We start from the raw sequence: 72089 nt of genomic DNA, 5'->3' as shown, positions 1-72089 counted from the left end.
GGATAATCAATTTCAATGCATTGAAAACAAAGGAGATTCATATTATCCAAATAAATAAAAAAAACGAGTTTTTTTTCAACTAAAAGTAAGGAGCAGCATTAAAACTTAAAACGAACAGAAATTACTCCGTATATGAAAGGGTCTTTTCCTCCTGAACGCACCGCTCTTTACGCTAAAGTTTGATTCTTTCTCTTAACTTAACTTTTTAAAACAGTGAAAAACTTTAGCGTAAAGAGTGGGGCGTTGAGAAGGAAAAGCCCCTTTCATATACGGGGTAATTTCTGTTCGTTTTAAGTTTTAATGTCGCTCCTTACTTTCAGTTAAAAAAAACTTGTTTTTTTTATTTAATTTCTGGACGTTTTTGAGTTAATGCATGTTTTGATATTGGCTCTCCGCACATAAATAATTTAAACGAAATTTGCATATAAATTTTTTTTCGGCTAATTGGCTTTCTCATAGTTTTAATCGAAAGATTTTTAGAAAAAAAGGAGCGAGGGAGGAGGCCTAGTTGCTTTCCAATTTTTTGATTACTTAAAAAGGCAACTAGAACTTTTAATTTTTTACGAACGTTTTCATTAGTAACAAATATACGTAACTTACGAATTAACTTATGTAACGAACTTCTATATTCGTATGTTTTTATTGCGTATATGAGGGGGTTCACCCCCTCGTCAATACCTTGGTTTTTACACTAAAGTTTAAATTTTGTCCCAATTCCTTAAGAATGACCCCTGAATCACAAAGGCCGTAGAATAAATAGTTGAAATTACTAGAAAATACTGCGCCTCCTTCATTGAAATTCCCTTCCCCCATGAAAAATCCCTCCACGAAAAGATCCTCCCACGCAACCCACCCTCAAGTTCCCCCCCCCCCCAAACCGAAAAAATCCCTCTGAAAACGTCCATACACTTCCCAATAACCATTACTATATGTAAACACAGGTCAAAGTTTGTAACTTCCAGTACCTCCAAAGGGACTGTGGGGGAGTAAGTCGTCCCCAAAGACATAATTTTTAGGTCTTTTGACTATGGTGAATAAAATGGCTATCTAAGAATTTTAATGTGGTGACTTTGGGAAAAAATGAGCGTGGGAGGGGGCCTAGGTGCCCTCCAATTTTTTGGTCACTTAAAAAGGACACTAGAACTTTTAATTTCCGTTAGAACGAGCCCTCTCACGACATTCTAGGACCACTGAGTCGATAACGATCACCCCTGGGAAAAAAACAATTTTTCCAAATTATTCTCCCCCCCCCCCTCCAACTCCACCAAAGAGAGCAGATCCGTTCCGGTTATGTCAGTCACGTATCTAAGACTTTTGATTATTTTTGCCACCAAGTTTCATCCCGATTCCTCCACTCTAAGCGTTTTCCAAGATTTTAGGTCCCCCCCCCCAACTCCCCCCAATGGCACCAGATCCGGTCGGAATTTAAAACAGGAGCTCTGGGACACAAAATCCTTCCAAAAATCAAATTTCATTAAGATCCAATCACTCCTTCGTAAGTTAAAAATGTCTCATTTTTTCTAATTTTTCAGAATTAACCCTCCTCCCAACTTTCCCAAAGAGACTGGATCCGATTCGGTTATGTCAATCATGTATCTAGGACTTGTGATTATTTTTCCCACCAAGTTTCATCTTGATCCCTCTGCTGTAAGTGTTTTCCAAGATTTTAAGTTCCCCCCCAACTCCCCCAATGTGACTGGATCCGGTCGGGATTTAAAATACGAGATCTGAGACATGATATCCTTCGAAACATCAAATTTCAATAAGATCTGATCACTCCTTCATAAGTTAAAAATACCTCATTTTTCTAATTTTTCAGAATTAAACCTCCCCCCCCCCCCCAACTCCCTCAAAGACAGTGGACCCGTTCCAGTTATGTCAATCCCGTATCTAGGACTTGTGCTCATTTTTCCCACCAAGTTTCATCCCGATCCCTCCACTCTAAGCGTTTTTCAAGATTTTAGGTTTCCCCACCCAACTCCCCCCAATGTCACCGGATCCGGTCGGAATTTAAAATAAGAGCTCTGAGACACGATATCCTTCCAAACATCAAATTTCATTAAGATCTGATCATCCATTCGTAAGTTAAAAATACCTCCTTTTTTCTAATTTTTCCGATTTAATCGTCCCCCCACTCCCCCCCCCCAGATGGTCGAATCGGGGAAACGACATTTTTAATTGAAATTGTTTTCGCAAAAAATGCGAAATTCCACATTTTTGTAGATAGGAGCTTAAAACTTCTAGACTATAATTAAAACTCTCTTAAAACTTAAAACTCTCCAGCCTCTAAATGAAAGGTTTAATGTAGTGTTGATGGCTGTAAGTTTTCTACAACTACATGAATTCACCTCCCTCAGACGTGCCATCTTGCATTGTGACCCTCCCTCTCCCTTTGTCAAGCCAACAAGGCAGACACAAGGGCGAGTAGCTTTGTCCTATTTTCTAAAGCAGGACCCATCAAGAACTGAATACTCATGGAACAGCTTCTTCTGGTGTTACACTTCTATTTGATTCAATCTTCTTGGGGAGTTTTCTACAACTACATGAATTCACCTCCCTCAGACGTGCCATCTTGCACTGTGACCCTCCCTCTCCCTTTGTCAAGCCAACAAGGCAGACACAAAGGCGAGTAGCTTTGTCCTATTTTCTAAAGCAGGACCCATCAAGAATTGAATACTCATGGAACAGCTTCTTCTGGTGTTACACTTCTATTTGATTCAATCTTCTTGGGGATATTATTCCTACAAATCCCTCTGTTGACTCATTCAAAAGAAGGTTCGACAGATATTTAAAACCTTAATGTTTTGGAACAAAGTAAAAGAATAGTGGCAAATCAGATACCTTTTAAGTACCTGGCACCACAAATAAAGGAATAAAAAAAATGATCAGGCTTAGAATTCATTTCCAGAAAAGGTGAGATGGGGTTATGCTTGAAAGGAGAGCACAACTTTAAAAAAGACAAAATTTGAATATCATCTGCAAAATACAAGAAATTAAACAAAACCTATACAAGCTTGAGACTTAAAGGGCTGGTGGAAGCCCAAAAGCCCAAAACGTAAATCATCTTAAAGCTGGAGGTCTTCTTCTTTTTTTGTTATCCAATTCTCTGTCCCCCTTCCCCCCAGAAAATAGAATATTATAAAAGCTTAACAGGTCAAAACATGGCTAGCTAGTCATCCTACTATCCCTTAACTGATTTCTCAGTCACTTCCTGAAATTGGGGACAACAAAGGCGGTTTTGAAGCTCTTTGGCTCTTCTCAACTTCCAAGGCTTAAAAATTCTGCAGGCAGGTTATGATTTTCCATGTTTGTTTGTTTTGTCGTTTTCAAAGCGTTTTCCGAATCCATCTGGGTAGTTTTTGGCTGCGGATTCAAATATAACCAGTATCTCTGTCTGTCAGATCTGTTTTTTTTTTAGATAGGCTAATATTTATTGTTTTAGTTTTGAATAATGTAATTTTCACACTATTAGTACTTAATTCACTCCAAAAGCCAGATAATTAAAATACAAAAAGAACAGAGTTTTATATTTGATTCAAAAAGTAATTTTACACGAATCCTTTACTGGTCAGTAAAATTACAGTCTCCTTGAAAACTCTAAGAATTGTTGGCAATCATGTGGCTTTCCCATTACCAGGGTTGCCAAGGGGAGTATCAAAGTACTATTTTATTACTTTTTTATCAAAGGAGTACTTTCTGAATACTTTCTGACAAAGTCGTCATTTTTGAAAATTTTCTGTTAAAAGCAGTACTTTTTCAGTACATTTTGTTAAAGGCAGTAACTGTTTTAAAATTTAATGCTCAAGAAATCACCTTCCTCATTAGCTATCTTTTTCCCCATGAAAAAGAAACAATTTCTGGTTAAATTTTGACAAACATTTATGTAACAGGAAGTAACACATAACATAGTAACGTCTTCATTTATCAATTCTTTTCTTGTGATGCTAAAGACATTCATTACATTACAGGACAGGTCAAGGACAGGCAGCATTTAGGCTTATATTCAGTTTCAGTTGTAAGAAGAATAATCATTCAGATACACCAAAAAATAGGTAAATATTATTTTGGTTATAAAACTATAGGTTATAAATATTACAAGAAATAATTTTAAAATAATAAGACGTTATAATATAAGCAATTCATTATTTAAATACTGGGGGCACTCTCTTCCTGAAATTCTAGAATAAGAAGACACTATAAAATCAAAGATCTTAAAACTGGTAGTTATATAGGTGTAACTGTGTGTTTTGTTGATTAATGTTTTAAAAAATGTTTTGAACATTTTTTAACCAGATAAATCTGATAACATTATTACTATCCTTTATTCAGGAAGTGTTTTTCTTGACTTTTTCCTTTTCGGATTTTTTTTTAATCCCTTCTAGCTTAACTGTTTACCCCAGCCCCTCCCTAACTTAATGCTTGAATATAATCTAAGGTCACAAGCAAACATGTGCTGGTTTTAATGGCATTATGAGCAGCTACTAGTTAGAAATGTTCAAACAACAAAAATGGTAGAAGCTGTCAAAATCAGTTAGTTTTGGATTATAGAAACGCCAGGCATTAATATTCAGGTCTCAATGGTGTAAATTGGAGAGTGGGCTGTCCCCCTTTCAATTCCTTGGCCTATAGATTTTGAAGGAAAATGTTTTGATGGATATTTTTATTTAAAAATCCTTTCTGTATATTCACTGAAAAATGGCAAATCCCCCCTCCTTGAATTTGAAATGTACATTTTAAACCAACTGCTGTCTATATATTTCTTATTTAACACCACTTCCAGACATTATTGAGGGTCAGGGCCTTGGGGCTACTTAAACCAGAGGTGACTTTAAAAACCAATAGTTAGCAATTTTTTGATAAAAGGATAGAATTAGGGATAATAAAAATGAAATGCAACACAAATACTATTCTAAGTTCATAATATGCAGAAAATTTGTAGTCAACACATTTTGAAAGTTCTTCCAATGTTTCTTACCCCCAACACTCCCTAATGTGCATATATATAGCCAAAATTATGTATTTTCCCCGCAGTTTGCCATGCAATAGAAAAACACATGAGAAATATATAATTTGGGCTATATATTTTATAATTCTCAGCTTATGCTATTTTTTGAATGTAAAGGAATTATAATCTTTTTAGAACTGTCTTTATTTCAGAAGGACACATAAAATAGAATAGTAGCCTACCCTTTAAAAAAGAAAGAAGATAAAGAGGCTTGGATATGCTTAGGGACAAACACAGGAGGAGGGGAGCTTTGGGCTTGACAGTTGTAAAACTCCAAAGTTTTGAATTATTTTTAATCAAATTTGTGGACCTTTTTTTTTACAGTTAAGTATCAACTGCAAATGAAAGTATAAGTGACTTCAAAATTATTGCTTCATTATTACTAATGGCTTTCTCAACAAAATTTGGAATGTTAGTCAATATTTTGGACCAATCAATTTATCCATCATGTTTTGTTTTCAGTAAAGCCAATTTGTCAATCAAATATTGATGGACTTTGAGAAAGTAGTTACCTCATTTCTATTTGGAAATATTTGTTTGGTTGAGGCTGGACTGAATGTTAATCTTAATCATGTTCATTTTAGGTTTATATGATAAGCTAAAGAATAACTAAGGTGTTAAAATAAGATGTGTTCTGTATGTTGCATGTAGTGCAAAACATGACAATTTTTTTGGGAGATATACTGTTTATGATGTGTGAATACTTTTTAGAGACCTTGAATAGTACCAATGTTTTCGTTGGAGTGGCAACTCTGCCCATTATCCTTGATATCAATCTTCCATAATTCGAAAATCCTAATTGAATATTGCTTCCTTACTACAGCTGTCCAGATGTACTGGAAAGCAATTTAAGTTGTTATGGAGGTAGTGGACTTTAATGCTAATGTTACAACCAATAACAGCAACATTTAAATGCATAGTTTTCACTAACTCTACATATTTTATTGCCTTCTGATTTCCACAGAACTGCAGCCTAGTACTTGAATAAATGACAGTCTGCAGCAGACTGAATTTGTTCATTTGATCAGCAAATTTGGTATTTTTGATGCACTGTTGTATTTGAAGACTGTCATAGTTGTCATAGTTGCTGGCTTTTAGATGTTTGTGATAAATTTTGGAAACTTCTGTGTTAAGTAACTGTCCCTCTTGATTTAAAGCTTTGGAAATTAATTTATAAGCTTCAATTTTAAGATACAAAGGTGGAAGTAAGATTTGTTCTCTTGGAAACATATGACTCCTTGGTTACATTATTTTCTCTGAATCATGATTTACCTTAGAGGTCAACTTCTCTTAACCCAGTGCTTGCTCTTAGCTCTGTTGTCCCAAATAAACAAAAAAAGGACATTTTGAAATGTCCTTGAACACTTGAAATTGGTGAATGAAAGATTAGAATCTGAGAAGATATGCTTTCTACCATCTTAGAAATTAGTTGATTACTCTAAGGAGAATAAAACTTTCACAATTCAATGCAAAGCCTAAATCATTACCTAGTAAGGTGTTATCAAGTGTCTATCTCAACTCCTTCTGTTAATTGTTTCCTTTTCTTGATCAACTTGCAAGCTAAAAGATGTCCCTCAATGCACTTTTTAAAACTCTTTCAGAATATAGTAATTGCTACCCTCAAATACTACAAGAATTTCTAGAAGATGTATGTGACAGGCCAACTTATGGGACTAAGAATCAACGCTGATAAAACAAAAAGCATGGCAGTAACCAATTCACCTTTACACCTGAGATGCAATAACCAGGACATTGAGCAGGTTCTAGAATTTAAATACCTTGGGAGCACAGTGTTAAATATGGGATCAACTGAAAAAGATACATCATGCCGCATTGGGCAGGCCTCTGGCACATTCAACAGACTGAAACCGATATGGAGGTTGCAGAATTTCTCCCTCCAACTCAAGCTTCGTCTATTCAACAGCAACGTCATCCCTGTCCTGTTATATGCTTCTGAAACCTGGCATCTGAATAACATGCAAGAAAGGCAAATTCTAGCTTTCGGGAATACATGTCTCTGGAGAATACTAAACATCCATTGGTCACAAAAAATCTCTAATGAGAAGGTGAGACAGATTACCGGACAACCCATAGTGACGGATGTCATTAGGACACGTCAGTGGAAATACTTGGGGCATGTATGGACAATTCCCGGATCCCAAAAGTGACGTTCCAGAGGCAACCAGAAGGAAGAAGAGGCAGGCCGCACAATACACTGCAGCACACCTATCAGACAGACCTGCAAAACATAAATGCTTCCCTTCAACCAGCATGGGAAGATGTCCTTGCTGCAGTGCACATGAGGGATGACTGGCGGCTTCTTGTTGATGCCCTGGGCGTCTCTGGAGGCACAGGAGGATCTAAGGTCTAAGGTAACCCTCAAAACTTCATTCCCAACCCTTAAATTAACTTCTAATGTGTTTTTTTTTTTTCTTTTTTCCAAGATGAACTAAGATAAAAACATGCAATGCGATTCAAAATCTGACACAATTAATATTTCATTGTCATCTACCCTACATGTATGGGTTTTTTATAATCAAGTGTGACAAACTGGATACTTTTTGAATATTTAAGATTCACCATTTTTCAACATTGTCACAGTTTATTCATGTGACTGAATCACAACATAAGACAAATTATAAATTGCTTTATTAGGCAAAAATTTGATGGAAAATGAAACAAGTTAAATGCAAAAAGGTTTATTCCCAATGTATTTATCACTGCTGTTGAAATTAGGCATAAAGCAACCCCCCTCATCCCCCTAATGGGGTCTGATATAGCAAAAAGCTATATACACAGAAGTTAGCCATTCTTATGGGTTTCCATATTGTACAAGTTGAGTGACAAAATGTCTTCCAGGCTTACTTAATGACATATACCTCCCAAATTTGTTGGGATGGGTTTTTGTTGCAACTGCCACTGATTCCTTGTACTTCTTGGTGATATTTCTAGTGAGACTTTGCAGCTTGTTATGCACCTGTATATATTTCATTATAATATATATATTTATTTTTCTTTATTTATTTCATTATATTATATTATATTATCATATATTATATTTCATTATATAATATTTAGCCTGTTTTATTCTTTATGTACAGCTTCCAGTTTTTAATTTCTTTTGTAATATAGAGGAGAGTTTTTAGTTTTCTTTTCCATTTTATAGAAGTGATTTTCAATACCTTTCAAATAATATCCTTTTCATAGCCAACAATAACTCTTACATACTTGTATTTCAATAAAAGACTTATCACATTGAATAAGTTCCTCATGAATTAGACTATAAGCAGTGTACACATGTTTTGTAGATTCCAATTTTGGGGTATACAGTCCTAAGACTAGCATTCAACCATCATACAGTAGGAGTCACCTTTAACAACCTAGAGCAAGTCCTAGATAAACACAAGTGGACCATGGAACATCTGCAATCTAGATGAATAAGGTCTGAAAGCTGTCTATAAGCATGGTAAAATTATTGAATGTGAGGTCAGAAGCAAGCAGGGAAAATCATACCAGCAGAAAGAGGCCAGTCCACCTCAATATGTGTTGGTGTTAATGCAATTTAGAACATTGTCACAACTCATTTAATTATTTTCCCTAGGAAAATAATAATTTACTATCAAAACTTAGGAAAACAACAATAACCATTCCTGAACAAGCTCCATAGCAATTTGTTAAGGACTCAAAATGGAGTTATCGCCTAGAAAGAACTATTTTCTATGAAATAGCATAAATAAAGGCATTAAATAATATAGCATATTCTCTTATCCTAGCTCAATTATGCTAAAAGCTGAAAATTTACCTAGGGGAGGAGGGGAGGGAGCGATATCAGAAAATAAACAATGATATTTGAAAATAAGATAAAGTAAGTAATCTAGCCTACCAGTAATCTTAATACTTTTGGTCAATTTTTCAATTAGGCCTAACTCACTCAAGAGACAGCTAAGTAATACATATATGTTTGGAAAAGCAGAATTTCATCCTGAATTCAAATGTAACATTCATTTACATCAGAAAAATCTTTATCCTCACCCATCCCTTAATGTGCAAATATAGTCTACCCAATCACAATTGTATAGCCTATGTGCAATAAATTCTCTATTGTTTTGACAAATTATTGATTAAATTTGAAAAAAGAGGGTAATTTTTTTGTTCATATTATTGACTTAAAAATAAAATGAACATACCACTCAATTCCTTTTCTTAAGCTCTTTACAAATACAATAATTGGTAAATATACCAGAGTTCATATAATTGATTTACCAATAAAGTGAACATACCACTTGATGCCTTTTTTTATACTCTTTATAAATATAATAACAGCTTATATTGCCAATTCAAATTTAAGTGCTTTTTTCAAATTTTCAAATAAAGTATGAGTTATCACTTGTTTTTGGACAAAATAATACTACATTTTCTCAGTCCCAAAATTATTTATAGATAGGTTAGGTCAAAAAGTGCTTAAATTTGAGTTTGTGAAAGGAGTGATTATTGTATTCACAAAGAGCATAAAAAAGGCATTGAGTGGTATATTCATTTTATTGGTAAGTCAAATGTATGAACTGTGATATATTTACCCAATAATTTATTCTATCATAAATTTTGTTTGTTTTAAATGTTAGGTTGTTTGTTTTAAGTTTGAAACCAATATTTTAAGCATTTTTTATACTTGAAAACAAGAAATATTTGGTCATTTTTATGAGCTCAAAAAGGGCTAAAATTTCAATATGCAATAGAATTATTGGTAAAATTCTAGCTTAGTGACCTCTTGCTACCTTGGAAACGGGTTAGGTTAGGAAAATGAAACTTTTGGGGATGGGTCTACAGGCTAAAGTATATCCCAGGAAGGTATTTTAAAGTACCCACCTCTACTCCTTCTCCCTCTAGAGGGCCCTGAAATTTGCCTACATGACAGGTCTATACCTATTGAAATTTTGACAAAACAACATTTTGCCTTAATTTTCAGTTACCAGTTGCTCTTTCTCTGCCTTTAGTTCCGAAAATACAATTCCTGTTATTTGAGTAGAATTCTGAGCCAGATCAATGTTGTTTTTTTCAAAATTTAGGAAATGTATTTGCATATCTTTAAAACCTTATAAATTGGGATTAAGCAAAGTTGTGAAGCTGAAAACAATTTTGTTGCACTTTATTTAAGCAGAAGATCTATTTTGTAAGGTTTCATTTGTATAACACACATATTTTTAAAGGTCAGGACCCTCTAGAGGGAGAGGAGTTAGGTACTTCAAAATACCTTCCCATGTCATACTTAAGTCTTTAGACCCATCCTTGAAAGTTTCACTTTCCTAACCTAATCCCTTTCTGAGATAGCAAGAAGTCACTAAACTAGAATTTTACCAAATTATTATATTTATAAAGAGCTTACAAAAAGTTTATTAGAATTTTACCAAATTATTAAATTCATAAAGAGCTTACAAAAAGGCACTGAGTGATATGTTCACTTTATATGTACATAGGCTTTTTGCACTTTAAAGAGGATGGGGTTGAAGCTTATTCCCAATCCAAATGATTGATTGGCTAAGAATATTATATTTGGATTTAAATGAAATTTTGATTCTAAATTAATGTTCATTTCTTAGCTATTTAATTGGCCAAGTGATTTAACTGGAAAATTTGGGCCTACCCTAGCCTACTTAGAATTTTCTAGATTTATTTGTACTAAGTCTAAATGCATATGAAGGAACAGGTGACAGTGAAATAGTATAGTAGGGCCAGATTTTAAATCAAATTTGGGCAACATTTAATTATAGCCTAAGCAGAGACTAGGCCTAGGCTTTGTAGACCACAATTTTCAGGTAGGCAACTAAACTAGCCTATTTACCCTTACCTATTTCTAAGGCTTGGGATTATTTTAGAAATCAGATCTATAGGCTACATGTTTAAATGTAAACTTAACATTAGAGCAACCATTGCCAAGAATTGGATAGGCCTAGGCTAATAGCCCAAATTGTTTGTCTCACAAACACGAGACTATAAAACCTTAAAGTATCATTTTCTTACTTCTATGTCAGTCCAGAGGGCTTTGAAATATGTTCAACTGATAATGAACAATAATCAAAATAAAGGATTCAACATAGTCTAAGTAGGGCCCAAATCCGAAAAATTAAAAAATAGGTACTAAATTTAAGATTCTATATAGATAGGTACAGCAAAGATTTTAAACAGCGCTAGCTCGTTACGAAAGCAATGTAGTCCTATCCGAGCCGTCCTATCCGAATAGTTAGCATGCAAAACTTGAGATTCCGTGAGGGTAGAGTTTCAATTCCTAGTATTGCTGGTTCTTTGGATTGGACAGGGGTCAGTGGCGTGACTCTATAAGCTCAGCCAGAGCCTATCCAGCCATAAATGGGTACTTAGAAAAATATGGGGGAGGCATGCAGGACGGTGGGTTGTTAGGCCCATAACCCCTTTCGTGTTCTCTACCTTTTAATTTTTTGCGCACTTCCAAAGTGCGGAGCTGCTCTTTCTCCTTTGGTGGCGCAGTGGGTTCGATCTCAGCCTGGTAACACGAGACCCAGAGATCGAACCCGGCTGTAAAAACACTCTGCAGGGCCGATATAAGGACCTTAGTAGTAACCAAGCGTCGTTAACTCAATACAATGAAAATAGTATAACCTTAGATTTGGAATATTTATTATCTTACGCACATGGCAGGCCTGTGGTTTTCCAGCCAATACAGTTGTGTTTTTTAAAACAGTTTTCGACCTAGAAAGTTCACCCAAGTCTATTGCCACTTTCGGATATTGCTTTTGGACACTGATTTTGGATCGAATTTTTTTTAATGATTTTATGTTTAGTAAGTTTAATTACACTAATAATTTAGCAGTTTAATAAAAATAATTAGTTTAATAATTTAAGTTTAGTGCATCGAATTTTTTTTTACCTTATTTTTTTTTGTAAAAGTAAATCCGTGGAAATACATGTTGCAAAAAAAAACTACTCGTAACTAAAGACAAATAAGGTGTAGTTCAATTGTAACTAATAAAAAGTAGCCTGTAAATTTCAATATTGAAGGGACTCAGATAAAAATTAGCTTCACTTGGTGATGAATTTAGTTAAGTTCCCCATTTCTTAACCATCATCACTAATTGCAAAGCAATTTTGACCAAATTCTGTACTTCGCAGCTAACAACGAAATGTTTGTATTTTGTACTAAATACACTAAGACTAATTTTTAAGCTTTAATCATGAAAGTGCCTCTTTAGAGTTCATACTGAAATTAATATGAACTAGTGATGATAGTGGCATGGACGGTATGGGGCTTAGTCTACATGGAAATTATAAACTGAAATGTTGTTATTGTTGACAGTTCATTACAGTACTTGGAATGCATTCAATTAAAGCAGAAATTTTTCGGTTTGGGACCCATCCATCGCAAATTTATAATAATTACTAAAACGCTGGGTTTCTATTGAATTAACAGATAATTTGTTAATTAACGCTTGTAAACCATTACAGAAGCTAAAAAGGATGTGTCTATTTAGCGTTTTAACCATAATTTCAATTTTTCCCATTTCAATTGAATTTTCAATTCCAGTAAAAAATTCTGCAAACAGGAAATCGTGAGGGAAATAGTAATATTGAGATTTTTGGTTCTTTCTGAGCCTTCACCATCTCCCCTCTTTTAAACATACTTTAATAAAAAGGACAAGCTGTAGGATAAAGTATATGCAAAATCCTAAGAATACCAAGATTTTACAAAAAGGACAAGGATTCAAAATCCCCCCCTCCCGAAAACCTGCGTGCCTTTAACATATAGATCACTTAATTGACGCTATGTGCTGCCTACTGTATAACATGAAATTATTCAGCTGCATACAGCATATTTAATAGATGGTGTTCGTAAAATCCCCAACCAAAAACCGTTTCCACGACTCTTATTTATGGCATGGTGATAGTCCTTTCTAATAAGATTTTTCCTCGAGATCTGTCTCGTTTCTTACGACTCTTAGAAACAGGTTAACCTACAAATATATTTATGATTCGAAATATTTAGTGACAATTTTCTCTTGGATTATGAAATGGCAATTTTTATTTTCTTTTAAGTCTGCAACTTGTTCAATTTACATAAGCCAATCTGAATCTATGCTTGTTATTTAATACTTATTAGTATTTTTTACTATTAATATTATTACTATGCTCATTACTATATTAAACTTCATTCAGACTTAAAGGCTTTTTATCAACCTCCTTAAGTCAGAAGTTTTTAAAAGTACAAAATATATTTGAAATATATTCAGGTTCTCCATTAGTTTTAAATATTTAATATTGGTATTTAATAATAAAGATATTTAATAGTAATACAAATATCTTTAATGCTAAAGATATCTAATAATAATGTATGTTTGAATAAATTTTAGTATTTCGACTCTCATGTATTTTTCGATGTTCTTTATGGATGCCAGAAAGTCTTATTGTTTTTTTTTTCTGCAAATCTAAACACAGAGAAATAAGCAGTTAAATTTAGATTGCTGAGAATATGGATGTTTTAGAGTGTAACTGCACAGAGACAGAATGGGTTGGAGGCAGGATCATTCCTCCCCCAGGAAATTGGTTTGAAAGGTAGAAGCCTTGGAAAATTCTGATACTCAGCTAGGACTACTCTTAGCTGAGTAAGAAAACTGTGACCAACTATAGTAATTTAAAATATTTTATAATATATAATTAAAATATAAATAGTAATATATATAGTAATATATATATAGTAATTTAAAATATTTATATTTCAAAAATAGTTTTAAAAATCAATCTTTGATTTTAGTTTCAAAATCAATCTTTGGTGCTATATGAATTTTTATCGTATAATAGAGATCAAAGAGAATGTTAAACGCACAAATAGCAGAATTTAAAGCCTGAATAAGATTTTTAAGTTTTTCCACTCTTCGGCAGCATTTATGTTGTTGAACATAGACTTTTCTGAGTTAACGTATACGTAGCCTAAAAAAAAACAACTTTTTTAACTCCCCCTTAAGGTTCAGACCGGTAGCCATGGAAGCTTCGAGAGATGTTGGCAATTTCTTCCTTAAAAAGTATGGTTTTCGTTTCATAAAATAATTCTCTAATCCTACCCTGAAGCTCATTACAAGTTGCATTGGAAAATCCTTTTGTTTTTCAGGGGAAAAAACTTAAAAGAACAATTTGTATTTTAAAGATTTTGTTTTTTTGGTACCTAAACGAATGATTAAATCAGTGATTGACTCCATGGAAACAGATAAAGAAAAAATATTTTATTTGGGCGCAATAAATTCAGATTACATCTTTGGCTGGGATAAATGCAAGCAACATTTCTGAACTGCGATGAAAATAAACAATTCTAAATAACAGGCATACATAATCGAAAACGACAATAATTAAGTATATACAACCATACACATGCAAAAGGAAAATCAAAAAGTATGTAAATCAGATATACACAGGCATATTGAAAAATTTTATATGTTTTCTTTTCTATGAATTATAAACTCCCAAAGAGGATGAAAATGACTAGTGGCAAAAAGAGAAAAACAATTAAAAATACTGGATACAAATTAAGGATAAGAGCAAATGAAGAAAATGAGAATGACTACTTCATCCTAAATACCATGAGGAGCTTCATTTTATGATTTTTAAAGCCTCTTAAAGACGTCTTCACAAGTGATGACAATTCATGAACATATTGGAGGGGGCAAAATATATCTTCAGAATCTAGAATGGGAGGGCGTATTTTTACTTTTTCCAATGAAAAACCAAAAAGAGTGTTTTTCCATAAAACTCCAAAAACACCTTTTTCGAAATCTAGGGGTACCTTGGAGGTGACAAAAGCCCCTTCCTCTTGTTGGGCCACTTTCTCCACAGATGGGGCAACACCAAGAGCTTATTTATTACGTAAACCATACCAAGCAAAAATGGCCAATCCACGTCCTTATGTGAATTCAGGCTGGCTTGTGTGATTGAAACCTGTTCTCTTGAGTATCGCCCCCCCCCAAAAAAAAGAAAAGAAGATAAATGCAAATATGAAAGATCCTAAACTGTAGCAAAACGAGTATCTGTTCACATGAAATATTTTTTTCATCGAGCGATATGAAATCAGGCTGTCGAAGAGACATACGCAGAATCAAGCTTGAGCCCCTTTTTGATTGACTTAAATAAGGAAAACTTCAAGGCCATTGGCTCTTTCTGATCTTGTGAAGTAATTTCGTCTCAGAAGAACCCATGTCTGGTATATGGACTAACAACCCATACACCTGATAATTATAAAACAAATAATGGACAAGACAAATAGGCCAAACAAATTTTCGCCAAAGCAATTTTGGCGAAAATTTCACGATTTTCCCCTATACAATTTAACAATTTTTTCCTTGCATTATCCTGTTTTGAAGGTTTCGAAGATCTGGATCCTCTCAGCCAAGTCAATTCCAGATAATAGCCAGTCTCAAAATAATGGCTCTCTATCTAGGGGAGAGATGGGCTTCATTTCTAATGAAGAGGCACATACAGAGACCTAACTTTTCAATAATGGGCCTCCAATTATTAAATTGACTTTCCACACGTGAAATCCTCTCTTAATGTTAAAATTTTGTTGTACGTAGAGTCAATAATTCGAAATCATGAATATTTTTTCTTGTTTCTTTTTAAGCATTTTTGCTCAATTAAATAATTTTTTTAATCTTTATTGATAACACTTCAGTCTTGAGCGATTGACTGAAGCCTATACTAGCGCACAGGATAATCTGTTATTGATGAGAAGACCTTTAACGTATGATATCAAACAGAAAACACAAAGACATTCAAAAGTTAAATCAATAAATTAACATAAATAGCGACACTTAAAACATTACAAGTAAACACAAATTGTTTTTCATATTTCACTGCACAATCCTGCACAAAGAGTATATTGTTTGATAATACGACACTTCACCGGAAATAAAAACGTAAAAAAACTCTTTGACTTAGATTCCGAATTTAAACTGATGAATTTACCATCTCGTTCATTAGTACCATTTTTCGGAAAAAGGCAGGAATTCAGATGAAAATCTCAGCAGCCTGAAAGATAATCAGAAAAATTATTTTTAAAGCTTGAACGAAAACCAGGAAAAAAAAGTAAAACGAAACGAAAATATAGAAAAACGGGTATAGTATTTCAAATAAGACAGTGAAAAATAACAAAAAAGTTAATAAATAAAAAGCGAAAAATAATAAAATAGCAAATAGAAATAAAAGTCCTTTTTTATTTTATTTTATACTATTGATGAAAAAGGTACTTTTTGTTATTTTCCACTGTTTTGTCTGACCATAACCATTTTTCTCTTTTCATTTCGTTTTATTTGTAAATGGAAGGACAGTTTGGTCCAAGAAATCATTTAAAAAAGTAAAGACAAATATTAAAAATATTATTTTATAAGTAACTGAATATTAGAAAATGCACATAAAAACTGTGCAGAAATTGAGAAAAAAAAGGAGTGGGAAAGGCGATTCAATTTTGATGAAAATTGCAATATTAAACTCTGAATATCCAAGAACTCCGAGATAGAATTATCAAGCCCCTAACTACGAAAATATGGATTGTTGCATTTCTTATGTCAGGGATGCGTATTGGTTAAAAGTAAGTTTCTTATTAATTTTTTTGCACTTTTTTTTTATTGATTGTGTTTATTGATATTTTGTTTTGCATTATTTTTTTTGTTGGCTGTTCATTTTCTTTTATTGACTTATCAGATTTTCCTTTATTTACCTTAAAGTTGAGTAGCTACGTATCTTATAGCACTGCCATGTTTACACTTCATAAAATCATTAATTTTTTCTTCTCTTTTTAATAAAATTAAGATAAAAGTATATCTATATGCTAGAAATTTAGATTGCCAAAAAAAACTGAGTTGGCAGACAGGAAGAAAAAATGACCCTCTTATCTTAACCGCACCTTAACAGACCATGAACCTGCTTACTTGATTAATTTTATTCTCTAATATTATACTTGACAGTTTTTTTTCAATTATTCATCATCTTTATTGCACACAATTGCGGAAAAATTTGGCAAGAAGCAAAGGCAGACCTAGATCAAAATCTTGGGAGGGGGGCAATGTGACAAGGGCGCGGATAATTGACAAGTTTATTTTGAAAAAGAGTGAACAAAATTAGGGCGCCAGAAAAATCTTGAGGGGGAGGGGTCCCCCGGCCCCTGGATCCGCCCGTGGCGAGAAGCGGACTGGAATTTTCAAATATGTATTGTAATTCCAAAAACATATAAATTTAAGATCATTCAAGAAGAAATTGTTGAGTAGAAAGTATACATTTTAGTACAAATTTGCTAGCAAGTGACCTTAACCCCCCCCCCCCCACCTCCTTAAGTCCCAAACCAGAAAAGTGAACTAAAAAGGGAAGCGCTTCATGGCAGTGAAACACAGTGAGACAGTGAGCTTCATGACAGACAATAAGGTTTTCAGTAGTCTGGATTCAGCCTCCTTCCTCCCCCTAACTAAACCTACTAGCTCTTGTTATCCCCACCTGATGCGCCCACCCTCCGAGGACAAATGGGAAATAATGAGACTTGTGTAGGCAAAAAATACAAAATTCCAAATTTAGCTTCAACTACTGACTAGTAGCGACACATTTAAATCTCCGACAAGAGATAATTAAGATCCTCAAATCAAACACGGGCATATGTTACAAATAACCAAAGCATATGTTCCCACGTCAAAGAAACGGGCAATATGAACCCCTTAGAAATGGGTAATATGATACCTATGCCCGTTTCTTATAACAGCTTTTATTCGTTCGCACACTGAATTTTGTACCACTAAGCACTAAGTTTAGAGTAATAAAACAAGTTTCTTTTGATTTTAAGAGCTTAGGTGATGTGGTTTAAAATTGACCTGTATAACATAGAAACAATGGAATTTTTTCCTCCCTCAAATTGTTTTACGATTTTTTTTTAATATTTCTTAATACATGTTAAAGCTTCACTGAAGGAACTTCGGGTCTCTATGTAAGCAGTGAGAAACTATAAGGTGAGAAAGTGGTTTTCGATACATTGGTGCAAGTTTTTGATCAATGATTTCTTAGAATTTCCCTTTTTTTCTACGAGAATACTAGCACCTCTTTAACGTGTACTATGATCCTGGACTATATGTATGTATCTACATGCGCTGGGATCACTGGGCTTAAATTATATTCAGCACTCAAAATTTTAATTCAAGTTTATGTAGTAAATGTTCATATTATACTTTAGCATTTGAAACTAGTCATGGCTTGAAATACTTTATATTTTTTCCACAAGTATCATATCATGGTACTTCATCATTGAATGTGGTCAATTTTAAAATTGTGCTTCCCATGGAGAGAATAGCATCTCACTGTGTGATGGTTGTATAGCCTAAAAAAAATTTTAGAGGTGTTTCTGGCTGTGTGAACCCCCTACAAGCGAGAGGAACTTCGTAATAAACCCTCTAAATCCAGTTCATTAGTCAGTGACTTGAGATTTGATCCCTGCCAGGGATAGGGGTGCACGAAACATGTTTTGATTTTTGGGCGTCTGGTATTTTTTTTATCACTTTAATTTATCTTCTTTATATTTATCTATTTTATTTATGTTTCACTTTTCTTTGTTGTTTTTCTTTACACTAAACCTATTTTCCTCATCTTCATTCTTATCTCCTTTCTCTTTGTTCCATATCAATGTTTTTTTCATTATCATTAAGCGTTTTCTTGGTTTGAAAACAAATGTAGCTTAAATTTAGTTTTTCTGGTTCTTTTAAGTCTTCGATTTTTATTTTTTCATTTGCATATTCTTTTTTGTTTTTATTTACTTCCAGTTTCTCTTTCCCACTACAAGCTTAGCTTCTTGGGTGGCTGATTCGGTGCAAATTTAATTGTTTCTCTGTTATAAAAGTTACAGTAATAAACAAATAAATAAAACTAATGATGCTAATAACCTAGATACGCATTAACTTTAAAAATTACAAATCGCAATTAAATTTTTGTTTACAATTTAGCCATCCGGCGGAAATGCACCTGCAGATAAAAAACTAAACTGGAACATATTCCTTGTTTTTCTACCAATTTTAACTATCTTTGCTATTTCAAGATAATCGAACAGCATAGCTATTAAATTTAATCAGCTTTTATGTTTATTTTTCAAACATAAACTATTAACATTCTAGAAATGAAATTAGAGGATCTATAAGGTGATATTATAACAAATTAAGGGCTGCGTAAAACAATGCTTGTCGAAGTTGTATACAATTTTTCACTCTGACAGTGCCCCCAGGCCTGCATTTGGCTCTAAAACCGACCCTCGTGTTTTGTATCTATACCCCCTGTGCATGTCCCATGGTAGCGCAGTAGATTGACCTCGGCTAGGTAATACATGGCTCAGGGTTTGGTCCTAGTTGTCGCAACGTTTGGCGACGGGTAAGCCATCTGTCCATGTATAAAGATCTGACAATTAAAACATCAACAATTGTCGGCACCAATTTGAACTGAAACAGTATGTGCACCATCTCAAATAAGTAAGTACATCCAGTATATTTGAAACGACTGTTTTTTCAATGGAAATGCCTGAAAGGGCATTTTTCAGTGCAAATACCTCAAAAAGATGTTTTTGAAAATATTGAGGGTGAATCGAGGGGAAATGACCCCTTGCACAATTGACACCCCTGGAAGTGAGGCAGACCCCAGAAAAAGTACCAAAGTAGGAAAATCAAGTCTAAAGTATAAGAAATTAACGAAAATACGTTTTAAAATAGATTTAAGGGGCTTGAGCACAGGCCAAAAGCCCCCTCCTCCTCCTTCGTATGTGCCTACTTCACAGCATACACATGTACAGATACCCGTTTCTCCAAAATCACAAATATTTTGATTAATTTCGTCCATAGCCTTTCCCAGTCTTCACACAATTAGCCTTCTATTGCAGTTTTGATAAATCAATCCGACCTCTCCCTACCCCCCCCCCCCCCCAAAAAAAAAAATAATATTGCGTGAGCGCTAAAATGTGTTACAAAAAGTGGCCACGCACACAGATATTTTTAAGGTGAGGGGGGGCAAACAATAACAACACATTTTATATAAAGATTTGAAGAAAAATTGCCCCGGAATCCGAGAAAGCTAAAGATTTCAAGGGGTTTCAGCCCCTAGCTCTCACAACTCCCGGCGTATCTCCCTGACCATATCCCCTTGGAATCACCAAGGCTTATAGAAAAATCGTTTGGCATTTGGTTCTCATTTTAAGTTAGTTTCTAATCAGTAATTAGGAATCGATGAAAGGTAATTGCGAAACAAATTCTGATTAGAAAACCAATTAAGGCATCTATCATAATTAAGAGAAACTTTTTTGGATACTCTCCTAACCTATCAATCCATATTGTCAAAAAACACTTGATTTGGTATTCAAATTATCTTTTTTCCTCAATAGGCTTAATATAATAGCATAAAATAAAACTTGTATATTTGCCAAGGCATTGATTTAAATGTTTTTCTTTCTTTAAAAATTTCACCGCAAAAGCAACAATAAAATAAACGATGCCATAATTTGACTAAAAAAATACAATTATATTAATCAGACTGAAAAATGGCAGCAATTCATAGATTTGGCGATTCCAAAAAACAAAAGTGTGTCAGCTACAAAATAGAAATTTTGCAAACACATTTTTCTTTCAATTTACGCTGAAATTCAAAAGGGCAATATATTTCCAGTCAGAAATTCTTTAAATTTCATGCAGTCTGTTCAGGCATTTAAGCAGGAAGGGACTCAAATTCTACAAAACAGAATAAGGCGAATTATAAATCAATTATAGGGTAAATTACAAAAATAAGAAGAATTTGGGAGGGGATGGTCCTTTAAGGGAAGGGTTTTAATAGTAGAACTTACTATAGATACTATCGGTTTTGAACTAATTATTAAACTCAACTGTATCTTTACTCATAACCCACTCCATCGAAAAATTATTTTTAAGCCCCGAGGACCCCATTCAATATGGAGGTGGGCAGGGAAGAATACTAAATAAAACCTTGTCCTCATCTTCCCTCTCACGAAGTTTTTCCATTTTGACACATGTTCTGCAAATTTTTTTGATTACACCCTTTGTTTAGACTATGTGTTATGTGTTTCACTTCTAGGGTGTTCCTACTCTTTGTTACCACCATTTGTATATATATATATATATATATATATATATATATATATATATATATATATATATATATATATATATATATATATATATATATATATATATATATATATATATATTTACCTGAGTCTTCATCGGAATCGGTTCACTGCCTTCTTCCTCTAGTCAAATATAGAAATAATTTTCATAATTGTGATATGGAGATTTTGGGTAGGTACGTGGAAGAGGTATTGGAGTCCCAGATGGGGTTGGAATCGGGCTTTCTGCACTGTAATCACTTCCTGCAGAATCATCACAAATGGAAGAACTATGCCTGGAGGAAGGCTCCCAAGGTACCTGTAATTTAAGAGGTTTGTGAATTATTCACTGTATTTTTTTTTGTCAAAGGTGACCAGTGATTGGTCATCAACACTTTGGACTGTTCGTAAACCTTTGGGTTCCTTCTGACGGCACACCTTTTACCATAAACAAAAATTGAGTAACCAGCTATATATTCCTTAACTAACCTTGCGTTAGTTACCCGCACTATCGATCAACAACAAGTTCTCCACAGTGATAGAGAGATAGACAGAGATGGAAAAGAGAGAGAGAGAGAGAGAGAGAGAGAGAGAGAGAGAGAGTAAATTAATTTAACTTTCCCAAAGGCAAATGCAATATCCTCCTAAATTTATAACATACCGTTCCCCTCTTTTTTTGTTTAATTTTGGGTCTCCTATCCAAGCGATCCCATGAACTTACTTTTATACCCAGTTAACTACCGAGCTGAACAGGCACTTCAAGAGCTGAAGTGTTTCTTCAGAACCGTAGCCTACCTGGCTACGGTTCCAACAAAACAGAAACGAGAAAAAACTGCAAGCTTTTTCTCAAATATGATAAAGCTGTCTTCAATGTTACATAATACAACTGAAAAACTTAAAAAAAAAAAGAAAAAAAAACCTCTTTAGCAACAGAAAGGTACGAAAAAGGTTCTTAAAGAGAAAAAATAAATTAAATAAGACATAACAATAAATTCCTGATATATTTTGGTAGGTCTAGCTCAGACCTGCCTTCTTTCGTGACACCCATGCCCCCCCCATTTCCAGTATGTGGTATTTAATACCGGTTATTTTGCCATTAATTTCGGATAAATTACGGCGTAGGTCAAATTCGCTATATAAACGAAAGATAAAAGACCTGTTTCAAAGGAATTTAAAGGACATCTTCGATTTAGTTAGATATCCAAAATTACCATGAAAAAAGTGACTAAGCCACTATTAAATACGCATCTTCTCACACGGAAGCTTACAGACTGGAACCAAGATATCACGGAACTACCAGATTTTGGGTATTTTAATACCCATTTAATTACGAAGAATAATTACGTCATAACAAACGTCATGTACGACAAGTTTGTAAATTCCACCTACATCTAATCTATCAGCTTAACGGATACTAGTAACGTGAGTAATGTCCATAGTGACCTCTGGAAGGTTGTTCAAAAATGCTGTCTGGCAGTTTAACAACTTTGTGAACAGATTAATTTCGTTGTTTATACTTTTTAATTGCAGGGGTGATTGTAGTTCTATTACAAGTGCAAGAATATAAAAAGGACACTGTGATCATTGCGTGTTTCAGAAAGAATCACCGTGAGGTCATTGGCACAAATCGAAGGAAAAATTGGGGGGGGGGCATTTTTTTTTCTCGAGTTTTCAAATGAAAATACCCAAACGGGTATTTTTCAATAGAAATATCAGAAAATGAAGTGTTCGTTACAATTTCTTTCGCAGAATAAAGATTTTTGAAAATAGAACAGGAGGAGAACTCTGCTCCTGAACAGACAATACAAACTTGTGATGGACCTTTGGATCATACTAGCTTTTCAAATATTACAGAAAAGCAGGTTCAGACCCGTACGCAAGATGAATTTATGGGCCCAGCCCTCATACCCAAAGACTCCTCTCCCCCCAAAAAAAAAAAATTGTCCAGTGTATGTGATTCTTAGAGTTTAGTGCTGTTTCTCCGAAGACAGGATTTCAAGAATTTGATCCCTCCTCAGGATCTATATAATATATATATATATATATATATATATATATATATATATATATATATATATATATATATATATATATATCTATCATATATAAAAATAAGTTGTCTGTCTGTGGATGTGTGGATGGATGTGTCAGGTGACGTCACCTGAAAAAACTGGATCAGGTGACGTCAAAACTGAAAAAACTAAAAAAAGGCAAAAACTACAAAAAAAACTAAAAACTAATAAAAAAAATAAAAAAGCTAAAAACTAAAAAAACAATAAAGGTAAAAACCAATAAAAAACTAAAAAAAAACTGAAAAAACTAAAAAAAGGCAAAACTACAAAAAAAAACTAAAAACTAATAAAAAAAGTAAAAAAGCTAAAAAACTAAAAAAAACTAAAAAAACTAAAAAAAGGTAAAAAACTAAAAAAAATAAAAATAAAAAAAAACTAAAAAAAGGAAAAAACTGAAAAATAAGCTAAAATAAAGGTAAAAACCAATAAAAAACTAAAAAGAAAAAAAAGGAAAAAACTAATAAATGACGACACTCAAAGAGAAAGCGACCAGGACAAAAGGAATGTTCGATTAGCAATCAACAAAGCACCGGGACACAGGGAGTATAATGACGACCAGGACATAAGTAAAAAAAAAAACTATCTATATATATAAAAATAAGTTGTCAAACTAAAAAAAGGCAAAAACTACAAAAAAAACTAAAAACTAAATAAAAAGCTAAAAAACTAAAAAAACTAACAAAAAGGCAAAACTACAAAAAAAACTAAAAACTATAAAAAAATAAAAAAGCTAAAAAACTAAAAAAACTAAAAAAACTAAAAAAGGTAAAAAACTAAAAAACTAAAAACTAAAAAAAACTAAAAAAAAGGAAAAAACTGAAAAATAAGCTAAAATAAAGGTAAAACCAATAAAAAACTAAAAAAAAAACTGAAAAAACTAAAAAAAGGCAAAAACTACAAAAAAACTAAAAACTAATAAAAAAGTAAAAAAGCTAAAAAACTAAAAAAACTAAAAAAACTAAAAAACTAAAAAAAGGTAAAAAAATAAAAAAAATAAAAATAAAAAAAAAAACTAAAAAAAAAGGAAAAAACTGAAAAATAAGCTAACATAAAGGTAAAAACCAATAAAAACTAAAAAGAAAAAAAGGAAAAAACTAAAAAAAAATTTCATCTAAAAAACTAAAAAAAACTAAAAAAGGTAAAAACTAAAAGAACTAAAAAAGAAAAAAATAAATGACGACACTCAAAGAGAAAGCGACCAGGACAAAAGGAATGTTCGATTAGCAATCAACAAAGCACCGGGACATAGGGAGTATAAATGACGACCAGGACATAAGTAAAAAAAAAATTAACAAAACTAAAAAGAAGGTAAAACTACAAAAAAACTAAAAAGAAAAAAAAAACTAAAAACTAATAAAAAAACTAAAAAATCTAAAATCTAAATAAACTAAAAAAAAAAAAAGGAAAAAAATAAAGGAGAAAAACAAAACTAAAAAACGAATGTATATACAGACCGGTACACCGGGATACAAATGACGACGGGACACAGGGAATATAAATGACGACCGGGACACAGGGACACAACTACAACGGGGACACCGGGGGAAACAGGGGGATATAAATGACGACCGGGACAAAAAAACTAAAAGAAAAAAAACTAATAAAAAAACTAAAAAATCTAAAAATCTAAATAAGCTAAAAAAGAAAAAAAAAAGGAAAAAAATAAAGGAGAAAAACAAAACTAAAAAACGAATGTATATACAGACCGGGACACCGGGATACAAATGACGACCGGGACACAGGAATATAAATGACGACTGGGACACAGGGACACAACTACAACGGGGACACCGGAGGAAACAGGGGGATGTAAATGACGACCGGGGACACCGGGACAGGGAATGGTCGATTAGCAATCACCATCAACAAAGCTCAAGGGCAATCATTAGAATCATGAGGTATAGATCTGAATACAGATTGTTTTCCCATGGACCATTATATGTTGCATGTTCAAGAGTCGGTAAACCTGACAATCTATTTATATGCAAAGACAATGGGACAGCAAAGAATGTTGTATATTCGCAAGTTTTACGTAGTTAAAACCATATATATATATATCTATCTATATTCACAGGTGGGACATAGGGACACAACTACAATGGCGCGTAACTATTATGGCGCGTAACGACTTACGCGCGCGGGGGGGCTTGGGGGGGGGGCGCGAAGCGCCCCCACCAACTAGGTGTTGGGGTGGCGCGAAGCGCCACCCCAACAGCTAGTATATATATAAAAATAAGTTGTCTGTGTGTGGATCTGTGGATGGATCAGGTGACGTCACCTGAAAAAACTGGATCAGGTGACAAAACTGAAAACTGAAAAAAACTAAAAAAAGGCAAAAACTACAAAAAAAACTAAAAACTAATAAAAAAAATAAAAAAGCTAAAAAACTAAAAAAACTAAAAAAAGGCAAAAACTACAAAAAAAACTAAAAACTAATAAAAAAGCTAAAAAACTAAAAAACTAAAAAAAGGCAAAAACTACAAAAAAAAACTAAAAACTAATAAAAAATAAAAAAGCTAAAAAACTAAAAAAACTAAAAAAACTAAAAAAAGGTAAAAAACTAAAAAAACTAAAAACTAAAAAAACTAAAAAAAAGGAAAAAACTGAAAAATAAGCTAAAATAAAGGTAAAAAACCAATAAAAAACTAAAAAAAAAAACTGAAAAAACTAAAAAAAGGCAAAAACTACAAAAAAACTAAAAACTAATAAAAAAAGTAAAAAAGCTAAAAAACTAAAAAAACTAAAAAAAAGGTAAAAAACTAAAAAAAATAAAAAATAAAAAAAAATAAAAAAAGGAAAAAACTGAAAAATAAGCTAAAATAAAGGTAAAAAACCAATAAAAAAACTAAAAAGAAAAAAAAGGAAAAAACTAAAAAAAAATTTTCATCTAAAAAACTAAAAAAAACTAAAAAAGGTAAAAACTAAAAGAACTAAAAAAGAAAAAAATAAATGACGACACTCAAAGAGGAAAGCGACCAGGACAAAAGGAATGTTCGATTAGCAATCAACAAAGCACCGGGACACAGGGAGTATAAATGACGACCAGGACATAAGTAAAAAAAAAACTAACAAAACTAAAAAGAAGGTAAAAACTACAAAAAAACTAAAAAGAAAAAAACTAAAAAAAGGCAAAAAAAACTAATAAAAAAACTAAAAAATCTAAATAAACTAAAAAAGAAAAAAAAGGAAAAAAATAAAGGAGAAAAACAAAACTAAAAAACGAATGTATATACAGACCGGGACACCGGGATACAAATGACGACCGGGACACAGGGAATATAAATGACGACCGGGACACAACTACAACGGGGACACCGGGGGAAACAGGGGGATATAAATGACGACCGGGACACCGGGACAGGGAATGGTCGATTAGCAATCACCATCAACAAAGCTCAAGGGCAATCATTAGAATCATGAGGTATAGATCTGAATACAGATTGTTTTCCCATGGACCATTATATGTTGCATGTTCAAGAGTCGGTAAACCTGACAATCTATTTATATGCAAAGACAATGGGACAGCAAAGAATGTTGTATATTCGCAAGTTTTACGTAGTTAAAACCATATATATTATATATATATATATATATATATATATATATATATATATATATATATATATATATATATATATATATATATATATATATATATATACATATATATATATATATATATATATATATATATATATATATATATATATATTATATATATATATATATATATATATATCTATATTCACAGGTGGGACATAGGGACACAACTACAATGGCGCGTAACTATTATGGCGCGTAACGACTTACGCGCGCGGGGGGGCTTGGGGGGGGGCGCGAAGCGCCCCCACCAACTAGGTGTTGGGGTGGCGCGAAGCGCCACCCAACAGCTAGTATATTATATATATATATATATATATATATATATATATATAGAGTATATATATATATATATATATATATTTTTTTGTGTTTGTGCTGTAGCATTGGGTGATTTCTCTTTTCATGATATATAATATATATATATATATATATACATATATATATATATATATATATATATATATATATATATATATATATATATATATATATATATATATATATATATATATATATATATATATATATATATACAAAGAGGGGAAAGGTTTTCCGAATACCAAAAAGACGCTTATTAACTACTACTGTGTCACTTCGCAAAACGTTGGAGGTAGGAACTAGGCACGTGCTCAAGGAAGGGGGATAAGAGTCAGTAACTTTCCGTGTCGCGGTGTTCCATACTCTCTTAAAATCCTTGAATTAACTACTGATTTTCGGTATTTTCACAGAAATCTAAAAAACCACCCCCTCCATCCCCGGATAAAAATTCACGTAAATGATTTTGTGGGAATTTATTTTGTGCGCATATGCATTCATTACGACCTTTTTGTTCTCAAAGGATTTTAAACATGAAGGTATAAGAGAAACGGATCCTAGACCTCTCTCTTGACTCAGTATTTCTGAAATTTGGTCTTTCCTTGGACTATATTCGGGCCAAACACTTCTTAATTAAGGGCTTAGGCAGAATCTGTAATCAAAAGAAGGGCCTCTAAAATGCCACAACAGTGGATTAGGAAATTTGAAAGATAAGATCCAGGCACGTTCGGGTAGCACCTCTGCCCAAAAAGGTAATTATAACTTTTCCTATAAGTTACTATACAAGATAAAGATTAAAGTATATTTAAAGCAAAAAATCAACCATGTACACAAAAAGCCCAAATAGAGTTATATTTAAGTACACAAATAATATATTTTCTGGTATAATCTTTCTTTTTGTGGCTTCTATTTCATCTTCCCCCTTCTTTGAAATAAATGCACATACCTGATAGGGAACTTCCCCTCCCTCCACAGGGCCCTTACTTCTTATAAAAATAAAGAGAGAAAAATCTTTTTTTAAATGATTATATACAACAGGATTTAGAGCCAGTGTTCTCTAAATGAGCCTTCATAAAACCATCAACCGTCATTAGTAAAACCCAATTAAATTTTAGCGGTCAAAGTTTGAAGGACGTACCAAGTTCAAAAGATTCAACAATTATTTAAAACGGATTTCAAAAGAACTATCTTCTTTAAAAAAGAAAAAACAAACTGACAATTACAAGTTACAGGCTATACTATTAAGACATTATAATTAACAAACATTTTTTTTAAATAATGGCACGGAAACCTGTAACTCCAAGTGTGCCGTAAAAACAGACAACCGCATATTTAGTTCCCTAAAGCCCTGAGAACCACTAGCTTCCTCTTACATACTCCAAAAAGTCATTTATTACGAAAAGAATTTAATTCAGATGACTGGCATGCAGACATTTATGTCGTCTGAGCCACAAAATAAGGAATATATAAGAAAATCATATAGAGAAATATATAAAATAGTCAAGGGGGACATCAGAAGTTGCTTTTGTTTTACATTGAGTTTGGTAAATACCGCTGTACCCCTAATACTCGGTGAAATTTTTCTTCAAACCTGATCGGTTCTTTCGTGAGAAATATTAAGCCAGTAAAAAGGACGAAAATGTTTCTGTTACAAGATTTTTTTTCCAGGCAACTCTGTTTCTCTGTGATTTAACTATTTACTCTGGCTTCAATTTTTTTCATTTGACAGATTTTTAGCCCTGTTTTGTCACAGATCTATACAGTCAGGCTAACTAGAAACCCTTTCTCTTAAGATTTTGTGTCTAAGAAAGTTTGAGACAGGCGTCTTTCTAAAATTTTTGAAGCAACAAAATTCCAACAGACTCTAAATAAAAGGTGTCACATCTGAGAGACAACGAGGAACTTACTGTGACACGAAGTCGGGCAGATGATGGAATGTCATCGATCCGTCGCAAGACGAAAGAGTAAACAGATGACTCTGGCCAGGTCGCTTGGACAGCTAGAACACAGTCGTCCAGATGCAGAGGTCGTTCAAATGAGGTCAAATTACACGCCTGGAAGGTGAAATCAATCAGTATGGGAATGGAAACTGACATAAATAGCCCTAACCCTACTCTAGAATAGGTGCAGTCAGCAACAAATTACGGAGTGGGATCAGAAAATTTTCCTGGTGTAAGATTTTAGGACGTTTCTCTCGAAAGTTATTTTTAGTAGCCAAGTCAGATACAACGAGGAACACTTTTTTTTATCTTTTTTTGCAAGCAATTATTTATTTTAGAGCTGGGCACGAAATTTCCATCTCAAAAACGGAAAGATCCCCCTCAATTCGTTTTTCGATAAAATGCGATTACATATTTGCTTATATCAAGGTGTAAAATACGAAAACCTACAAATTATGTACAAAGCCGTTATATCACTAAAGAATAATATTTTTATAGGCTAATCATCTGTCATAAGCAGGCTCGCCTTCATGAAGAGAAGAGGAGGAGGGTCAATATAATTTTTTTAGAGGGTGGGAGGCCTTCAGATAAATGAACAGTTTGCTCCTATGCCTCTTGCGACCGCAACATTTTCACTGTCAAGCTTAAAGGTCATGTCTAAAATTTTATACTTCTGACATAATTGTTATTATGTGATAATGTAATAATGTGAAGTATAAAAATAAAATTTTTATGCTTCACATGCTCTTTGCTAAGAAGTTCTCAAAGGGAGGATCAGCAGCTCAATGTATGCATAGTGCCGCTTTGATTCTCGTGATCTACCTTGCCCTACTGAGTAGCATCAACTGGGGGAGGCATGGTAGATCATGTGCCCCCTAGATTCCTCCCATCCTAGGCTTAAAAAATACGCTTTTTGGTTATTTTCATTGTAAAAACCTTTTAAAAGTAGTTTCATTGACATATTGACCAAAATGACACATCTACCCCTTTCTGCCTATTCTTTATGCTAAACTTAGTCATTACCAATGTCCTAACCATAAACTACTGCCAATGTTGAAAAATGGCGAAATTGAAAAATTAGATCAAGAATTTTATTGTAGTTTATCGTAATAAATCCATGTACTTGAAATAAATAGCTGAAGTATCAACTTAGCATTGAGTTCTGAATCGAATGGTACGTTTTTTCTCAGTTCTACAACAAATACTACAAGTAATCATGTAACACTTAAGGGTCCTATCAAATACTTAAAGTAAATTTTGCAACGATAGGAATTATTATATTTGAAAAGAACATTGAACGGTGTATCGACTGGTATATTTATATTTGAGCTAGGGAATTAATCGAACATTCGACAAATTTAGAAATTTTTTATTGGATTAGGGAAACACCTTATTTTTGTTTAGAACTTTCAAAACTGCCAACAGGGATGTTACCGCACCGTTCCATGACAGCCAGGGATGGAGACAAAATCTATAGTATTCGTTGATATTGTCACAATTTTAGCTAAGGCAACGCTTTTAAACTACTTTCTTGAATTAAAACTAAAAACTAGCAGCTAAAATACACAGATAGCAATACATAACGAAAAACGTCGAACAAATCAGCTAGTTCTTTGCAGCAAATGGAACTATCTTACCTCCCTCCCCCTGGGAAAACGAGACTAAGTATAAAGCACAAAATCCGCATAAAGATAAAACTTTATTGCCATTAAAGGTCTTATTCTAAAATATAGTCCTCCGGCCAAATTCCCCAGACTAAAGAAAAACTCCAAATGAATGACCGGAAAAAGTCCATGAAAGTTCTATTTCAATAAAAATTCGTAAATAAATTTTTAATTAATCTCATAAAATGCAACGAAAATAAATCTTTTTGATAAAAATCCAACAAAAACAATATCTTTATAATAATATAAATTTCCTTTTAATTTTCAATAAAATAAATTTTTACACTAAACTCTGAACCACTTTCAGTCAACTGCCAACAGTGGCAGAGATCGACCTCGGTACACGCACCCCTTGCACAGAAAAAATGCACCTTTATCTTAAATATGAGCACTTATTAATATTGTTAGAAACGTAACCAACCCAGTGGCGTAGTTTCTGATTTTTCCTAACATAAAACCCTCAGCCAGCAAGGGAGAAGGGGGATTTTCTGTCAGAAACAAGAATAAACTCGCTTTGGGGATTTTTCAAGGGAACGCCCCCCTCCCCAGCCTAGCAACAACCCTAGCTAAGTCAACACATGTCATGGGCCTCCAGTAACTGAGAGCACTGCAATCCCCACTTCCCCGCCTATCATTTATTTCTATCCAAGAAAATTAGAAATAAAAGAGAGAACGCAGTTCCCAAACTGTCGCCCTTGGATTATCTATTCTCATGAATACTACTGTACACCAACGGAAGGCAAGATTACGGAGTAACAACACCTGGCGGAAATACAGAGGCTGAATTGCTCTGCAAAAACAACTTTTTCTGCTCTGGTGAGCAGATTTATAAAGACAAAGTGACAACCGATTTAAACAATCAAGTGAGTGATAAAAAGAAAGGGAGTGGCTTTAGAGAGAATACAGACATAAAACAAGAGAGTAATTGTGAACAAATAATTGATTTAATTAACTTCCTTGTAAAATTAATCCTGTTAATTGCCATTTTAAAGCTATTTGTTTGAGATCTAGTTTTGAGATACAAAAGCATTCTATATCATAATAAGAGACAGTAGTGTAGCTAGGGACATACTCGTCCCCAGGCATAATTTCTGTAGGGGCCCCCATTTAGGTGATACCATAGATTTCATGAAAGATATACACACTTAGGCTAGGCTACATTGTTAAGGGAGGAGGGGGAAAATGACACTGACCTCGACGGCTGAAAAACCTACCAAGACCTCTGATAAAAAGCAGGCATGTAAGGGCGTATCCAGGGTTTTTTTCGGGAGGGTTAAAAATATTTACAAAACGCATCAAAAATTCGTTTATATGCATCTTTGTTAATATTACAGGGCGGCCAAAATTTCGAGGGGGGTCAAACCCGCAACCCCCCACTCAAACACGATCTTCTCTATATGAAGTCTCCGTGTACCTGTCAATCAATCTCTTTTCAGCATCAGACACTCGTCTAGTTATCATTCTGGCTAAGAGTTTTTCTGCTATGACGAACGTTTGTTTTGCAGCAGCACACGCGTTAAACTTCCATTCATTAAATGAAAATCGGGATTTATATCTACCTTGTTACATTCAAAATTGCCTATGGTTGGCTGTCCCTACAGGGGAATTTTTACCTTTCATGCTGTTTAGGTTAGACCCGTCAAAAAAAGAAAAAGAAAAAAAGAGTCGACTTTCTCGTGTTTTGAGTAGTTTAAGTGTTTTAAGTGTTTCCCGTGTTTTAAGACATGAAATTACAGATTAGCTAAATAATTTATGTCATTCTATTAGTTGTAATTAAATTGATTCTAGACAGTTGGAAGTTATGATTTCAATAAGTTTTTGAATGGCGAAGTAGTTTAGGCTTGTATCATCTCTAAAAAGACTGGGATTCGGTTCCTGGCGGTATCAGCCAAATTCCAGTTCTCCAGACACGGTCACCTTTTGCAAACACAAAATCGGAGGGCCTGTTCAGGTCCTAGCTCCCTTCTAAAATCGCGAAACTTTCAAGAATTTTTGTGTAACTTCCTAATATTTTTCGTAATATTCGTTTTTTATTAATTTTTAATCTGCACCTCTTATTTTTGTGAAAAATGATGTTTTGTCGAAAGGTCTGAATTTCCCAAAAAGGGTTATGTTCTAAAAATACCCAACAGGCTACAATGTCGCTTTTAAGTTAAAAAAAATCGTGCTATTGCAGTGAAGAATGGAGTGGCACTAAAAACAAGGTCAGCCTCCAAGTCTATTAATCTTTACAGAGGCCCGTACGTGTGATTTCACTTCACAGGGTGGGGGGGGATAAAAAAGCTAGGCAAGTTAGTTATAATAAGGGAAATTTTTTAAGGTCCCAGAGTCCTAGTATTTTGGACGAGCTAGGCCAAGGGCCCTTCCCCAGCATACCTAACCGTCGTAACAAAACGCACACCTAACAAAGGTACAACAGAGCAACTAACCATGCTTACCTCGTTCAGAACAAAGTTTTCTGCATTTTGTTTTGAATTGTTAATGTTCAGCAGAAGTTGTATCACATCTTCCACGGTTGTCCTCTCAGATATAAGCAGACTTTTGTACTTTGACTGAAAAAATCGATTTTTTGGAACTTAGTTAAATTAAACAAAATAGTTAAATTAAAATGTTAAATTCCAAAAAATAAAACGGTCTTTTATAGGTTATTTCCCAATAAGCATGATCACATAACATTTCTAAAAAAAAATATGCCAGGTAAAATAACTTCTGATAGATAAGGCCACTAAGACATTGTCTGTGAAATGCTAGCCAACATGTAAATTGCCTCATTTGATTTCTACTTGCAGATGAACCGCCTCCCTTTCTCCCAGACTTCTCTAAGGAACCCCCCTCCCATTTGATAAAAAATATTCAAAGAGTGGATTTTTTCAATTTACATCCCCCTCCACCATTCTGTCTCCTTAGGAAAAGAATCAGTCACCCTCACCTTTCCAAGCGCAGGACATAAGTACATTTACAGTGATAAACTATTGTTCTAAAATGTTGATTATATTACAACAAAAAAATAGTATATTTTAAGTCGATGCAAAAAAAAAAAACGTTATTCAGCTAGAAGAATTTCAAAAATGAAGAAAGAACCTAATGGTAGGCATAATTTTTATATGTCAAAACTTTCAGTTAGTCATTTATTCGGTAGCTCTGTCGAGGATTAAGAACATAATAGAATCGGTTTTATAACTCAAACGAGTGACGGTGCATTCATTATATATTAATTGCGTTACACTTAAATAGCCATTGTTACCACAAAAGAAGGATGCTACCAAAATGGCCACAGATTTCAAGACAACAATGTAACATCATCAATCTTAGGCAAAACCAATGAAATTCAATAAAAATCAGGGCGAAGTTTTTAATTCATAAACGACCTTAGAAATTAATTACTTGTGCTTATAAATAATCACTACATTTAAAGCGGGATTAATGAACGTTAAGAGCAGGGTTTTTGGATTCAGACCTGTGACGTTATCTAGTTTCCACTGCCAAAGAGTTGTAGCCCAATTGAGAGGGGGTTTGTTTTCAGAATAGCCATTGTATGTTCAAAATTCCATTTTTTTGCACGGAGGTCTGAACACTCCAGAATTCTCCCCTTGCACCGCCACCAAGAAATCGTTAAGTTACCGTAGTATTTTAAATCAAAATTCAGAACTAAATAACGTTAAAATCTATTTCAAATTATCTTTTGTATAAAGTTTCAATGATGTAAAAATTGTTTGCACAAAAGCTTCTTCATATTCGTTATATAGCTTGGCACAATCACTTCCGATTAGGTGTCAATCATACGCAGCATTGGCTTATCAAGCCTTCATTTTATCAAAGAAGTATTTCTTGATGATTACATAAGAAAGTAGGTAATGGCAGATAAAGGTCTCTATTCAAGTCCAATCAAGGAGAAAGGGGGGTAGTGAACCGGAAATGAAGGGGTCTCTTTTGGTCTGATATAACGAAAAAGTTAAACATTTATGAACGAGAAAGATGAAAGATTGGGTGCTACCCCATTGTTCGTCCTACCCCCCCCCCTTAAATTAAGACTGGATATTCATTATTGTTAAATGGAAAATACTTAAAAAATCTTCCATTGTCCTCTTTTTTTTCAAAGTTTAATTTTCAGGAAGGTCTTATGAATTTATCTTCCGTGTTGGAGGATGCTATAAGTTCAAGAAAATAATGTTTTGGATTTTTTTTTAAATAAAAAACAGCTACAAAAAGGGGACGAGGATGTCAAAATAAAGGGGGTCCTCGTAAAGTCGTTGAGGAAGACCCGCGACCCCTGTCCTGCAAGCAGGTCTCATGGGGATGCTTGTAAAAAATACCCAGATACAAATATCTACACTTTTTTTTCATTCTAGAAAATATTAATGGGTCGTTTTAGTACTAAATTTCTTGAACTTCTTCGAAGATATTCCGATATATAAGAACACATTGATTGAGTGGAAATAGAAAATAGTATGAAGTTTTTAGGCATTTGTATAGGGAAAAGGTCATTCAGACTATCGTTTTTCCACTTAGATGCCACAGCCCCCCAAAATCAGTACGGAACAGAGTCAGTTTATATCACAGCCACCTTAAAGTAAACAACTGAATTATATATTTATAACTATGTTTATATATTTAATTATTTATAACTACATAAAGTATACAACTGAATTATATATTTATAACTATATTTATATATTGATATATATTTATAACTATATAAAGTATACAACTGAATTATATACTTATAATTATAATATATATTTATAAAATTTATATATTTAAAACTATATAAAGTATACAACTGAATTATATATTTATAACTATATTTATATATTTATATACTATATATTTATAACTATATTTATATACTATATATTTATAACTATATAAAGTATATAACTGAATTATATATTTTATCAGAAGAGCCTACCAGTCTCCATAGCGATTTTTGATATAGATGCTTATTTATTTTATAACTTTTATTTTGTATCTAAATATTCGTTTTATTACTGTTACGTGTTATTGCAACCACACTGTTGTCCTTTATCTGAGTAAAACCGGTCTCTCTGTCAGTATTCAGAGACAATTAGCTTAGTCTCAGTGAGATAAACTACTATGCAGGTACATTTTAATTATATATTTAATATATAAAGTTGGTAAGATTAGGTATTTAATATAATGCGTTCTGGGTGGCCTGCTTTTCATAATTCTCTGTTGTAGTTTCCATAATTTTGTTACTAAAGCGTTATATTTTCATCATATTTTGGTATGATTCAACTTCAACTTTATTAATATCAAATAATCAATGCATGCATCTCTTTTAACACCCCTACAAAAGGCTCTATGGTCAGTGAACGTAGGGAAAAACATTACAACCATATCTATCAAGATTCATAACACAAGATCAGGAAAATAAACACGGAAAGGAAAAAATAAAAACAAACAGAAAAATACAAATAGTTATATCAAAACTTTCTTTTAATTATTTACACTCAACTGAATTGACCAACTAATACAAAACAATTTCGTTAGGATTAATCAAACTTCGCTTCTTGGATGTAGTCACTATAATACCATTTTCTAGCACACCTGCCACGAAAACGCTAAAAACCAGCTCGAAGGTTGTCATTTGAGCAATTACGCCGCTTTGGTGTTCTCTGTGGCGTTACCCACATTGATTGACAAGCTCACCGACAAAAGGGACGTAAAATTTCACTGTCTTTTCAGTCAATGACGTATTCTCAATAGCTCTTTACGATGGCTTGTGCCCTGGGAGAATTCATTAATGGGCACTTTGTCTTTGCGAAGTTAGGCAACACTGAAGCTCGCAAAATGCTTTTTACATTTACCGAATTTGCAGGTACCGAATCACCTTAAATATGTAGAATGTTCTTTTGTCATAAGCTTTAAATTTTTGTTGACTGCTAAAACAACTTATATTCGGGTTTACGACATACCGAGGGCAAGGACTCCTATGCTTCACCCGAAACGATACTTCACGCCGATCTGGAGGGTGAAAATCCCTGTGTGTCTGCACTTATGATAGAGGCGTTAATCAGCTTTCTAAATGATGGCAGCAATAATAAAAACAAAATACTGTGCATAGGCTTATAAATCAAGGATTGTCCTTGCCGAAAAATTACATTGACGTTTAATTGACGATTGCTCTATGGTTAAGAGAGAGAGAAAAAAAAAAAACAACAAAGAAATTGTTATCAACGATGACAAACAAATCACACAAGTTCAATTTGTATTACAGGGAAAAGGTCATTCAGACTATCGTTTTTACACTTAGATGCCACAACCCCCCAAAATCAGTACGGAACAGAGTCAGTTTTTATCACAGCCACCTTAAAGTAAACAACTGAATTATATATTTATAACTATGTTTATATATTTAATTATTTATAACTACATAAAGTATACAACTGAATTATATATTTATAACTATATTTATATATTGATATATATTTATAACTATATAAAGTATACAACTGAATTATATACTTATAACTATAATCACACAAGTTCAATTTGTATTCATATATTATTTGAAATTGCAAAACAAGTTCTCAAGGATTCCTTTATCTTATTCTCACGTCTGTATTGAACAGATAGAGAACTCTCGAGTTATTAAAGCACTTGTTTGAATGACAGGTTAATTTTTATAGACTTATTTCCTTATGGACTTCAACTATTCTTAATGACACATTTGAGTTCTAATATTCACATGTTCTGTTTGTTACTTTAGTTTGGTTCTCATCATTGTGTTGTACCATTTCCGCATGTTATTAAACAACCTGTCAGTAGCCTATAATGTCATTACCCGCTTGACCTAAAAAAATATCCCTCAAGTGTCTTCCTTCCTCATTCCTTTATTTTAAATTAAAACAATCATGCAAAAGTTACTCAAACGTCATTCATGCATTTTACTTACTCCAGAAACTGGCGAGAATTTTAAGGGCAAATACGGAAACTTCCTACCAGGGGTAGCACAGGTACCACCGGAGGGGTGGGGGTTCTATCTAGATGGACAGGGAGTCAATTCGGGAAAATGTAGGGGGGATTGATTTTTTTTAATTTAGGGGGGAATTTTTTCAATAAAAATACCAACAAAGGGATTTTTTAGTGAAAATACAAAAAAAAAGTATTTTCAAAATATAGAACAGGTAAAAAATCTAAGGCGGTATTACCCCCCTTCCTCCCTATTGACGCACCTGTAGATGGACACCCAATGGGCCAAAGGTGGCCTTGATTTGTAGATAGCTTAGTATTTGGAATCTGTTTCGGAAACTGGTTTCAACCGTTCAGCTTTGGTAATTGCTGGCCAATTAATTTTACATATTGTCTGGAAAGAAAAATAACCAAATATTTACATTTATGTATACAACATTTAATCTTTTTGGATTATTAGAGGTGTTTTTCACGATTAATCTATTTATTATATTAATTGTGATTAATATTCTTTCTTTCATAGGCTATACTTGCATTTAGGGGAAATATACATTTAGCAATTAATTTTTATTATTCCATGGAGAAAGATATGAAGTATCAAATCAGTAAGTATTAAACTTTTCACATCTTCCTTATTCCTGCAAATGTTATTCAAGTGTCTTTATTCATTTTTAGTGATTTTAGTTACTCCAGAAACTGGCCTGAATCTGCATATTATATGCAGAACTCGGGTCGGGGTAGGAAGTTTTCTTCCCACCCCTGATAATACACTGCCAGTGCTACCAGAGGGGGGGGGGGAGGATTTACCAAGATAAGCATCCAATTGTGGATTGTATTTGTAAATAGCTGAATATGTGGAATCTGTTTGGAAAACTGATCTTAGTTGGGTTTGATGTATTCTGATTGTTTGTAAATTAATAAATTTTTTGAACAAAAAATATATACATATATATCTACTAATATAAAATAGTTTAATATTAATTTAATATAACTTGCTACGTTATTATATAAACAACACTTATCGTTTTTAGGTTGTAAACGCTGTGCTACTCTGTTCTTCTTTTTCTTCCCGATCAAGAGACCAATAATCAGTATTCCAAGACTTGTAATCAGTTAGATAATTAAATACAAATTAAATAAAGTTGATTTGTATTTGAAGAAATAAAATTTGAGCTGCCATACATAAAAAAAAAATGTATCAATCGGTTAGTTGAATAATCAATCAGCAACTGTAAGACTAGTAATTTACTAATCTCATTTACAGTATTAATTACAATTAACGTTCTTTCTTTCGCGAGCTGTAGTTGCATTAAGGTGGGGGGGGGGGTATTTAGCACATTTTTTTTAATTTAGTTTTCAACGAAAAAAAAATTTCTGAAGTTCTCAGACCAGTGAGGATCCCATTCCTCATTGTTTTTCTTTTTTTAATTTAAAATATCACACAAAAGTCATTCAATTATCGTCAAATATCTTTAGTTATTCTGTTGTGAATTATTCCATAGACTAGCATGAACTTTAGCTGCATAAGCAGGAAGTTCCTACCAAGGGGAGGTAATGAGATAGAGACCAGGAAACTCAATGAAGCTGATCGGAGTTTCTTTCCAGGGCTCCTCAAGTACCTTTACCCTTCAGTGCACGAGGCTGGTAGAATCGACCACGGAGTTGCTTCTAATTAAACGGAAACTGGATCAAGGAGTTTAGGAAGTTTAATGTTTTGAATCCTTGGAATATTTTGCTGACAATTTAGACTTCCCGATATTTTCCAAAAACATTTCGCACTTTTCTTCAGTTTTTTTTAACTTTGCCAGATTCATAAAAAAAAATTCTCTTAAAAACTAATAACTTTGCAGGGCTCACTTCCTAAGAGTACACTAATTTTTTACGCATAAACATTTAACAAAGAATACAAAAAGCAACAGAAATATATTTGTAAAAACTGGAAAAAATTTCTACCCGAAAGAACCGAAATTTTATAACACTAAACATTAAATCGTGGGGCTGTCATGTCCTATCATATGACCCTTCAGGGACAATTTCCTACGGCAAGACCGCCCCACTCTCTCATTTTTAATCTTTAATTTAAAAGATTTTATTTAAAATTTAAAAAGAGTTAAAAATTATTTAAAAGAGTTTAAAGATCCTGTAATTTTCTTTTGAAAATTTTAGTCCTGTATAGAAAACAAATTATTTCTTGAACTATTAATGTATTTGGAGATAATATTGTTTTCAAAGGTTTTAGTATCTATACTGACCATCAAAACTGATTCACAAAAAGTTTTCCACTTTTATATTCGCAAAATTTCTTAAAAGAAATATGATCATGCACAACAGTAAAAAAGAATTTGAAACTTACCCCTTCACTCAACGCGCCATCATGCACTCTGACCAAACCTCCACGCCTCATTTGCAAGGCAAATCTAGAAAAAAGTTAAGTTAACTAATGTTTTTGATATAACATATATTTATTCAGAGCTGTACATAGCGCAGCTTTTAATTCGGAGCTTGAGAGGGTCATAAGAGTTTCCCTAGAGGTTTTACATATCAATGTATTTTTACATGCCGTTTTTTCTGATATTCATATAGTTAAACATATTTATAAATGTACAACTTCTTGGGGGTGGGTATCTTCAGGCCTCATTTGAAAGCTATATCTGCGAAGAGGGTAGATTAAAAGATGTTTCAGACATAAAATATGTCCATTCATAGTTGCATATAGCGCAACCTTCAGTAAGAGCGGAGGGTATTCGGGGGAGGAGACCTAAAATATAAAACAGGGCTCTTTCAGAAGCCACTGACCCATATTTTTAATGACTTACTCGTACATGCTTGTTGAGAAAGCAAATATTTGTCGTATTCTAAAGAAGAGAAGAAATATTAAAGCGTGATTTCAAGTGAGAAGACTTCTTCAGAGTCCGGTAAAGCGCGTCTCAACAAAGTGTAAGGCACTAAAAAAATTTAGAAGAAAGTATTTTTTTCCTCCCTCTGATGGCCCTTTTTTGTCGATTTTTTTTTGTCTGTGCAACTTTGTGCAACAGTGCGACTTTTTTGTCACACTTTTTTAATTGAGCTCTAATTGCGCGACGACATCACTAGTGATCAAACAGTTCGTGGTAACGAACTGTAGTAAGGAGCGACCCGGCTCAATAGCAAACGAAACTCTAAAAAACGGAATTTTGATGCTAAAATATACATCAAAAGTATCAGATTTTCATGCTGATTTTAAATATATAAGTTTCATCAAATTTAGTCTTTGTCATCAAAAGTTACGAGCCTGAAAAAATTTGCCTTATTTTAGAAAATAGGGGAAAACACCCCTTAAAAGTCACAAAATCTTAACGAAAATCACACCATCGCATTTGGCGTATCAGGGAACCCTATAGCAAAATTTTCAAGCTCCTATCTACAAAAATGTGGAATTTCGTATTTTTTGCCAGAAGACAAATCACGGGTGCGTGTTTATTTTTTTTTTATTTATTTTTTTCCCCAGGGGTCATCGTATCGACCAAGTGGTCCTAGAATGTCGCAAGAGGGCTCATTCTAACGGAAATAAAAAGTTCTAGTGTACTTTCTAAGTGACCAAAAAAATTGGAGGGCACCTAGGCCCCCTCCCACGCTCATTTTTTCTCCAAAGTCAACAGATCAAAATTTTGAGATAGCCATTTTGTTCCGCATAGTCAAAAACCATAATAACTATGTCTTTGGGAATGACTTACTCCCCCACAGTTCCTGGGGGAGGGGCTGCAAGTTACAAACTTCGACCAGTGTTTACATATAATAATGGTTATTGGGAAGTGTACAGTCGTTTTCAGGGGATTTTTTTTGGTTTTGGGGGTGGGGTTGAGGGGAGGGGGCTATGTGGGAGGATCTTTCCTTGGAGAGATATGTCATGGGGGAACAGAAATTCAATGAAAAGGGCGCAGGATTTTCTAAAATTACTATAAAAAAAAACAATGAAAAAATAAACATGGAAAAGTTTTTTCAATTGAAAGTAAAGAGTAGCATTGAAACTTAAAACGAACAGAGATTATTACACATATGGGGGATTCTAAAAAACTTTAGCATAAAGAGCGAGGTATTTAGGAGGAGATAAATACCTCGCTCTTTATGCTATAGTATTTTTAGTAATTTCAAGTATTTATTCTACGGCCTTTCTGATTCAGGGGTCATTCTTAAAGAATTGGAACAAAACTTACGATTTAGTGTAAAGAACGAGGGTACAAACCCCCTCATATACACAATAAAAATTAAAGAATATAAAAGTTTGTTACGTAAGTTAATTCTTACGTTACGTATATTTTTTACTAATAAAAAAATCATTAAAAATTAAAATTTATAGTTGCCTTCTTATGTAACCGAAAAATTGCATGGCAACTAGGCCTCCTTCCCCATCCCTTATTTCTCAAAATCGTCTAATCAAAACTAAGAGAAAGCCATTTAGCCAAAAAAGGAATTAATATGCAAATTTCATTTTAATAATTTATGCGTGGAGAGCCAAAATCAAACATGCATTAATTCAAAAACGTTCAGAAATTACATAAAAAAAAAACTAGTTTTTTTAACTGAAAGTAAGGAGCGACATTAAAACTTAAAACGAACAGAAATTACTCCGCATATGAAATGGGTTGTCCCATCCGCAATCCCTCGCTCTTTACGCTAAAGTTTGACTCTTTGCCACAATTCTGCTTTTTGAAACAATCAAAAGCTTTAGCGTAAAGAGCGAGGGATTGCGGAGGGGACAACCCATTTCATATACGGAGTAATTTCTGTTCGTTTTAAGTTTTAATGTCGCTCCTTACTTTCAGTAAAAAAAACTAGTTTTTTTATGTAATTTCATAAAGGGGACATAAGTCGTCAAGATGTCATTTTGTATCTTTTAGCTAGCGCGGATTATTATACGCGGATTGACAACGGAACAACACATTTAGTAGACAAACAAACACTCTCTCTAGAGATAAAAAAAAACCGCACCCTTTTAAACTGTACATATCTTTAAAGTCACCGGAATTTTCAATTGCAACTCGCCCTACAGAAGTCTTTAGCAGCATATATCGTTCGGCCTTTTGAAAGGGCCCCAAACACTTTCTGGAAAAATTTTTTGCCGACGCTGTTTTTGCTCTGTATTATTCATTTATTTCACTTTGCACAAAGAAGGTAATCAAAACAAATTACATAGATGTGACCACATAGTATAGGAAATGTGTTTTGATCCTGGGCACTCCAAATACATCTTTCGTACTAGGAAGGAAAATTAATGAAATAAAGACAGGACACTGAATCAGCTAATCGGAAAAAAAGCTGCGCCTCAAGTAACCAACCACAAACTTCATCACTAATGGCTTTGCGTATAAACCGCAACTACTTGGTCTGCCAGTAATTATACAGTAAAAATCTAATAAAGAATTAAAAAAAAACTACCTTGAGTTTCCTCTAGGATGACAGGACTGCAATACAGCTGGCCTGGACTCGTCATCTAACACCAACAATGTTCTTACGGGTACTCCTGGAATAAAATAAGGTGATTTAAGCTTTTCCCCAATCTTCTATGCACAAGTCCGAAATATCATCATTTTTGTCCCCTTAGGGGCAACCCAGTAAAGACCGCTCATAGTAACCGAGAATTTAAAAAACGTGTTTTGAATAAATCTGTCAAGTGAGGAGGAATTACAATATAAACCCAATTCAAGAATGGTAAATATGATTATGACTAATTTTTATAACAAAAGTTCGTTGCAAAGACATATTTGTGGGAATTTTGAAATACAGCCTAGAATCCCACAAAGATGGTGTCGCATCGAAATGAAAACTGTACCATCGGAATAAAAAACAAAACAAAAAAACATTTGAGATAATTACAGTTCCCACCTCAGCCAACAAGGAAAATCACTTTTTCGCAAGGGAAGCAACGATGTGTCTCCGTTTAATTTATTATTTCCGTGCCTTTTTTAGTCGTCGCTAGTGGGCGCTGAAACATCATAGAGAGATGTTTAAGGGTTCATTTAAAATGAAAATTTACGTGCTTTTTGTAAATAATTACTCACAATAATAAAAATATAATAGATTTTTCTGAGAAAACCTGTATCCTCCTCTCTAAAAGGCTGTTCCTAAGATCCTAGAAGAACAAGTGACTCGTCACAGCACATATTTCCCTACAAAACTAAAACAAACCTGATAAACCAATACGAGGATTCCCAATAGAAAAGCGAATCGTTCCTTTTAAATTTTAATATTTTCTATGTCAATATTTTGAGGTCTAAACTTATTAAGGTGTTACACAAACATCATATGAGAACTTGCTTTTATGTCAAGTTTACCATTGAGCTGAACAGAGTAGTAATTTGAAACCTGCCCGAAGGCTTGTCCCAAGAAAGAAAATAGAGTGAAATAAAAAAATAAATAAGACTCTCAATCAGGCAGTTTCACTAAAGCGAGAATAAAAAACGCCACCAAAAAGCTACTTTTGCTGGCTGGGGCCGCAGGGCATGCACAAATGGTTGAATCTGTCTCGAGTGGAAGGGGAAACGTAAACACACCGAATTTTCGAAGGAAACATAAAGACTAAAGCCCCTCTCACCTGCGCAAGTGGCAGCACAGCGGCCCATGTTTCCTCATGGATGTTTTTTAAATTACCCTATATTTTTCATAGAGCCTATTTTCTATTATGATGACAAGATAAGATTTATTTATCATGAAATATGCATGCAATATTAAATTTTACTATTCCTCAAAGGCTCTTTAGCTGTCAAGAAGGGGGAAGACAAACGAGTCACTTACTCAGAGAAGAAAAAAAAATAATTAAAATAATTACTTACTCAAAGAGAGAAGAGCAAAAAGGAGAAGAAAAGAAAATATAAATAAAATAAAAACTATAGAAAACAAAACTAAATAGATTCAACGTATTAAGTTAATTAAGTAGATTAGTAGATTAAATAGACTCCAATGAAATATATATATATATATATATATATATATATATATATATATATATATATATATATATATATATTAATAAATATAAAAAATAAACAGATAAAATAACTTCTAAGAAGCAAAAGAGTTTTTAACAATTTCTTTGAACAAACCGAATGAGTTTGCCATAATCCTCCCCCCCCTTCTAGAAATGGTTTCGTCGTGCATACACCTGGTTAGCAGCATTGCAAACGGAATATTCACCGTCGAGAAAAACACAACTGGCATTGTCAAACGATTCCTTTTTTTGGTACTTGTGTTTTATACGCCTCTCACTCAACTTGTTCATTTAATTAGAACATGTTTCTTTGCCGCTTGATCCTAGTGAAATATCATGAAATGGAAATAATGATGGAATTATAATACTTTAGAAACAGATTTGGGTTATATGTTTGTACATTAGGGGGGGGTAATGTATAGCGGGTCTGCATGCAAAATGTTTTATGTACAATTACTATGGATATTATGAATTTTGTGCAAATACATATTTGTGCAAACATATAGCCCGAATTATATATCTTCCATCTATTCTGTCAGTTGTCTTTGTCTAGTCTTATGCTAAGCTGAAAGAAACTAACGAAGAAACCGGTCTGTTCTCGAGTTTTACACAACGTTAACTTGAGTGTTTGCCGTATAATACACAAGTACCCTATTTTTAAAATATAGTTTACAGATAACAAAGACGATCGATCCATTATTTTAACTCTCAAAATCGGATTGCATGAGTTGTTTTGTCTATAAAAACCAATAAAATGCAAACTGGGACACTGCCATTAAGAAGGAAGAGTCAAATTTTTTTCCATGTAAACAGAAAATAATTTTGAATGCCTTGAAACATCAAGCCATTCACGTTTCTATAGATGTTTCTAATATAATCCCACTTCTAAACGGTATACATAAAGAAAGCACTTCAGCTCTTAAAAACCGAGTTCCTGAGAGCTTTTTAGGAAAGAAGCCTTTCAATATTTCAATGCAAAATAAAATTCAGCATTTGTTATCTATTCCTTAAGAGACCATGACATCAGCAACTTCAAAAGAAAATGACAAATAATGGCTTGTCTAAATGGAACTGCCTATTTTTTTCATTTGAAAAATAATGCTGTCATACTAATACAAATAATGGTAGAGTCACATAAACAGAAATGACAAGGTTCAATCGAATTTTAATTTTGGTGCCAGAGTTGTAGAACAACGGGAGATAACGGTGTCAGAAGTCACTGACGGTTCCCAAAATCCCATTTAGCTCTTTTTATATGACAAAAAAAAAGCATTCCAGAAATGTAGGCTAAGCATGATTTTCTGAAGTTGGGATGTGGGGAGGATGACAAAACATAAAAAATAGCCGAACTAGATACCAACAATGAGAAATAAGGGAACCAACGATAAAAACGACGGGGGTAATAATTTTTGAGTAGGAAGAGGGGTGGCGGTCCTCCCAATTAAGTATAAAATCCGACCTTTGCTCTTTCGTTGTTGCAAGTATTTCCTTTAAGAGCAGTGGACTCTTGAATTGACTCGTAACTAAGGCCTTAGCCGGTATTTTGGCTCAGAGGGATCTTTGTCGGAGGGAGGGTTCCAAAATAAAACTTTAAAAACTCATTAAAAATTGCTCATATGCATTTTTTCCCTTTTTACGAGTTGGACGAAATATCGCGAGGGATAGGGTTATGCTCTCCCTCCTAGATACAGCCTTGTTCGTAATTAACATATTTTGAGTAGGTATGGATTATTTTCGGTATATCTTCGAGAATAAAACAGTTGGTAGATAAACTTTGTAAGTGCTGTGAAGGTATTACGAACTTCCCTCTTAAAATTGAGCTGCATGGAGTACCTAGAAAATCAATTATTGATTTCGAGAGGGAGGCCCCGAGGTCACCCGGGTACTTCCCTGTTTATTTAATCAAGTATATTCTCTTTTGCCTCTGGGCTCGGGGACCGAATTGAATTTTGATTGAGGTAGAGAAAAGGGGGTTCAAAAGTAAAAAAGAAAATTGGTGTTGAAGTAGAAGGAAGGTTTATTTACAGGCAGGTATCCCAAGGAACTGCCCAATTTCTGCCTCCTGATGTACATTTTGGAGTTCCACTCGTCCCGTCACACATGCCACACTTTCACCATGTCACTCTTTGTACCATGCATACCACACTTCCGACTAGCGTGGTACTCACCCCCAGGTGTTTGAAGTTTTTGAAGTGAGAAACTCCTCCGGCTATTCTCTGGTAGCTGCTTCTTTTAAGGGAACGGAGCCAATCACTACCCTTGCTTAAAGCGTCAAAATTTTGAAGTGGCCGCGAAACAAATTATCTGGACAAGGCACGCGTTCCATTTTCCTTAGGAATCTCGCAGTAAAGGACAAAGAAGGGGTTTTATGCCTATTTGGGGGTACTTGAGTAGCAAAAGGAGACCGACAAAAATATTTATGATCCATCAAATCCTCTGGCAGGATACAAATTAGGGACCCTTCAAAAAGGCCATTCAGGTATGTTGACTTTAATTCTGCCAAGTATTTCGACAGGTTTCCGCGACAAAAAAAAAAAATAATTTAAAGATAAAACAAATAAAATAAAGGTATAATCGAAACAAAAACAGTCATAGAGCGAGTTTAAGCTACTAGAACCATTTGTAAAACTTATTGAGGTCGTGCCTGTTTTTGAATGATTTTGTATTATAGTTACTTTGAAATGATTCAAAATTAATTATCTGCTTCAACAAGGCAAGCAAAATTATGAAAGAATAAAAAATACATCCTATGTCAAATGTCTATTAAATCTACATAATTCAGTTACGTGGCTGTAATTAAAATGCTCAGCCAAATCCCGACTTGAAATTGTGTTAGTTGGGGTTTCCTCTACAAAACTTAATGCTTATTTACAGCGAGATTTTACAGGTTTAGCTAATGCCGAGATTTACCTGACATAAAAATTTTAGTTTAAAATACACTGCAAGAAGTAGCCCTTGACCTTGAATGAATCAGTGTGATTCTTCATATGTTTTTTATATAGGCGGCCATATACAGGGGGGAGTTCAGGGTTTTTATATAGGCGGCCATATACAGGGGGGAGTTCAGGGTTTGGAAGCCCCTCCTCCTAAATTTTTGTCTGACTCGTAAAAAAATCAAATACATATAAACAAATTTTCCGTGTTTTTTCTTGTACTCCCCCCGCACAAAATACTGGATATGCATATGGGGATACTTTCTTCTTACTAGACACAACATTAGTATTTGTTGCAAGTAGAATTTGAACATACGGCTTCAGTGTCATTATCTGTAATTTGATCTTCTTGTCCATTTATTCTGTGTGAGCAGGTGATTCTTCTACAAGTTGCCATTTCTGATATCAAGTTTTGTTTTTCATTATTATGGGTTGTTAACTGTCATGTTTCGTAAAAGTTTGCATTTTATACTCATATAATTACTATTTCGCTCATTTTGCCCATATCTTCGTTATTTATTAGTGTCGTATTAATTTTTCTTTATTTTATATGAACTAGATTTCTATTTCTTTCTTGAATTTTAGTCTCTCATTAGGGATCCTTGACTATTTGAAGATTTTTTTTTTTTTTTTTTTTTTTGGTAAGATGACATTATCTCTTGAGCTTCGACCTTACTTCTTTCAACAGCTCCCACAACGAGTCCCCCCCCCAAAATAAAATTAAACGATGTCTGGGAACATTCTTTCACATGAAATTTAAGATCTTGTCAAATTGTCTTATATTGTCCGTGAAAATTGGCTACTTTTAAGTTTCACCCCCCCCCCCCCCCCTCACCGAAAACGTTGCCCCTCTATGCCGACCCAGCCTATACAATTTTCTAGCTCGCACCTACAGGGTGTCTATAGACAACAAACATGCTCATTGACTTTATAACAAGCTGATAATTTCCTGCATATTTTCTTAATTAGAAACGCAATTGCAGAAGGTACTTCATAAACAAGGGGGGAAGCATGTTAAAGAAGTCCTTAATAGACAATAAATGGAACCCCATTAACACTTAATTGCTTATATTCTCACTGCTACCGTAAATTCACAATCACAACTTTTACAAGCCTATTTTGCCTTTGGAGAGTTGTTCAATTGCTCTTACAATCTGTTGTTGAAGTGAAAGAGAGCCAAAGAGGATGTTTCAAAATCCAGCTACATTAGGTCTTCATAGGTTTGATTTCTGGGATGTGGGAATTATAGTTTCATGGAGGAGGATCTAATAGTTCCTGCGTGGGTTATTAAGCCTAAATCTCTTTTTGGTCTGATCCTTCATAGAAGCTGTTTCTGGGGGGGGGGGCTCTTATCCCAACATTATACAGGTATATAACTGATATAAAAAATGTAAAAAATAAAAGGTTAGATCGCAGGTGAGGGGAATTAGAAGTTTATTTCATCGGGAGTTCTGGATTGACCAATAGGGGTAGTTTACTGAACACTACCTCCAAATATATATTTTGGATTTTAATGCTGCCATTTTTATAATTTATTAACTGTGTTTAATAGGTCTTTTTTCAAAGTTATTTACTTCAATTATGGTATAAATTAAATATATATGGCAACTGATTGGTCAAAATCTGTGGGCCCGACTGTTTCATACCCAAGCATTAGTCAACAAATATCTTAAAATAGATTTGGCGTCAAACATAAAGGTCGTCATCAAGGGCATATCAAGGATTTTATTCAGGAGGGGAAGGCTACAATGAAGGCTTAAAAAAACATATTAAATGTAAATTTATGAAATTTACATGCATTTTGCTATGTTTTTACGAGTCGGACAAAATTTTGAAAGGATTTCAAGCCCAGTACCCCCCCCCCCCCTCTGGATACGACATTGGCCGTCATTAATGCCATTTTAGGAAGACTGAAAAGCCCCCAGAGGATTGAAGAAATAGGTAAGCTTAAAACCGACCCGACTTATTCCTCTGAAAATACCGAAATAACATGTGACATAGTTAGGCTAAAAGATCTGGTTCTAAATTACACATATTTTCTTTTTTAACATGGGAAAAAATCCCAATATTACAGAAGCATCAAACAATTTGTGTCATATTTGGTTGAACTTCCTCAACAATGATTAGCTTCCTGAACACCTGATTAACACAGGAATTAACGATCCATGACATTTTCACTTTCCATCAGCCAATTAAGTACAGATTCCCACGACAAAAAGGGTAGTAAAATTCATCCTAGTCGTAAAAATAAAACAAAGGCATACATCCCTATACAACACAGGTTACACAGAGGAACAGTCCCCAGTTCCAGTTAATTGGTAGCATTATCAGCATTAATTTAATGTAACTTATGATCAGGGTCGTAGTTTTCTATGAGGCAGGGGGAGCAACCGCTCCCTTCAGACTCAAGTTCCATCCCCAACCAATTAAAGTTTATTTTCTTCGAAAATCTTGTCAAAATTAAGATAAGTCTGCATAATTCAAGCATCCAGAGATTTGGAGCATCCAGAGCATCCACTTGATTTAGAAAAATTGGCTCTAACTTTGCCCCCCCCCCAAGGATTTTCCCAAAATTACGCCACTGCTTGTGACCCTTTAAATTAGGGGAATTAAATGGGAGCTCTTCTCCCGATCCTGTGGATCTTCTGAAATATAGTCGATTTTATTGAAAAATTTACGCAGAACAAGAAACTGAGGGCACTAATTTCAGGAATATGGAGGAGGGGTGGTCAAAACTTATTTTTCAAAACTAGGAAGTTGGAGGAATTTTTTTCAATAAAACAGACAAAAAGGTATTTTTCAATAAAATATAAAAAGGGCAGCCTTCATAATATAGGGGCGGCAAAGGGTCTAAAGAGATGAGCTGCTTCGCAGAATTTTTGTCACCTCCCTCCAATCACTTTCGATAGATCGACAGCTTGGGTCTTCGGCCATCGCACATTTGCTATCATGACGTCGTATTTCAAGATTTTAGGCTTAACTTTTCATTTTGTATTTTTTCCCTCGTAGTTATAAAACTGTCTCGCAAAAAATTTCACGTTTCTTACTTTAAACAATTTCACAGTTCACTCATATAAAGACATACAATCTCTTACCTGTTTTCTTCACTCCAACCTCCATTGTGAGATAGAAAAGTTTTGGGTCCCTATGCCTCATTCTAACTTTGTTCAGGAGAAGTTGTACAACCTCCCGACAGGTGGTTTGGTGAGTGATGGACACCGTTTTGTATTCAATGTCTGGTCGTAGACATCTTGCGTGAACTCTTACAATCGTTGTCTGGAGTACAGGCTATAGAGATAAATAAATTTAGCGAAACATAACTCATGTTATCTACCAAACAGCACGTCTTCTTGAGACAAACTAATGAATATGCGATATTTTTCCATATAGTTTGCCTGGACTCAACGACTTGACGCATTTGATTAGTTATTATGAATGTTGTAAATATTTTCATTTATAAAAACAAGTCTTGTTCAATTCTGCCCCCTTTGCTCAATTTCTCACTATTAATAAACATAACAATATAATACTCTTCTGGGCTGCCCAAGAGACCGACTTAAGACTGCCAAGAGAGGCAGTCCAGTAGTAATGGAGTCATCCGATTACCTGCATCATACTAATCACCACCAAATGCAAATTCTTCATCCTCTTCAAATACCCCCCCACACACACAAAAAAAAGAAAGAAAAAACTATTTCAGTATTTAGTTATTTTTCTCCTACATGTGCGCACAAAAGGGGGAGAGGTGCTTCAAACCTGGACCCCATCAGAGTTTAGGAGTGTTCTAAATTTCCTATTTTCTAGGTTCTTTTTTTTTACCACAGCCCTCTTCGTCCCCCACTATGGGCCTGTTCTCCGCCTACTCGCTTTTTTTCATTTGTTCTGCATTTTGAAACTTGTCTAGTTGAATAATTTTCATTATATTTTAAAAATAAGGCGTTAAAATTCAGGAATAACGTATTCCTACTTTAAACTAAGAATCGACCTGGCAACTCCAATTCTTCTGAAAGTCAACTGATATCTTCTTAGTTTCACCACATTATCTAACCACAACAATTTGATCCAAATCTCAAAGTGTATGAGAAGCAGTTTTCTTTGGCTCATATTAATTCTTTGTTGAAGCCCCTATTGTGCACCTTTTGAACCTCTTGGGCTCAATATGAACCGATTGGTATCAAGAAAATATGTCAATGCGAAGGTGAGATGAAAACAGGGAAAGTGTCAGTAAAAAACAAACGTTAACAGGTAATGCCCAAGCTGGGATGTAGTCAGAATTCCGGTGAATAAGTGATTCCAGTCTGAAAATGCTGTTTTTAGCAAGGATATAGTCACGAAGAACATATTTTTATTTCTGGACCCCCCCTCTTTCCCAAACAATCTCTTTGACTAGGCTGCTAGATCCAAAAGATTTCATCCAGGCGTGGTTAAGAAGCCAATTGTGATAAGATTATGCGAAAGCGTTTCCACAACAATCCAAATAAGAAGATGAAGAAGTCAATTGTCAACAGATCATGCGCATTTTCGGTACTTATCGGTTATATAGTAAACACTCGGGAAGTGAAGTTTGATTAATGCTAATAAAATCAAACAAAATATGATGAAAATATAATAGTTTAGAAACAAATTTGGGCTATACATTTGAACATTAGGGAGGGGGTAAAGCATACCATATATTATACTAATTTAACCTAACCAAAATACCAACTAAATACTTAAATAAGACATATCTACAATTTATTTTCCAACCAAGCCAAAGCTAATTGTGTGGTATAAAGCAGTTGCTTGACCACTTTCTTGTGTCATGTTCGCATCATCCGCGATCGAAATTCTATGGTGTTTATTATATAGCCGATAAGTACCGTATTTTCTTTATCAGCTAAATATCATGACTCCACGAACTCAATTTCAATTTACTTCATTTAAAGTGCTCAAATCTCGTAGTTTGTATGTGGAATATCGACTCCACACTACAAAATCTGCACTCATGGTTCTGGAATAAATTTACGGTTCCACAATCTGCACGAAAACCCAATTTCGTGCATTTCACAGGTGCAATACCTTTTCCCCATCCAGCTGTTTTTGTTAACTCATTGGTACATGGAATGAATATCTAATGTCCAATATGTGCAATTTTTGACGTATTCTCTTTTACCCTCAAACCTTTGTCGTCGTCTTCAAGGAGTTCCCACATCTTATAAACCAGGTGGAACAGACGGTACGTGACCGAAAATATCTCAGATGCAGCATCAGGTGTGTCATACGTAGCACAAAGAGGCGCCTAAACATATATTCTAGATGATGAGGGGGGCAGCCCCTCAGTCACCACCATACATAGGACAAAATTGTTTGGGATATATGCTAACTTAGAGACATTTTAAAATCTCAGGTAAATGCTGGCAAGGCAATTACAACCCCATAATCTAAAGCAATTTTGAGTCGAATGTTGCCAAGTGTAAACCAACCTTTAGGGCTAACCGCTACTAGTAATTATCCCTGGTTGAATTTAAGTCATTTAGTCGGTAGTAACTTCCAAAAATTAGTTATATTTAGAGGAGTTAATAGTCTACGATTCCAAGTGGGCTTAATTATTTCCTTTTTAATCAAAACAAATTTAGTAATAAGCCTGAAATAGGAGTTAATACCCGAGTTAAAATACAATATAGTTTTTTTTTTTGCAACCGGTTCCGTAAATTCAAGAAGTAAATTCCGTTTCACAAATCACAATATTGTGATAATTGGGTTTTGCTACCCCCTCCCCAGTATCTCAGGATCGTATGATTTTTCATGTATTTTCTTTTACCTATAGGTGGACTTTGCTCAGCCTCCACTACGCATTGACTACTTTCATGGTCTAAGCTAAATTCAGAAAGACGACCCTGAATTTGTCCTCCCCCCGCACATCGACCAATAAAAAAATCCTTAGCAACAGTCAATGGATGCTGATCCTCTTGTGTAACTAGTTCGGGCCATACTTTAAATATCCAGTTCAGTAAGAAAATTAACAAAATTTACCAAGCTGTTTCGAATTACCAAATAATGTAAATCAGAAAAACAGAACAGCTCTTTTAGTTTACTGCATTTTCTGTTGTTATATGAATGTGAACCATCCAAACCTCAAAACAAGGTAACACGGTATTGCTTTGACTGCTTAAAATGTGTCAAATTTGATGAATCGTCTGCAACTGTACAGATTATGCATTCTGCCAATTTTCAACTTTCGAAAAACCGCAACTTCAATGATTTTAGTTACACACGGACGCATGTGAATTGAAACGGGAGACAGTAAACCCTTTCTTCCGATTCCTTTTCCGGAAAAACATTTCCCCTTATTTATGGGAAAATTACTGTTTGTAATTAATACTCATGTGAATGTTCTTCTAATATGGTATTTTTATGTTCCACTATGAATTAATACTTGTAATAGCGTTTGAAGTGAAAACCCAATTGCAGCTTTTTTACGATCAGGACGCACCCAGGAATTTACCTAGCATAGAACCAGGAAAACATTTTTTTTAGGAGGAAATAAGGATAAGAGCGAGAAAAGAAAAAATATTGAGTTGTTTGTTTTATCAATTTGTTTCTATTATTTTAACGTTTTTTTGTTTTTGTTTTTTTTTTGTTTAGGGCAGGGGACATCAACGCAGACAGGAATTTACCTAGCATAGAACCAGGAAAACATTTTTTTTAGGAGGAAATAAGGATAAGAGCGAGAAAAGAAAAAATATTTAGTTGTTTATTTTATTAATTTGTTTCTATTATTTTAACGTTTTTTTTTTGTTTAGGGCAGGGGACATCAACACAACCAGGAATTTACCTAGCATAGAACCAGGAGAACATTTTTTTTAGGAGGAAATAAGGATAAGAGCGAGAAAAGAAAAAATATTGAGTTGTTTATTTTTTTAATTTGTTTCTATTATTTTAACGTTTTATTTTTGTTTAGGGCAGGGGACATCACCACAGCCAGGAATTTATCTAGCATGGAACCAGGAAAAGATTTTTTTAAGGAGGAAATAAGGATAAGAGCGAGAAAGGAAAAAAATATTGAGTTGTTTGTTTTATTAATTTGTTTCTATTATTTTAACTTTTTTTTTCAGGACAGGGGACATCAACACAGCCAGGAATTTATCTAGCAGAGGACACTGAAAAGATATTTTTTAGGGGAAACAAGGATAAGAAAGAGAAAAATTGTTTACTGATTTGTTTGTTTTTACTATTAATATGTTTTTACAATTATTGTAGGGTTATTCTTATTCGGGGTCATGATATTATGTAGCTTTATCGTGTGTGTTCTATTTCTTGGTACCTGGTTTCACCGTCCAACTGCTTTTATCATATATTTGCTGTTGTTATCATTTTATTAGTAGTAGCACAGCCTCGTAAGTAACGTTCCTGGTGCGCTACCGATTGATTGCCCTCTTTTTAAAAAAATAAATTATTACTGCTAAAGAGATAATGGATAGAGGGGTACACAGAACCTCTTTAATATCCTATTTTGATTCTTTTCGTATCTAAAAAAGTGCCAGAGAGCGAAAAAAAAAATCTGCTCATGGGAACGTGTATAATGAATCTGTCTATGATGTGATATTTTTGTGTGTTTCATAAAGTATGCCAATTATTTACGCTAGTTGAATCCACAAGGATCTAATCGCAATTTCATTTTCAAAAACTTAGATTATAAATCTAAACTAAACCTTGAATAAACATGTCCACTCTCCAAAATTTTGATCAATTTTTTTTTTTCAAAGAAAAATAGAAAGAATAAAACACAACTGACGAGGTTCTGCCAAAAAGGTGGTGGACATCAAGCAATCACTGCTTGCCTTTACGTATTGTTCATTATAAGATCACCTGACTCAAAGCGAGATAAACCGATTTTGGGGATACGATGTAACAGGGGCGTATCCAAGATTTTTATTCGGGGGGGGGGGGTTCAATCTCAAAGCTTCCGGTTGTATACGACCTTGTGATGTAAATTACCCCTTTGAATTCTTTTTTTCTTATTTTTGGAAGTACAGTCCTACAGTCTACATCATATTCACACTGTCAACATATGAGAGTGATATTTTATTAGGCGATTTTTCCTAGAACGAGGAGTAACAAATCCAAAAAAGTCATTCAAAATGAGGTCAATTTTTAATCTAGAAAAATTTCCAAATAGTGGGTGTGCCCACAAAAATTGATGGTTGGCATTGATTTTTAATTTTTGCTGGCCGAAATTCGCCACAAAATCATGTCTTTTTTTGGATCACTGGTTAAAGTAAACTAAATCTGAGTTACCAGTAGCTTAGTTCACGACCGAAGCAAAACAAATTGCAATTATTTGGTTAGTTAATGATAGTAATGTATTTTCGTTCAGGAAATCCAAATGGGTCATTTAGAATAAATATAAAATTTGAACTAAAATAGGCTACACGTTTTGCGGTAAAAATTATACTTGAATTACTAGAATACAAAATTATTCTAAACTTCATCATAATAAATTGATGGGATAATTTTGTACTTTATAAGTACATTTTTGTCCAAACTTGAGAAAAACGGCCTATGTATCAAGGTTATACAGGAGTTTAGTATTAAGTACCTTCCTTCTCCAAAGGGGGCAACTCGATATCATCAGTAGGTCACTGTCGACACAACAGATTTTGTCAAGTCTTAAATTTGATCTGCGAAATTTACTGACCTAAGAGTAATGCTAAAATCTTCTTCATCACTTAAAATTTTCCATTTCAACCTCTCCCCCCAAAAAAAAGTTGGTAAAAAACAGGATCTCTGGGATATTGTTCTTCAAAACGGTTTACTTTAAAGCGCATAAAACCCATTTTCGAGAATCATAAAAAATAAATTTACAGATAAAACAGCTCAGTACCCATTAAATGACATCGAAAAAAGCTCTTATGCAAAAATAAACGAAGACTTAGGAGAAAAGAATTATATTATTGCTTAAAAGGAAATGGATTATTTTTCAGATACTAGGTGATTTTCCCTCTAAGCAGTTATGGAAATAGAGTACCATCTCTCTGGGATGGGGAGTAAAAGGATGGAGCAACCTTAAGTTCTGATACCTGAACGAAAATTCACATGTAAAAACTCCATATAAGAGAAAGGATTCAGTAGAAAGTCAAAAGACGCTTTATAATTTATTGATTGTTTTGAATTACCTACTCCTACTCCTTATCCGGCTATCCACTCCTTACCCTGCTTTATCAACTGACGGATATGAGTGTGAAAAATTGACGGATGTCTCCTTTTTGCCCACTCCCGCTCGATTCAAAACAATACCCCAACAAGCAAAAAAATAAGATTTTCAAAGGGACCTATTTTGAGGGAAACCAATATTTAAGTGAAAGATAAAAGGTGGAAAGTGCTAGAATGCACATCCAGGATTATTGTTCAGGGGGGGGGGGGGTTAAGGCAACCTGAAAAACACACCGAAAATTTGTTTATATGCATTTTGCCACTTGTTACCAGTCGTAAAAAATTTGGGGAGGGGGTCGAGCCTGGTAACCCCCCCCCCCTTTCCAGATGCGGCCTTGACTGGTACACAAGGATTTTTTGGTTAGACGAAATTCCTCTAAACACCATAAAACAAGTAAATCATACAAAATTATAGAAGGACGTCGAAGAAATCATATGATTGAGAAAGGAATGCAGAAAGCGACAGTTTCCGCACAGATGGTGATGCGTCCACAATCCGAACACACAAATAGTAACTTTTGCATCAACTTCAAATGGGTGACCGCCATTCCATTTCATGATCCCATTATTATTATTAGAACAAATATAGTCGTTTACGTTCCATAGTTAGGACTCCCTCCCCTCTCTAAAGTACTCCCCCCCCAAAAAAAGTTTGACTCTGGATTCGTTCCTTCCTCGGGTATGGACCAGAAGGCCATTATTTCCCAATAAACCTAGGAACTTCAAGACTACATTTACCCAAGACTTCTTCTTATGCATTATATTTATTTTTATTTTGGACGGGTGAATGGTACAGATCGAAATGTGTAGCTTCAGCTATATGAATATGAAAAAGACGCCCTATTTTCAACTATGAGCAGGTGGATAATAAAAAGAAATTTACATATAAAACAAGAAACTCAGGAAGTCCACATTCATTACAGATAAGTTCTGCTTTGTTATTCCCTATCACAAAGCAATTAAAAGAAGGAAATCAAAATGAATTGTAGAAACCATCTTTTTTGGAGAGGTGCCATAACAATGAAATAAGATTCAAAACTGAAATACTGGGACTTTTCATGCTATTCGATTATGTCTTATCACTTTAGCTCCACTTTTTCAAGCTTTTTAAAAAAATATTACGTTTCAACTTCAAATGTTCAAAGTGACAGATAGGTATGAAATAGTGGATTTACGGTTGAAGCAGATTTTGAATATAGGCGTACGGCATAAAATGTTACGGATTGTTTAATCAAAAAGGTGAAGCTGTAAAACTGAGTATAGGCTATATAGCATGAAGTCAGAATAAGATGTTAACAGCTTTTATACTGATTTATGTTAGGCTTATGTAGCTTGTTAAGCATTGCTTGAATAGCTAAACTCAGGGTGATTTGCTGTTAGAATTCCCAGATCACTTCAAAAACGTTGAAAAACGGTTTTCCCAACAGTTTCAAAGGTACGGAACACTATGTGAATGTGCTAACGGCACGGCCTTTAAAAGCTCTGAATGTGTGGACCGCGGGTGTTGAACATGACGCCATTTGGTGAACGACACAAGCATTTAAGAAAAGAAGAGGAACCGAGGGTACTTGTGCATTATTCGGTATACACTCGAGAATGTGGATCTATAGATAAGGCAATAACCTATAATTTTATAATACGTTCTGTGCAAGTCCCCCCAACATAATTCTTTACTTTAGTTTTCATAATTTTGTAACTAAAGTATTGTATTTCCATCATGTTTCGGTATATTCCGTTATGATCAACCAAACTTCATTTCTCGAGTCTGTACCGAATAATGTACAAGTACCTAGGTATTTAACATAATGCGTTCCATGCGCATCCCCCCACCATAATTCTTTGTTGTATTTTTCATAATTTTGTAACAGAAGTATTGTATTTCCATCATATTTTGGTACGTTTCATTATGATCAACTAAACCTCATTTATCGAGTGTGTACCGAGTAATACACAAGTACCGAAACGAATTTAGGGTTTGAGGCGTTAAGAGACAAGCGATTCAACACGCAAGACATCTCACTTTTACTTTATTGTGCTTTACTAATGCCTACAATCTACATTAACCATTTTCCTTCGAACGACAAACCTTGGAAACCATTTTGATAAAAAAAAAAAAACTCTCGTTTAATAACAATTTTCAATTTGCATTCGAAAGCACGCGGTGGTGTATAACCTACCCTTTGGCAAATATAAAGATTTAAATTTTTATAGACAAAGCAGGGATCAGAGTTCAGTAAATCATGCCTTAAAGACATGCCAACGACTAAAATTGATTCTGTAATTGTCGCCTCCGTCTGAGCTAACTGTCTCATTCCTTATTTCTTCTACAGGATGCTGATTGTTAAACCAAAATTAAGAAACTTGACGGACTAAAATTGCAATTTCCTGTCCAATACTCTCTTCTAGTCTGTCTATTTGGACATAATGGAATAAACTACAACTTTCTCGTTATTTGAAATTTCGCGCTCTTGCCTTCTTTTTTAACCTTTTTCTTAACAATTGTTATTATCCAGGAGACACGATGAATTAAGCTTCAGTAATTTCGGTGGCACCATGCCTAGATGTCATGAGCTGTAAAATTAGAATTTTACGGTTTTCTTTTATACTTCCAACCACAAATTAGATCTATGTGCAAGTCAGGGAGGGGTAGGGCTCCCAAACCGCATAGTTTTCGTGTTACTCCTCGAAGCTCCCATTTTTAATACACGATTCTATTGTTCTTTTTTGCATTTTATGCGTTTCCTTTTGCAGTCATCCAGATTGTGGATTTTGCTGCGATTTTACCCATACAGGTTTAGTGGTGTCAATTAAGGGCACATTTACGCCCTGGATTTTTTTTTACCCTCTCCCCGGAGAAAAATACATTTTCTCGGTACTTTCATTGAAAAAATATCTTTTTTGGTATTTTCATTGGAAAAACAGAAACAACAAGGAATTCGCATCCCCTCTAGATTTTATGAAACGATCGGTGGGTTTTTATCCTTCAGAACAAAAACAGTGAGACTAATAACGGCATGTTTACATTATAAAAACAAGGGTACTAGTCATATGTTGGAGGTCTGACGCATCGATTGGAGTCCATTTTCAGGGAGAAGATGGCTCATGTTCATCAACAAACTTAATTCGGGTCAATTAATTGAAGATCATGGGAAAATCATGAAAATGGAGAAGTTCTGGCTGGAAAAATTGTAAAAGAAGAGGAAAATTTTTCGAAGCATTAAAGATATTAACAGCCTCCTCTAATTCTCTCCCCCCCCAAAGGTTAGGTTTGTATACGGTTCTGGTCGGACGCGAAATTTACAATTCCAATATGATTATCGCATCAAGGCACGAAAATGCTGCCATCATTACGAAATATTAAGCCCGTTTTTTTGACTCGTCAAAGCGCTAAGATCTTAAATTTTAGGTCTTACGTCTTTAAGCTCAGATTAATCTCTTTCTTTAGATCTCAAGAGGCCTTTCTCTGCTTCTGTTTTAATTAAAAGTGCTTCATCACCACCACATTGAAGAGAGAGCCTTGATGATAATCTCATCAAAGTCCTTAGACCATTGATCAGAGTAGAATGAAGAAAGACGTTTCCAAGAAAGACATAAGAAGTAAGATCAGAATCCTCAAATTTTCGTTAAAACCGTTTTCGGTCAAAAAATGTAGAATTTTCGCTCTCTGAATTTTCGCACGTGATGAAAGCCGAATTTTTACTTTCATCGCAGTTTGGAATAATTGGTCCTTTGAAAAACATCTCACGCTGAAACCAAAAACTAAAAGCAAAGATATTGCTTTATTCGCACGAAAATTTGCATTGGATTCGGCAAGTGTCAACCATAAATAACTTACATTTTCTATTTCCAAAGAGCTTTTCTGAGAATCAACCATGATCACACTAATTGCTGTGTAATACGACGATAGGAACTGAGGATGTTTTATAGAAAAAAATTCATTTTCATCATCATTTCCTTTAGAGGGTGGAATCAGGATTTCTGCTCCATCTACTCTATCCTGATGGCCTTGTCACAAGCATTTCTCTGTTCTACCGTCAACTTAATTTAGACATCCTGCATTTTGTTACAAATCGGTGAACTCAGTGTAAGATCAATCAACCTTGTCTTCATATTTTTTCCTTCCAAAGAACAATAAAACAAGTTTATCAAATTACAAGGTCCTAAGTGCACTACTTGCAAGCCCACGGGGAACGGACACATTTCCCAGGATAGCATGGTCCTCATACATGTCAGTAGACTTCTCGGTTTTATAAGAAAGTCACAACAGATTTCTGCTTTTCATATACTAGCTCATTCAAATTTGCAATTGTGAATAACAAAAAATATTTTTTGTCAAGTAAATATTTGCATAAGAGTATGGCTAAGTAGAACACAGAAGATCTTGTACTTGCATCAACAACTAGGCTCATTTTGCTATTTTAGGGTGGGTGAGGGGGTCACAACTTCGTTTGAAGTCCAAAAAAGATAAATTATATCATACGAAATCACACAGTAACTTCTAAAAAACTAACAATCAATTCTAGACAGTTTGCGACACAAAAAAGAAGTTTATAATGGACTAGATAGGGTTATCCTTTAAGACATCGAGTCTCCTTAACAACTGCATTATCTTGATACCAAAAGCATAGAATATGTTGCAATGAACATCATCTTACTGTAATAAGACCTAAAACACCTTATGTGAGTCGTTAAAACACAATTTTAATCCGCCGCTATATTGTAACTCCTAAATTATACAAAGAAACCCTAGGCTAGCCGAAATATTGCTTGAACCCAAGAAATGCTCATTGCTATACCTATACAAATTGAAAAAAAAATAAGGCTGGGATGCAAACATTTTAAAGATTGATGGTACTCCTTTCCGGGCGTAGGGGGTCTGGAATAATTTCAAATATGCAAATACATATGAAAAAGACCTATCAAAAGATGTAAAAGTTGTCATAGTCTACAGTTTTAAATCTTCGAATCAACATTTACGATTTATAACATCGACTATCAAACAAATAGCTAGAATTAGTTACAACATTTATATTCAAATTAGATGTCCATTGTCACGCAGAGAATTGTGCTGCAAATTATTTCGCAATATTATAAAAACAGCAACCGATATTGCACACAGAAAGATATGTTCCCCCTCCCCCCTCACCACGAACAAATCCACTGCACCCCCAAAAAAACAACCCCCCCCCCCAAAAAAAAAAGATAAACAAACACAGACATTTTTACTATTTTTGAAACAAGCCTCATATACGGCTATTTTGTTAAATCACTCACCACCACCCCCGCCCTCACCGAAAAACTAATTTTAATTTCCTTAGCAAATACCTTGATTCTATTTGGGGAGGAGAGCAGATTTTTATGTAAAGGAATTGGAGGATATATATGCTTGTAGGGCCAGTTACGCAGACTAATGTGTATTTTAGCAAGCTACACCAAATTGCTGTGCATTTTAACAGTCTTCTGAAAAAAAAGTTTAAGGACCTCTCACGCCGTTGAACGTAGCCGGAATTTTACGAAAGTCAAAGAAAAGAGCTAAGATGACATACGTCCATTATAATACCTTTGATAAGATGCGAAGGTCTACAGGCCTAACGTTTCTCCTGTCTCCTTTATAACTTCCACGTATCGGGAAATCTTTTTATTTCTTGTGCGCAGATGTGAGGTTGTCATACTCAAGGCCATACCCAGGGGGCGGGCTATGGGGTTTGACCCCTCCTCCCCAAAGTGTTTGACCGACTTGTAAAAACGTAACCAAAATGGATGTAAACAGTTATTATCCGTTTTTGAAGTTTTTTGTGCCCCCCTCCCAAAATGTTTTTGTACCCTCCACCCCTAAAAAAACTCCTTTGTAACCTCCCCCTCCCAAAAATCCTGGACACGGCCCTGGTCATGCTATTAAAAATGTTCACTTGTTCTATTTAAAAGCACAAAAAGGAAATAGGGGGAGCGAGGGAGTTCCATCCCTAGTAAGAATGGATACGATAGATCGAGCCTAAGGCTGAACTAATTTTTATTTCTCGACACTAAAAACTAGGAAGGCATACAAGAACTCCTTAAATTTTACAACAATTAATACAATTTTCTTTAGTCTTAATACAATTGATGAAAGAATAGATTCCTGGATACTCCGCTGTCTGATACACCTCCGGGCCCCCTCAGAACCCGGACCAAACACACACACGCTTAGAGGATCTTCACTATATAAAGAAGGAATAGTTAAAAATCCGGTACATCCCATCAATCAATGCAAGGACCACCATATGATATTAATTTTAAAACATGTAATACTTATTATAGCAAAATAAAAATTCTCATACTCAAATTATACCAGCTGTTTTAAATGAAACCACAAGAGATCATCGTCCTTCCAAGAAAAAATCGAATACCACCAACTTCGTGATGCTTACATTAACGTTTTTAAAATGATACATCTGATTAATTACCCTCCGTACGTGAATAACGGTTAACATTTGTCAGCAGAACGCGTAACATATTACCGTGTCTTTATCTTCTGGTCAAAAAAGATGGATACACACTTTTTTATTTTAAAAGCAGCTTTGATGAGTAAAATTCTGCTCCTGAACAATCCCACAATAGAAACTACAAACAACATTCATGACTTTTGCTTGTTGGCGTAAAAGGAAATCAAGGTTTTCACTAAGGCTAAAGTTCGTATTCTTGAGTAAAAGTGCTTGCCCCCCCCCCAAAAAAAAAGGCCAAACTATTATGCAGAAGCTTCGTTATTGATCATTTATCAGATTTTATTATATTTTTTTCTCAAACTCATACAAACTCAAACTCGAAATAAAACCTTACAGACAAAATAATACGAACAATGTGGGAATTCTTTCAGTTTTGAACGAGATCTGTCGGTGATAAGTTGATCAGTTGGCAGAATGGTAGATATATGTCCGAAACAGGTATAACTATCGCTAGGCTCTGACTGGAGTCAAATTTCGCTTCGCGAGCCGGATTCCAAGACGTCTGATGAAAACCGAAACCTTCGCGTGGTCGAATATATGAGTCGCTTCTTTTTCGATTCAAAGTTAAAAAAAATCTCGCTACTCATAGAACTACTTCATTTGGTTATCTCTTTACCTTTTTAAACGACTAAGGAAAAAACTAAACCATTCTTTCCTGACAGAAGATTTCATCAAGATTCTCCTTAAGGGGTGTCGATAACTTAAAAATCATTATAAGAGTATCAGTGTTGTCTGACCGTTCAAAAAGTAAAAGGCCCATTAGTCGATTTTCCCAGCACAACAGGGAACTTCCAAAGCAATTTTGGTATAAAAAAATAACAGGGAATCTCATATGCATCAACAGTTCAAAAACCTAACAAGAGGCTAGTTTAAAATAAAGAAAACGCAAAATCTTTTACAAAATGTTAGGCAAAGTTCTGTTTGTTCAATGTACATACTGCATAAACAATATACACGCTAGGTCGGCAAGGCTTTAATTCAAGGCGGTTTGCTGAACAGGGGACTCCCCAAGCTGTCAAATCTTTCAAATGATATTTCTTTTGAGCTGATTTGCAATGTGTTTGGTATGCTATAGCATTTTTTAGAGACTGCTCTTTCCTGATCTTTAACATGAAAATTCTCATCCTTTTAATCGTTTTTCCGTTAAATCAGAAAAACAAAATTCAAACTTGCTAATGATACAAGTTTTATCACAAATAAGCATAGTTATTTCCCGATAAAACGAGAGAAGCTAAACTGATTTTCTAAGATTTCTGGAAAAGATAGTGTCCGGGAAAAAACCTGCTTTTAATTCCAGGTTAATTTTCTTTACGGTAAATGTACAATTTTCAATTAATGCTAATCCAAGTTTATTATATCAATTTATTGGCTAAACTCTCTCCGACATAAAATCAAAGTTCCCTGAATCCTCCCTCCCCAAAAACTGATACTTTACATATCCCAACCGTGAGACATATACTGTTCATCATCATTTTGATTAAATCTAATGGCTGTTTGCCATGCATAATGAGAAATACTCGTTTGGCTTGAGGCACCCATTGCATAACGTCGGGCGATTCTTTAAAAGCTAAAGATTAGTGATTGGCTGGCATTTACGGACACTTACCAATTATATAGGTGGAGATTACATATATTTACACAATTGCAAAGCCCACAGAAACTGATTCTTTCCCTTAGTAGCCAAGTTAAGGTTTAATTTTAATAAGGTCTAATAAATAAAATTTTTCACACAAATACATTACTAAAAATTTCTTATCAGCATCCTTTCGTGGGCAGGTATTCAAAGCAGTCGTTCGACATGACTGCCTGTCCATGGATTATTCTTTATGGTTGATTGTGTATGGCTATGCTGTTTGACCTATGTGATTGTATGGATGAGTAGGGTTCAGGCCTCATTCAAGTGCTGGTCTATATTAACCACTAATTTAGGAAAACAGTCTTCCTTTTCTCCTTCTGTCTCTCTAAAGACTTAAACGGGTCTTCTAGCAGGCACGTAAATAGGAACTTATTTTACGGGACAAGAAGAATCCGTGAAAAAGGCAACTTGTCGTTTCTTTTTCTAAAAGAGGGGAAATAATAATCGCTGGAGTCATATCTTAACACGGCCGAAGTTTTAGAGAGAATACCACAGTATTTTTTTAGGGGGACCAAAACTGCAAAAACTCTTCTTTTACACCAAGTTCTCCTATTAGTCTTCAGAGGAACGGATCCTTCAGACAGAGGTGACTCTCTCCCGTGATCCATATGTGCAAGATAATGGTTCAATTACAGAGAAAAATAGACTTCATCAGCAAAAAAAAGTTCTAACAAAAATTGTGGTGACATACAAGTTCAATCACAGAGAAACAGGGAGTTCACAATTGAAAAAATGTTGTAACTAAAAAATTTCCGTTATTTCTACCGGCTTAATACATCGCCAAGTGAATGAATATTATTGTATTTTTCAAAGCAATAAATAATAAATGACAAAGAAACTCAAATATATAAATTGCTTAAGAATTATTCCACACCCCCGAGCCTTGATCAGCCCCGTCCCTCAGTGGACCTGATAAGTGTTTTTCAATACATGTCAAATACTTATGGTTTGACCATTTCTTCCGTCTTTGCTATTTATGGACAAAACATGACAAATTTAAAGGTGAATTTTATAGATGAACATATAAAGGTGATTCTATAGAGATTAAAAAAGAATTTGTGTATTCAGAGGTTAAGTTTTTTTGGAATGGTAGGTATGCACAGCAGGTTAAGCATAGAGTACAAAAGGAAGATATGTGATCCGAATCTAATTTTAAAAACTGAGGTTGGAAAAATTGGGGATTTAGCAATGCATAAATATTTATTTAGGACTAAACTCCTCTCGATTACGCATTACAAGAGAGAGCTGTGGGGTTTTAGAGAGAAGTGAGGAGTTGAAGAGAATGCAAAGGAATTATTTTAAGAGAGCTTTTCGGGCCCATAAATTCACTCACAGTGTTGTACTGGAGAGGGATTTGGGACTAAGTAGGTTAAGAAAAGTTAGGTTAATAAGAAGTGTTGGACAAAAATTTTAAGAAGTGAAAATAGGCTAGCAAAAGAAGCGTATTTTAGTTTGTTGGAGGATAAGACAGAGGTAGGGGGGCCGCAGGACATGAAGAAAATTCTGGATGAAGTAGGATATTCGTATTTTTGGAATGAAGGTAAGGGATCGAATTCGGATACAGTGGTTTATAAGGTAAAAGAAAGGTTACACGAGCAAGGAATACAACAGTGGTAGGCTTGGAAGGAGGCCTCGGGATCTCTGAGTCTGTATAGTACGGTGAAAGACATGTGGGGGGGAGAAGTTTCTTTTAAGTTGGGATTGATACGAGAAGAAATAAAATGGATTTTGAATTTGAGGGGAGGGTCCATTGATATTGTGGAAAGAGAGAGGAAATTTAGGGGTCACAGTGTTAACCCAGTCGCTTGTCCAATGTGGGGAAGATGATGAGGATATTTTTCATTTTTTGGGGAATTGTAAAGAATCGGCGGATCTCAGGAATGGGGTCTTTCATTAGTGTTGATGGATAGAAGGTGGTGGAAGGGATTGTAGGATCACGAGTTAAACGACATAAAGGAATATGGCCAATTATGTGGATGAAGGACTGATACATCCTGAAAGATTTATCTCTTTATTAATAATTTCGTGAAGATTCATATATAAGTACGTGTTCTTTTTAACTTATTTGTTATTTGGGTAAAATTTTAGTTAATTGACTTCTTGCTGTCTCGAAAAGGGTTTAGGTTAGGAAAATGAAACTTTCAGGGATGGATCTACAGAATAAAGTATGTCCCGGGAAGGTATTTTAAAGTACCCATCTCCACTCCTTCTCCCTCTAGAGGGCCCTGAAATTTGCCTACATGACAGGCCTATTGAAATTTTGATAAAACAACATTTTACCTTAATTTTCAGTTACTAGTTGCTTTTTCTCTGCCTTTCGTTCTGAAAATGCAATTCATGTTACTTGAGCAGGATTTTGAGCCATATTAATATTTCTTTTTCAAAATTTAGGAAATGTATTTGCATATCTTTAACCCTTATACATTGGGATTGAGCAAAGTTGTGAAGCTGAAAACAATTTTGTTGTACTTCATTCAAGCAGATTCAAGCAGAAGATCTATTTTGCAAGGTTTCACTTTTATAACACACATATTTGTAAAGGCCATCAAAGGTCAGGGCCCTCTAGAGGGAGAAGGAGTGGAGGTAGTTGTTTCAAAATACATTCCCGGGACATACTTTAGTCTGTAGATTCATCCCTGAAAGTTTCATTTTCCTAAACTAAACCCTTTCCGAGATAGCAAGAAGTCAATTAACTAGAATTTTACCGTTATTTGTTTTTGGTTTTGTTATGTTTCTGTTTTTTTTCTATGGCCCGACGGTTTTTTTTTTAAATACATAAATACATACATTCACCATTTAAGCTCATTAGAACCCATAGCCTGCGAGTCGATAATCCTTTCCTATGACTCTTGACATTTCAAAAACAAATCAACCCTTTCAGATTAAGACAAGTTAAGCACATATTGTCAATTATTGTATTTTCAATATGTTTTCTTGTCAGTGCTGTCAAATCTATCTGCTTGTTGATTTTTTTTTTTTTCATCTTTTAAGATTAGGACAAAATATCCATAATTTCTGCTTATAATCAACAATAGCTTAAACATCAATATCCTGCCTTTTATCCTTGTTACCAATCAATATACGCGAAACAGGCCTCTTTGTCTTTCAAAAAAGAAAACTTACCTGAGGTGAAGAGGTTTGGAGGGGTTGGTCAAGACTGACAAAACTCGATGCTCTTGAAGAAATTCTATCTTGTGTCAAGATGGAACTAAAAGATGTGATGCTTAGGGTGTCTGACCCCGCTCCGGATTTGCTTCGCAGACTCCCTGCGACAGAACTTCCGCTGCTTAATGAGTTCCGCTGAGAGGGGCTTAGATGAGCGTGTTTTAACATCCCTATTCGAAAAAAAGTGGTTATAGAAAGAAAAGAAACTAGCAAAACTTATATCTTACTTCATATCTTAGCACAGAGAGGCCTCCCTCCCAAGACTTGTAGAAACAGCGAGAATACCCTAAGATACGCTCAAAATGCCTCTAGAAGCCCTTCCATCGAGGACATTTTCCCTTACCCCCCCCCCCCCAAAGTTTAGAAAATGTTTAAACACAAGTCTTGGTTGATTTTTCGGAGGGTGCCCACAATAACTAAGGAACTTTCATCAGTTTGATTTCCATCAGTGTCAATTCCCAGGTAAAAAAAAAAAAAAAAAAAAAAAAAAAAAAAAAAAAAAAAAAAAAAAAAAAAAAAAAAAATTCTGAAGGCTGAGCTTTGTGAATTATCTATTGTGATAAATGTGCCATAACTATTCAGGGTGAGAGTAAAACTTAAAAAACACCAAAAATAAGTAAATGACAAGACATGTAAGTAAATGACTCAACCATGGTAACGACATGCACGATTTGCAGATTCTAGGAAGAAGGCAAAAGCCAACAGCCCCCACCTCCCACGTGTACGTGCTTGTCATGATTAAGATGCGATGTCAGGATATCTATTGGTATCACCCCTTCCCTGTGAGGTACGAGCCGTGAACTAAACGTGCATTTTTTAAGTAAAACAGTTCAAAATAGGGATGATACCTTTTTATTGACAGTGAATAGATATAAAATAATTTAACTGGATATTTCGAACACATATACAGTGTTCATCATCAGCAGTAAAAGCAGCAAAACAGAGTTCTACTGCTGATGATGAACACTGTATATGTGTTCGAAATATCCAGTTAAATTATTTTATATCTATTCACTATCAATAAAAAGGTATCATCCCTATTTTGAACTGTTTTACTTTCGCCATGGAAAGGCAGTGTTGTCTTCGAAGTTATCTACGTGCATTTTTTTTGTCTCTACCTTGAGGAACTGAATTCTTAAACAGTTTTATTTGGGGGGAGGGGGCTATCAAAAATCTTCAAAATAACAGGGAACCTAGACGATCCCATAGGAGATGATCAGGAGAAATACCATCTCCACCTTCCTCAGGAGGACCGAAATATACAAAAACAACGGATATTCTAATACAGATATCGAAAGATATGTTAATCTTTCATAGCAAGCAATTGGAACGGAGCTTTTCCTCCTTAGTTCACCTCACTGTAGAGTTAAATTTTTTTAAGTGTATTAGGCTATCAGAGTTGCTTCCGATTTAACTGGGTCCCAGCCCCCCTCAAACAACTATCCTTGGATATAGCACTAGGATCGTATACAGAAGTTTGCTGATATTGCTTGTAGTTCTTTTTTTTTACAAAATAAGATTATGAAAAAAAAAAAAAAACAGTGATGAGAAATAAGTCGACAAAATAATGTAAACAATAAGACGGAGAGGACACAGAATGAACTTTTCAAAACCTGAAGGGGGGGCGTTGTTTTTTCTTATACCAGACAATATTAGCTTCGGTTCAGTGGGGAATTACATTGTAGCTATATTTTAATTAAATATTTAGATGGTATTTTGGTTAGGTTAGTTTAGGCTACGTATTCAATATAATGCGCTCTGGGCGGCCCCCTTCCATAATTCTTTGCTGTAGTTTCCATAATTTTGTTGCTAAACTATTGCATTTTCATCATATTTTGTTACAAAAGTATTTTACTTTCATGATACTTAGGTATATTTATATAAAGACCATGGAGACCGGCTATTGTCTCATGGTCGCGATACTAAATTTCGCGTGGTGGCTTTAAGACATAAGTACCGAAGAATGTTAGGCTACTAAAATTTCTGGTAGCCTACTTGTGTATTAATCTGAACACACTCAATAAGTGAAGTTAGGTTCTTTCGTGAAATAAACTAAGATTGCGAAAATCCGGTTTCATAGCCACAAAGACTCAATTTAGTTTGCTACGCATAGTGATAGAAGATAGTCTCTGAACATGGATTTTGAAATAAAGATTTGGGATTTGCCAAAGCCTGAAAAAGGGGCCATTATATTTTTCCAGGATAAGGGGTTGTTGCCCACAACAAAGCAGTGCGTCAATGGACACAACATGACTTTATACTCTTACGAGAAAGAACCTTTTTGGAAGTGTAACAATAGGCCATGTTTGAAAAAAGTTAATTTGCGTATAAATACGCGGTTTGCTGACAGTAAAATACCATTAATCACTGCAGTTCGTTTCATTTATTGCTGGGTTTACAAATTGAATAATTCTAAGTTGTAATTTTACAATTTTCCTAATAAAGTATTATATTTTCATAATATTTTGTTTTATTTCATTAGCTTTATCAAAATTGTGGGCTATATATTTGTACATTAGGGGGGGGGGTGCATTATATCAAATACCTAACTTAGCCTAACCTAACCACCTCCATATATAAAATATTTAATAAAAATGTACCTGCATCGTAGTTTGTTTCACAAAAGAACCTAACTTCACTTATTGAATGTGTTCTGAATAATACATAAATACCAAGTTTCTTAATCAGCAAGTTTTGTGTTCTCATTCAAGGCACAGGCATTAATTAGCCTAAGTCAGCAACAGCAAAGCATTAAATGCTCCCACTTTGGAAATGATTTAAGAAATTCTTGAAATTGCTGCCTCTTTTGAGCTATATATGACTAAAGTTAAGCCTGTTGAGAGCCAGTCTAGGGGACAAGTTTTCCCGTGCCACCATCCCACCTTCTTCTGTCGCAATTCGGTACAAATACCACATGTCATAACAGGCTCAGGGTATTTGAAGAAATTTGTAATATCTCTATATAAAATAAATATCAATAAATAAACTAATTCTAAATGAACTAAATAACTATTCTAAAAAAAACTAAACAAATGGAAGACTAAACAGCAAATTTCATAAGAACCAGTGAATCGAAGGGGTTTGCTTTCCGAGGCGTCAGTTGGCGGTAGAGCTCTATCCCTATTAGATTTGAAAGTACCTTTTCTGAGTTATTTTCACCGAAAAATGCCTTTTTATTGCATCTTCATTGAACAAATTTGCACCTCCCCACAAAAAAATTTCATGAATCGACGTCACTGTTTATTTTCTAAATGTCAGACTCACCTTTTGTTTAAATATTAATATTTCAGTAAATATCCACAAATATTCAAAATCCAAATATAACGCACATCCTTACTAAACCATGTCTCAAAATAAACTAAACAAATTTTACCGACAAATGAAACGAAACGTAAAGAGTTCGCTAATCACTGCTCTGGGTGCGTAAGGAGTTCCTCGCTCTCCTTAATTGCTGAAATGTTATTTAAAGGGACGCCAATATCTCGTTAACAAACGAAAGGATTCTCAGATACAACATTCGGGGGGAACAAGGCCACTAATATTTTCTAGAGGGGGCAGAATTCTGTAAAGAGATTTTTCTAAAACATAGTCATATTTTTTACCTTAAATTACCTTTTGTCCGAACTTTAAAACATTTCGTTCTATTTGGATTTTACCCATGGAAGACTCTACTTAGGAAGATGAATATTTAAAATCTAAAAACAAACAGAAATTTACTTAGAACAGACACGGACTGCTGCACATCATGGTAGATTAATGAATTTAAGTTCTTAGGGAAAGTGCAACTTCAAGGGGTCAAATTTGAAAACGAAAAGCTTGGAAATTGTATGAAAATGTGTCAAAATGCATAGGAGATCATTGAAAGCATCGAAACGTAACTGGCATAGGCCCACTTTGGACATATCAAGGATGTCCGTGGGGGGAGACTCTTGGCCCAGTCTATGCACTCAACAAAATATTCTTTTCCACGTGCTTGAGGCCTGTGTAGATGCAGTTAGTGCACTCGAGAATTGTTTTCGAATTAGGTGAAACAATAAATAGATACTC

General features: G+C 34.4%; 2 protein-coding genes across 5 annotated transcripts in view; both read right to left on the bottom strand.

The window, feature by feature from the left end:
• LOC136034850 (cyclin-Y-like protein 1) overlaps nt 1-11164 on the bottom strand; it is a 36495-nt gene extending 25331 nt beyond the window's left edge. Inside the window, exon 1 of one of the 2 annotated variants that reach the window (XM_065716316.1) lies at nt 11024-11164. The gene's annotated coding sequence lies outside the window, so the exon portion shown is untranslated. The remainder of the gene's footprint in view (nt 1-11023) is intronic. The other variant, XM_065716317.1, reaches the window with a different exon arrangement.
• Nucleotides 11165-14235: 3071 nt separating this feature from the next.
• On the bottom strand, nt 14236-71415 carry LOC136034849 (uncharacterized). 3 transcript variants are annotated; one of them, XM_065716314.1, is made up of 9 exons: nt 71307-71415; nt 68001-68212; nt 50663-50855; nt 43086-43170; nt 40024-40087; nt 33176-33289; nt 29041-29187; nt 21250-21462; nt 14236-16045 (listed from the first exon to the last, which is right to left on the bottom strand). In XM_065716314.1, exons 2-8 carry the CDS (start codon nt 68208-68210, stop codon nt 21292-21294), a joined length of 984 nt encoding a protein of 327 aa, XP_065572386.1. In that variant the 5' UTR covers nt 68211-68212; nt 71307-71415; the 3' UTR covers nt 14236-16045; nt 21250-21291. The 3 variants fall into 3 exon arrangements, with proteins under 3 accessions (XP_065572386.1, XP_065572387.1, XP_065572385.1); XM_065716313.1 differs by having other exon boundaries at nt 15813-16045; nt 33167-33289; XM_065716315.1 differs by lacking the exons at nt 68001-68212; nt 71307-71415 and adding an exon at nt 53580-53751.
• Nucleotides 71416-72089: the final 674 nt, after the last annotated feature.

This window comes from Artemia franciscana, chromosome 13 (genome assembly GCF_032884065.1).
Source record: "Artemia franciscana chromosome 13, ASM3288406v1, whole genome shotgun sequence".
Lineage (NCBI taxonomy): Eukaryota > Metazoa > Arthropoda > Branchiopoda > Anostraca > Artemiidae > Artemia > Artemia franciscana.
This window is presented reverse-complemented; position numbering and strand designations above follow the sequence as displayed.

Excerpts from the sequence above, each read along its gene's own strand:
- LOC136034849 (XM_065716313.1), bottom strand. The coding sequence starts at position 68,210 with ATGTTAAAACACGCTCATCTAAGCCCCTCTCAGCGGAACTCATTAAGC. Across the intron at positions 40,088-43,085 it reads CATCCTAGAGGAAACTCAAG|ATTTGCCTTGCAAATGAGGC; the intron begins GTAGTTTTTTTT and ends ACTTTTTTCTAG. Across the intron at positions 29,188-33,166 it reads TTCTGAACGAGGTAAGCATG|GCGTGTAATTTGACCTCATT; the intron begins GTTAGTTGCTCT and ends TTCACCTTCCAG.